Genomic DNA, 72,089 nt, shown 5'->3' on the forward strand with positions numbered 1-72,089 from the left:
ATTCAGTAAAATAATCTAAAAGGAATAAATCGATTTAACAAACCTTGGTCTTCGATCACATCCACCATTGGAACTACGATCGATCATCGAAATAAAATATCAAATTAATTATTCAAATATTCGTTGTGGTATTAAATTAACCTGTCCTTCCTTACGATTAGTTAACCAAAAACATGTATTTCAATTAACCCTTATTGATTAATAATTCGGATACGATCTCGAATTTAATTAAACAATAGCATTACGAATTAGAAAGACCAACGAAGCAAGACAACACAAACGTACGACGTTGCATTTAATCTAGTTGATTATTTCCCTAGGATTATCGCTTCTGACGCAGCAAACGATAAACTTAGTTGCCACTTCGATTAGATGGATTGAACAATTACGGATTTAGCACCTAAACTAGCCGTAGATTATATTAATTGATAAACTAATCGCGCGCCTTAGAAATCAACCAACACAATCATAAACAAATAATTCAGAAAGATAATCAATACTCGAATAAATAAAAAAGATGCATTAAAGAACAAAAATAAATCTCACAATCATTGTAGTTCCATGGTTTCAGATCCCTTCAACCAAGATAAATTATTCAGCCACTGTAAACCATATTTTGCTCTCTAATTCTTTCAGTACAATGGTTGATGCTCTCAAAAAAATAAAAATAAGAGTATATATATTTTCTTCCTACTAAAAATCTGGAAATTGAAACTAATCTCCTAATCCAATCAAGCAAAGTGATACATATCTTCCCAAAAAGAAAGGAAAAGATATGTATCTTTAATATATATCCTTCATCCTAAAATCTCCTTCCTTATCTAGCTCAATTAATCCTCTTTTCCAGCTGGTGATTATCCCTTTCCTTGGAAGCAAATCTTAATATTTTATGGACTCTTGCAACAGATCCGGATGTTCAGATCTGCTTTCCGGATTCTGCTCTTATCTTTCACGTGCCCACGCCTAGTCTACATTACGAAATTTCTAGTTTAATATATCTGCTCCAGTTTTTCCTCTTTTTGGCCCAACTTATTCCAAAATTGCTCAAAGCTTCCTAAATGCAAAAAGATAAGTAATTCCATTAGATTAAATCAAATTTCCACACAACATAAGGGAATTATAAATCAAAATAGTAGCAATTAATGGTTTTATCATGATTTCATGTTGTTAGACTGTTTAATATTGTTATTTCATGTTGTTTTCATTATTTAAAGTTGTTATAATATTGTATTGATGGTCAAAAAAACAAAAATTGTGGTCTAAAAAATTTCCAAACTAAGAATGGGTCGGCGACGCCAACCTAGGGCTTAGCTTCAAAAACACCCGAACTGAAATTTTTCGTACTTTCTTCCATTCCACTCAACTTCATGTTGTTTAATATTGTTATTTCATGCAATTTTTATTGTTTAAAGTTGTTATAATGTTGTTTAATATTGTACTAATGGTTGTAAAATACAAAAATTCATTTCTGAAAAATTTTCAAACAAAAATGGGTTGGCGTCACCAATCCAGCTTGGTGACGCCAACTTCCCACATTGTTTTTTCTCCTCCTATTCCATTCAATTTCATGTTGTTTTTAATGTTGTTATTTCTTGTTATTTTAATTATTTAATGTTGTGTGTATTGATGGTTATAGAATACAAAAATTTAAGTTTGAAAAGTTTTCGAAAGTTACTATTCATCAATGGTTACTGTCCATAGTATATAAACTTTGCCTAGACATTAGTGTTTTTATGTTTGTAGGGTTATTCCTAGTGAAGGTGATAAAAACTGCATTTAAGATTCATTACAGAGGTTAATGAATTGAAGGTGATAACAATATGATAATATATGTTGGTGGGAATGAGAGAGAGATGTGTATTAACACAAGTGTTGATTTTGAAGGATTCATTACGAGAATAAGCTATCGTCTAAGACTCAATCGAAGTCAATCAAATATGCACATATTTACCCCAGGTGATGTGGGTTCAATAGAGATCGTAGACGATGATGATGTGGAGTTTTTTATGGTTGTAGCAAGAAGTTCATAAGGATACTATAAACTTTATGTTACTGAGAGTCCAATTGGCGGAAGGGACAATCAACAAGCTGTAGATATTCATGAGGAAGAACAGAAAAATTATCGGACAGATGAGTAAGCACATTCGTAAAGTTTCCAAGAGTTTGGTGGGAATTATGGTGTTGATGATGATAATGACGACAATATGGATAAGGATTACAAAGTAAAAGATAATGAGGATGATGATAACAATAATGAATTTCAAGGTTTGATGAAGACATGTATAGTATTTCGAGCCAAGACGTTAATAGAAATCAAAGTGATGCTTGTAATGAGGGGGCTAAATGTAATATGAGACATTATGGTTTTATGAATATTGGAGCAAATCCAAGTCACATCCATAATCCAAATCCATTTCAATGGGTTCCTAAGTCTGCCATTGATGTTGAAAATACAGGTATTAGTAATCCAGTAACACAAAGGGTTAAGAGCATTATTTCAAGGCAGAATTGAGAATTGAGCCTATCATTCCTGAGCCTGCTATTTGCAAGTGATAGGTTTTTATAACTTCAAGGCAGAATTGAGAGTATTATTTCAAACATATGCATTAGAGATAGGAATTCAATGGAAGGTTGATCACTCTGATAATACACGGTATGAACTTATATGCATACACCCACAATGTAAATGGCAGGCATGAGCAACAAGAGAGCAAGATGAAGACTACTAGGTTTTACGACATATGGATGAAACACATACTTGTCTGCGGGATCAAATATTACTGCACCATAAACAAGCTAGTGTAGAATCGTTGAGGAATATACTTAAGTCAGTGTTTATGGTTGATCGCATTTATCAACCAAAAGAAATTATTTTAGACATGGTAGATAGGTACAAAATTGACATATCCTACACGCAAGCATGACGTACTAAAATATATGCAATAAATGCATTACAAGGATCTTCGAAAGAGTCTTTCAATCTATTGCATGAGTATTGCCATAATTTGGAGTTTAAGAACCTAGAAACCATGACACATATTGATATCAACCCAGAAAATAGGTTCAAGTTTTTTTTTCAGGTGTATGGGTTGTTCAATAAGAGGGTTTCAACAATTTTATCGCCTAGTGATATGCATTAATGCTTCATACTTAAAGGGAAAGTATCTTAGGTCTCTTTTCATTGTTGTTGCGAAGGATGGTAATAATCAAATTTACCCTATCGCATTCAGTATTGGGCACAAAGAAGGAATAGATATATAGATGCCCTTTTTGACATATCTTCGCATGTGCATTGGTGATTTAATTGATTTGGCCATTATTTCTGATCACCATCATTCAATAATTATGTCGGTCATGAACGTAATACCTCATGCTCGTCATGGGTTTTGTAATTACCATATAAAGGGTAACATGCATTCGTAGTTCAAAAAAACTAAACATATTGAAGGATTATTTTGGAAAGCTACTGAGGTATATCGTTTAAGAGACTTTCAAGCGGCTATAAGTAGAATTACCCAAGTAAATCCAGTTGCAGCAACCTATTTGACTAACATTGGGTATGAAAGATGGGTCCATGCCCACTTCGGAGGATGGCGATATAATATTATGACGACCAATATTACTGAGTCTTTCAATGCTTTGACATAGACTGCTCGTGTTTTGTCTATCACCATATTAGTTGAGTTTCTTCAGAGCACAATGCAACATTGGTTTTTCAATAGGCGAAACATGGCTGGTATGTATGACTAAAATTGGGTTAGATGTTTATTTTTTTATTCATTGCATTTATTAATTATTTTTTACAGGTGAGAGATCTCACCCATTAACACCATGGGTTAAGGACAAGCTTGCTCGATATATGTTCAAATTTGCCAATATGGTTGTTAAACCGATCAACCTCTAACAATATGAAGTTTATGATTCACGACAACCGGTGTTCATTATGAATCTTCTATATCGAACGTGTTATTTTCAGAAATTCCAAGTTTCCTATATTCCATGTGCACATGTTACAGCTATTGCAAGGTATAATAACTTGTTAGACTGTGTTGGCTGGGTTAGTATATATTACTCTACTGAATATTTATGTAGGGTGTATGGAGAAGATATTAATCCACTAAGGGATCAATCAACTTGGGCACCATCAAATATGCCTGTGATTTATCCTCAAGTGATGGAACAACAATGGTCTGTTCGTCCTTCTAACCATGCAAGAAGACCTTCACAAGGGGAAGAAGTTCGATAACAAAACTGTAGCCGATGTCATCAACCTGGTCATACTCGCTTGAATTGTCCAAGTTCAGCTCCAATGCTCATGGTTGGCTCATCCAACACATCAAGTAGTAGATGAGGACGAGGTCATCGAACTCACAGTGCAACCCATATGGATGAATAGGTAATCATGGTTAATTTGATTTTCGCTTCTGATATTGTAATTTTAATTGTGTATATATTGTATGTTTAATTTTTCATAATTTATCTATTGGGATCGTGGTTAATTTGATGATCGCCTCTGATATTGTAATTTTAATTGTGTATATATTGCACGTTTAATTTTTCATAATTTATCTATTGGGTTTTTCAACAGATTTTAATGTATTCATTTTTTATGTTCGGGGTCTTATATGTACACGATAGCGATTGATCAAATTAGCTTAATGGAATTGCCATGACATTTAATTGTTGATGTCCATTTTATGTATATATTTGATTTTTTGTATTTTGTATTAACATGTTTAACATGTATTTTGTATTAACATGTTTTATTAATTTGTTTCATTTCATGAATAAGCAGACAAGAATCATTCAAAAGGAATTATGATTAATAAATGCAAATATATCACTGAAACAATAATAAAATACATCATTGAAGCAATAACAAAATGAAATCCAATTCATGTGCCACGCCTTAATCGAAATCCTCGAAACCTGTATTTTCACCAACCAGTTGAATTTAATAAGTATGACAAATTAAGTAAGGTTTGATAACATATAAACAAACCATAAGCCTTAAATACTTATCGAGGGCCCTCTTATGGAATATAGTAGTGGCGACGCCCATTCTTAGTCTTTTAGAATGTTTCGATGTGAAATTGAATGAACGATCTCGTGCAAGGTATTCCATAAACATAAGTGAAAAAATGCTATAGTTCTCGCTCGATGCATCTTGTTTTGGGATGTCATGAAGACATTTGTATTGTAACTTTGGTGGAGTATCTAACAGTTAAATTCCCTTTGATGCATAATAATTACTTGCCTTCATTAGGTGTGTTAGTGTCCTATATGGCATCATCAACTTTTTCATCCTCTCTAAGCTAGTGGTATATTAGGCAGAGTCATATACATACAACTTCCAATCGTTGATATCCAATACATCACACACCCAATGTTAGTTATCAATGTTCAATAGAATGAATACCTATCAACCAATGAAGAGAAATAAGTATAGTTACCAATAACTGTATATCGTAAACGACTTACAGTTGTAAACGACCTTGTCAACACTACTCCACTGTCGAAAGAATTCAATGGATTGTAGACGTGAGACATCATTAATTTGATCTAGGAAAAATGATGACCACTTGATATTTGCACCCAACCATTTGAACTCATCGTAGCATTATGGGAGAAGTGTTACAAAATGGGTCGAAACAATTGTCCAGTTACTATCTAGAAAAGATTTGTGAAGTATTCCCATAAAGACTTCGGTGTGCTATGTTTACAAATAAGTAAGCCATATGTTTACAGTTATACCCAATATGAACAAATACAAAGGAATGGTGCATACCGTGTTTTCTAACCATTGACCCTGATTAACAATTTGGGCCTACCAGGGTTTGCTCATGTAAGCTATCCTTCCAGTTGGTTCCCCGAGGAAGACACATCGGCTGTCAGTTTCTGATACATGGCGGTACCACAATAAGAACTCATTGTAATCCCCAGCCAATCGTAAGTCAGTAGGATGGTTCTCAGGTATGGGTTGTTGTTCTTTTTAGCCTTTATTGAATCTGTGAATAGACTGACCAATCGTTTTCTTTTACAAAGCACACAGTCGAATGCTAACATTTTTTTTGTTATCATCAGATTTTGAGTAGTTATTGATTGGTCTTGCTCTTTTTATTGAACATCATCGTCTGATGAGTCATCCAATTGAAAAAAAAAAATTATGGTTATCATTATTTCATAATACTACTAATTGAGAAAAACAATATATAGTTGATAATAACTTCTACTGATCCTGATGTTTAAACATAAGAATCTTCAAGTCTCGTCATTTGATTATTTAATGAGGATTGGAGTCTCTGCATCTCCCCTAGAAGCATCGATGTTTGTTATTGTCATTGTTCCCACATCTCCCTACGAAACATTGATATTTGTTTTTGCCATTGATCTTGCATCTCTCCACAGAATATCGATGCCTGTTGCTGCCACTACGCTTGCATATCCCCATGAAACATCGATGCCTACTACTGGCACTGCTCTTATAGCTCCTTATGAAAAACTGATGCTTGAGAAAGGATATCTTGCACTGGTGGGGATGTAATAGGGATAAATGGGACTTGTGACCTAGCAGTTGCGATCGTGAAGACCCTTGAGAGGTTGCCTAAAAGGGAATAAGATGAATCGACTGGGCATTATCATTATCGTTAGAATCTGTAGACTCATCATTTGATGATACTAGTTGAGTCTATTCTCCCATAAACTCCAGAGCCCAAATGTACCACTCAGAGTTACGTTCGGTCTCTGTCAGACATAATGCAGTTGTAATCCCTTCCTAAAACATAAAGGAAATTTATAAAAATGAATGAAATGATGGAGTGAATAAAAAAACGTAAATCAGCCAACGAGCAACTTACTGGAAGAGCGTTCCAAAGTTTTGATATGTCATCCCAAGTCAGTAGTATATTTGTCTTCCATTTCAAGATACGAGGGATTTGATAATTTGCTTCCAAACAGACATAAGGTGATAGGTTATGAATCGTCTCATAAATCCAATACTACAGAATGTACAATATTTATGGTTAGTATTAATAGTTATCAAGATAAATGCTAACTTTATTCATTATACGATACTTACTTGGAAAGCAATTGGGTATCCCAAAATACTATAATTAACAAATGAGAGTGGACTTCTGTAGGGCAGGTAGTGTTTGGGAAATTAATTAAAATAAGCAAAATTATAAGCGTTTATACGTTTTTAGGCCAACCGTAGTACTTTTTACTTTTATAAGCAAACCAATATTTTTATTTCAATAATACCTCTTTCTCATTTCACATAACTAATCTACTTACGTAGTTTTCATCTTATTTCACCATCATCTCCTCTCTCAACGCTCTTCTTCTATCAACACTCTAACGATAACACATTTTATTTGTGTTGTTTCTATCATTCATCATCATCATCATATATCAAGTAAGTTTCTTTTCCGTTTCCTTTATATAATAGCAATTTGTATGCAGAAAACTTTAAAGCTAATAACTTTTCTAGAGATAAAAAGTTAAAAACTGCAATCAACACCTCTTGCGTGGTTTTCTTTTGCTTGAATCTTTTTATAAATATTTATATTTGTGCACTCAATAGTTTTGTTACCCAGATCTAAGTAAAATCGAAAATCGCAGTACATTTCTGGTAAATTGCGTGGTTTGAGTTTTACGTGTTTGCATTTTGCATTTTGTGTGGTTTACGTTTTGTGCGGTTTGTGTTTTGTGCAGTTTGTGTGTTTGCGTTTTGCGTGTTTGCGTTTTGTGTTTTGCGTTTTGCGTTTGCGGTTTACGTTTATGTTTTGCATTTTGCTTTTTGCATTTGCTGTTTACGTTTATGTTTTGCGTTTTGTGTTTTGCGTTTTGCATTTGCATTGCATTTGCGTTTTACGTTTTGTGTTTTGCGTTTGCGTTTGCATTTTGCGTTTTGCGTTTGCATTTTGTATGGTTTGCATTTTATGTGTTTGCGTTTTGTGTGGTTTGGTTTTACGCGGTTTGCGTTTTGCGTTTTGCGTTTGCGTTTTGCATTTTGCGTTTGCGTTTACGTTTTGCGTTTTGCGTATTTACGTATTTGCGTTTTGCGTTTTGCGTTTTGCATATTTGGGTTAACAGAGGTGATAATATGAAATATATTGGTGGAGTTCAAACATTTGTATCAGTTAGGAAAAATATAAATTTTGATGGTTTTGTAGAAGCAGTGTGTTCTCGTTTGGGCATTAATCAAAGTTGCAATATTGTAAAAAATTACATGCAAAATCTGACCACCTATAGTGATTTACCCTATTTGTTGAAGGATGATTTTGATATACAGATTATGATGAGGTTATCAAAGACACATAAAAGGGATCTGTTATTTCTTATAGTGTTTACAAGGGCCTATCAAACCAATAACTATGCACCGATATGAAGTGCACAGTGTGGGCCAGTCGATCGCTATAGTGGATCTATGTGCGAGGGAGTGCAATTATAAGAAATTTCAATTGTCACATATTCCGTGTACACACGTTGTAGCCGTGGCCAGGTTTTAGAATCTTTCTGATTGTTATCAATGGGAAAGCAAATACTATTCAACCGAATATTGGCAAGCAGTATATAGAGAGAGTGTTGAACCACTAGGAGATCCTTCTGAAAGGTTACGTCTGGAGAATCTTCCCACGGTCCATCCACCTCCAATACAGAGTCGACGTTCAGGTCGACCATAAGAACAAAAAAGAAGACCATCACAGGGGGAGAAAGTACATCAACTTGTTTGTAGTCGATGTCGCGAGCGTGGGTATACTAGGATTACTTGTACGAACCCTTTATCCGAGGCAAGGCGAGGGACATGATGTGCTGGTCTTCCATTGCATTTCAAGTATCAGGTTACTATACATTACATCACATTTGCATTTCAAGTTTATTTAAAACTATAATATTTTATGCGTCCTATTGCAGGTATGGCAAATTCCTTTTTTTAGGATAGGTTGGAGTGGTTAAATGTGCACTGTGGCAAATTCATTTTTTTGTTTTATATTTGTATTAATCACTTTGTACATTAAACGTTGTATTTTTTCCTGTATCAATCAATGGTTATTGTGTTGTAATTTAATATTTAAAAAAAAAATTGGCATAGTCTCCCCTATATCATTAACATTATTCATATCTTCATCTGCTGCATGTTTATATTTTATCCAAAAATACACTCTAATATATATATCAATCCAACCAAACTTCGTACCGAAGCAACAACAATAAAATACTATCATAATAACCACTAACATAACAAAATAAATATATATACATACCATTTACACATGCAATCCAAAAAATTAATAAATAAATATACATTGACCTTTTCCACGAGAAACTCAAAAAATTAATAAATCTACATAAGTAAGTAACCAAATCAACCAGTGCACCCGTGAGCAAAAATCTTAAACGCGATCATCCTGCGTAAACGAATAGTGTTAGAGGCTACATAATTAAATGGCTGACCGGTGGCTAAATACTCTATCATCAGAAGTGTGAAGACTTCACAATCACCCGAGGCTTTGCCTTGTTATGGAACATCGGTACATCGCACAAGCGTGAATGGCTCCAAGTTAGGGTCATCACCCCTAACATCCTAATAGCTAGTGGTACTAATGATAGCCAGAAGGTATTGATATCGTGTCATCATGTCGATGAACTTTTTTGTGGAAGATATGAACTTAATTGAAGAGTCGTAAACGGTCAGACTCCACGTATTGAGGTCAATTTCTCCACACGCCCAATGTTGACAATCATAATTAATAGGAATGTACACCTGCAAAAGAAATAACAAAAGGTTAGTATATAACATAATCTTAATTAAAGATGTGTAACTGATTATATAATTTTGAACTTTTTAATTACTTTGTCAACTCTCGCCCATGCAACGTATCTCATATCCTTTCCCCGTTCTAACAGCTGTGGACATATCCCTTCAATAGGATCTAGTAATAGTCGAGGCCATTGAAGGTTTTCACAATCAACCCTTTCTTGATCCTGTAAAATACGTGGTAGCCAACCATCCCAAAACGCATCAACACATGTCCAATTAGCATTTGGGTAGGAATGGCGCAACATCACCAAGTAACTATCCATATTCTGAAAAAACAACATAAACATATAATTACTTTGTTTATAGTAACGATAATGTACAAATATAATATAAAAATATATTGATAACGTAGTCACCTCATCCGTTAGCCACTTGTTTTCGGTGTAAATCTCGTCCCACCAGTCAAGCTTCTTACAAGGCCTGTGCAAATAAGTTAATGCTGTGTCATTATTGTTAACGTTATCATACCATTGATCAAAATCAATATTCGCTGGTTGGTTCCCTTGTCGTGCCCGGTGTTGTCTCATAGGATCTGTAAAAGAGCTGAGTAGTGCCCGCCCCTTCTTGATAATTCTTTCCTATAATGTCCTTCGGGTATTCAACCGAGGTTGAAATGGTGTCTCTATAGGTCTATGCTCAGTCACCACATCATAATAATCAGGTGCACAAACATCATCATCTTGGGCGACCTCAATAATGACCTCCACTGACTCATCCTGTGTTATCATGAAAGATTATTATAATATATTTATCATCGTTACATTTTAAATGTTAAACATATGATTTTTGGACTTACTAACCTCATATCCAGGGGTGACATGAAACATACGTTGCATCTCACACACTTTTGTTTCAATAGATGTTTGTCGCTCTTTAAATTGTCTAAAACGTTCATCCACTGTTTCCATAAACCCATGTAGCATTTCCTCAATACGAACATATTCAGTAGTAGATGTGGATGTAGTATGTGTAACATCGGGGGATCTTCTTATCGTTTCACGAGGTGACATTGATGTTCTATGTGTGGAACGACACTCTGATCTAGTAACCGGTGGTGGAGACTATCCAGACATGCTTGGACTATGTATAGGTGTGCTTTGACGTGTGGGGTGAGGAGATTGGATTGCACCACTAGGTCGAATAGGGATACGGTTATCATCAGATTCATCTGTGTACCCCATGTAATCCATAACCTCTCTAAACCAAACTGATTGCTTCTCCTCAACAGATGGAATCAAGACAGGAGTGACAACATCCTAACAAATATTTTAATAAATATATCAATTTTTTATATATAACTAATTAACTTGATTTTTTATGTCAAAAATAAGTTAACATACCTGAGAAATTCCAAATATGTTATTCACAAGATCCCACCCCGGCTGCTCAAGTGACTTTCATCTCAACATGCGAAGGATCCTATCTTTGGACTTGTAAGCTGCGAAACCCCCCAGGTTACTGAGAGTTTCATAAATCCATATCTGTATCCCATATAAAGATAAAATTTATGAAATGAATATGCAACCCAAAAAAGTAAAAGAAAAAATAATATAAGTCATATTTATTTATAAGGTTACCTGAAATGCAACTGTAAATCCCATCAATGCATAACATTGCACTGGAATGTCTGGATCGTATGCTCGATGCTTATTCATAACTTTTTCATATAGTTTCTCCACTGCTCGATTCATTGATTCTGCAGTCAACCTCCAAACCATAGTCCCCCATGGAAATCTATTGAAACTGTCCCATCATTTACTAACTACATTATATGTTCTGATACCACTCTTCGGTTATCTACTCCCAATAATCCATAATGTATCAGATATAATACAGCTATTTTGACTGCATCTTCATCATTGTCTCCCCACGCCTTAGACATGAAACTTTTACCTAGATCCCTATGAGTCACTATTTTACCACTTCGAAAGTATTTGTTTCTAAAATTCAAAGAATTTGTGGTTATGTAATCAATTATATCTGATTCTGTACTAAACCTCAATCTAGTAATCATAGCAAACTCAATCAGACTAAATCTACAATCGACCCCATTTAATCGAACCAAAACACTTCTCCCAACTCACTCTTATTTACTTGTCGAAATAATACACTGTGTAATAGGGTTGAACTATATCCATATACTTCAAGATCTAAAAAATGTCCAAAACATGTTTCTGTAAATAATATTTTTTGCTCTAAACTCAATTTTGCTCTAATGTGTTTCACTGTATCCTTGTGACTACGAATATTAATGGTAACTCTAAAATCATGCATATCATGAAATTGTCTCTCTTCCACTTGATTATTAATTGGAAATTTCTGTGAAAACAAATTTAAAATTAAATGAAATGTTTTTAGTTTCATTCAATAAATAAAGCTTAAATTTAAATAGTTATAAAGCAGATTTCACATTTTGTAATTAGCATTTTGCGTTACTTTGCGCGCGGTGCGCGATGTTTATGCGCGGTGTATGTGTGTAGATAATCGGTTTGCGCAGTGTATGCACGCTTTGCGCGGTGGCTCTGCAAATTTGCGTGGGTTTCGTCTTTCGACGATTGTAATTTCAAGCATCTATTAACATCAAAACTATATTATTGTATACCATTCAAAAACATATATACATAAATCGGCAGATTTTAGGGTTTCACTGTAAAAACCCTACCCACCACCGCAACCGATGCACATTCTCAACAAAAATAATTTTTCATCCAATACATCCCAACACTAAACCATCTCAATAAATTATTTACACTGAATCATCAATTTATCAACAACATTAAACCAAATAAATAAATACAAATGGTAACTAACCTGTGAAGCCATTGTTGATATATTGCCATTGTCGGTGCCGCTTTTACTGCTTTTAGGATATTTGCCGGTGATTCTCGCTCAGTGTTTTCAGATTTCTGATTTAGGCTTTCTCTTTTCCGTTTTCGGCAAAAGTAACTTTGAAAATGATTGACTTTGGATTTTACTTGGTTTTTCAACATAAGGGTAAAAAAAATACAGTTTGCTTATTTTGATAAAACTTTTCTACGTTGGCCTAAAAACGTATAAACGCTTATAATTTTGCTTATTTTAATTAATTACCCAAGTAAAGAGTAAATATTATATTGTTAGAATAAATATTATTTTGTTAAATAATAAATTTATTTAAGTATCTAGCAAGTAAAGAAATATAGACAACATTTTTATTCAAATGTTATATTAGTTAATGTCAACCATGTTATTTTAATAATGATAATCTAGTTTGTTTGATTGATCTTTGATTAATCTTTTATTAATTACATTAACGGATTAATATATTTTCAGACATTTGCAATCAACTACCAAGAGGGGGCATACAGATTCTATGATGCGTATACATTCCGAGTGCACATGTCACTTTAGACAAAAATGGACACTGTAACTATACTTAGGAATAAACTAACATTTACTCAAAGAGCTATTTTTCGAACAACCTATTTTGGACACTTTTTAGATTTGGCAGAACCATGATTTGATGTCGTTTTCATACAATCGATGTTATTTTGGATGATTAATCGCGAGAACCCAGAAAAAGAAATGTGGTTCAAAATAAATAATGTTGAGTTTCGATTCAGCCCTGTAGAATTTGTGCTAGTTAGTGGTCTGATTTTCGGGGAGGACATCGATGTGTCCAACTATATTGATTGCACAGAGACGCCTCGACTAAGAGAGGATTACTTCCCTCTCATTCACAGGTTGTTATACCATGAGGAGATCGAGCAAGCAGTTGACGATCAAATATGGGGAGACAATGACACCAACGCAGTGAAGTTCGCGGTATTATACTTTTCGTTTATGGGATTATTAGGGGCAGACAATAAAACAAGAATACCTGATCAATTTTTGCATTTAGCGGACAATCTAGATGCATTTAGTCAATACCTATGGGGACGGTTACATAAAATAAAACAAATGAATCAATGTGAAAGGGTATCCATAACAAATATCAATATTGTGTTGAACACGAGTAATTAATTAAAATAAGCAAAATTATAAGCGTTTATACGTTTTTAGGCCAACGTAGAAAAGTTTTACCAAAATAAGCAAACCGTATTTTTTTTACTCTTTTTACGCTTATGTTGAAAAACCAAGTAAAATTCAAAGTCAATCACTTTCAAAGTTACTTTTGCCAAAAACGGAAAAGAGAAAGCCTAAATAAAAACTCTGAAAACATTGAGCGAGAATCATCGGCGAATATCCTAAAAGCAGTAAAAGCGACACTGACAACGACAATATATCAACAATGGCTTCACAGGTTAATTACCATTTGTATTTATTTATTTGGTTTAATGTTGTTGATAAATTGATGATTCAGTGTAAATAATTTATTAAGATAGTTTAGTGTTGGGATGTATTGGATGAAAAAATTATTTTTGTTGAGAATGTGCATCGGTTGTGGTGGTTACGATGGTGGGTAGGGTTTTTACAGTGAAACCCTAAAATCTGCCGATTTATGTAAATATGTTTTTGAATGTTTTGAATGGTATACAATAATGTAGTTTCGATGTTAATGGATGCCTGAAATTACAGTCGTCGAAAGATGAAACCCACGCAAATTTGTAGAGCCACCGCGCAAAGGGCGCATACACTGCGCAAACCACGCCAACTGCGCAAACTGTTCGTTCCCAAACCGAGTTAATGCGCGCATAAACTGCGCAAACCGATTATCTACACGCATACACTGCATATAAACATCGCGCAAACCGCGCGCAAAGTAACGCAAAATGCTAATTATAGAATGTGAAATCTGCTTCATAACTATTTAAATTTAAGCTTTATTTATTGAATGAAACTAAAAACATTTCATTTAATTTTAAACTTGTTTTCACAGAAATTTCCAATTAATAATCAAGTGGGAGAGAGGCGATTTCATGATGCGCATGATTTTAGAGTTAGCATTAATATTCGTAGTCACAAAGATATAGTGAAACATATTAGAGCAAATTTAAGTTTAGAGCAAAAAATATTATTTAGACAAACGTGTTTTGGACATTTTTTAGATCTTAAAGTGCATAGATATAGTTCAACCCTATTACACAGTGTATTATTTCGACAAGTAAATAAGGGTGAGTTGGGAGAAGTGTTTTGGTTTCGATTAAATGGGGTCGATTGTAGATTTAGTCCGATTGAATTTGCTATAATTACTGGATTAAGGTTTAGTACAGAATCAGATATAATTAATTACATAACTGCAGATTCTTTGAATTTTAAAAACAAATACTTTCGAAGTGGTAAAACAGTGACTCATGGGGATCTAGGTAAAAGTTTCACCCAACTTCTGATTGCATCAAAATTTTAGGAGGATTTGTCAATGGATTTTATCATGGGGTTGTCGAAAGTGACAAAAAGAGATACTATATTAATAGTGGTTGATCGATTGACCGAGTATGCTCATTTCTTTGCATCTTGACATCCCTTATGACTAAGAATGTAACCAAAATATTTATCAAGGAGATTATGTGACTCCATGGGTTTTTATGCACCATAATCTCATATAGGGACAGGTTGTTTCTGAGCCATTTTTGGACTAAATTATTTAGCTTGACAGGTATCTATTTGAAATTTAGTTCAGCTTATCATCCTAAAATCAATAAACAATTTGAGGTGGCTAACCGAAGCTTGGAGACTTAACTTCGATGTTTTTGTTTTAGGTAGCATCGTCAATGGCCAAAATGGCTACTTTAGGCAGAATATTGGTACAATATTATATTTCATAGTTCCATAGGCATGTCTGCATTTAGGGCAATATATGAAATAGATTTTCTGCCATTGATGAGATTGGTGGAAGAAGATTCGAAGCTCAAGGAAGTCAACATAATGATTAAACAAAGGAACTTGATTTTAGATAAGCTGAAGGAGAATCTCATGAAAGCTCAAGAAAGAATAAAAAGCGTAGTAGATAGGAGAAGAAAGAGAAATGGACTTCCGGCTGGTGAACATGTGTTTCTCCAAATTCAATCATATTGTTTTCGCTGTTTAGCCTCTTGGCCAAATAAGAAGTTAAGTCCATGCTTTTATAAGCCCTATGAGATCCTAGAAAGACTAGGACAAGTTGTATACAAGCTGAAACTTTCATCATCTACTAAGATCCTTCTTATTTTTCATATTTCAGAGTTAAAGAGAAGAGTTCGCCTTAATATTTCGAGTTAACCGCTCTTGGCTTGTTTGAGTGATGAAACCAAGCTAGTGGTGCATCTAGAAGAGATTAAGGAGTATAGATAATCACCACAAGGAGAATTTGAACTCCTTATCAAGTGGCAACAATTACAAGAGTGTGATAACACATGAGAACTATGATAACACAAGGGGGGAGGGAGGGATTGAAAGTGGAAAAAAGTGAGAAAGAAAGTGAATTGAAAAAGGTCATTTAGTTGAGAGACACTTGCATGAAATGAAGAAGAGAGTGGAAATAGAAAGGAAAAATTAGAGAGAGAGAGAAGACATAGCAAGCAAAAGGTCTCAAAGTTGCAACTTGCAAGGATTTTGGTTTTGTTTGTTCTATTTCAGAAGCAGTCAATCATACTATACTGGATTTTGTTACTATCCCCTTGAGGTCAACCCTTCTGTTTTTTTTTTTCAAATTTATGAAATAACAAAATCCCCTATTAGTTCAAGTTTTTATCCATTTTTGTTATTCAATCAACTAGGATTATAATTCAAGTAGTCCATAATACATGTTTGAGTATACACAATATCATCAAAAGATTACAAATAAAAAATAATGTCATAAATAAGATAATATTGTTAGAAGGATGAATAAATCATACTCAAACCGAGCATCAAACTTCACTTTAGTAAGTTTAACTCAATTGAGCCAAACACATATTTTATTTTGAGTCTAAAAAGTTAATATTTCTAAAATTATCAAGAAAAAAAAAATACATTGGAGAGTCCTGTAACAATGTCTCGCAACTGCAAAAATACTAACAGCAATTTTTCACAATTGTAAAATATTGAAAAGCATCGCAATGCTCCACTTCAAACCAAACAGTCTCAATGAAACTCAACCTTGCTCATTACTTTAGCATACTTCTTTAGTAAACAAAAGAATTTTGTTGCTCAAAGGATCAAAAAATCCGGGGCAGTTTCAGAATGCCTACGGAATGTCTTATTATTGTTCAGATAGTACACTTGAATAGCACATATTAATATTGGTAGGAAAACAAAGAAATATTTTCTATTTTTTAAACTATAGTCTCATACAAAAACAAAAATATATCTTTCCCTAAGAGACAATAATATAAGCAGAAAATGTTGATAATTGAGGACAAAAAATATATTCCTAGTCTAAGATGAAAAGTATATAAGCGCTGGCGGCGCCATATATGTATATGTCAGAGCAGGTGGAAATTGGGAGAGATTGAAATCAAGTTCTTCGCTCTTCTCTATCTAAACACCCAGCGGCCATGGTCCTGATCACTCTTTGCCATCCAACCCTCAGAAGTGATGAAGACATCTTGAAAAAACAAAAAGAATTTCATATATTCCTAATGATTATTCCACCGTGATCATTCTTAGACCTAATTTATCTCCTGTACCATCCAATGTACCCTCCCAAAAGAATTTCTTCAAGGAAAACTCCTGCAATGAATATTTGGTTCAGTAAAGGAAACAAATATTCCAGCTGTGAAAACTGAATTAAGAAACAGAAGAGGATCTTCCTGTCACCATTTACAATTCAAAGAAACAAATCATATTGCTTGCTTGGAACAAGTAGCATAAGAACTAAGTAATAGCATTTAAATTATAGAATGATTTTGAGACTCGTTCAACATTCTAACTTCATGTTTCACTTGAATTTTTCTTATATCTTCAAGGCCTTGTTGTGTATCTTTCACAAAAATTATGTTTTCCCAAACTTCAGTGAGTATTTTTTTGGATGCCAAGTTCTAAGAAAACTATAACTGTTGATCCAAAGTTAATAGTAACAAATAATTCAACTAAGAATATATGAATTTCAATGTTAAAGTTTAGAGAAAGAACCAAGAATAACCTATCACAAGCCTCTGACACTAAATACTCTATACACTGGAAAAAAAAAAAGGGCTGTATCTCTTTTATAGGTATGATCAGGCATGAATGCAACATAAGATATGAGTAACATATGAATAAAGTTGGTATAACATACTCATAGAAACATTTAAGTGGGAAGAAATGGCTGTCGCTCATCAGATCCTACACGATGACTAGCCTGAAAGAGGGTGAAACAGAAAGCATGTGAGTCTACACAACAATGAAAGAGAATTTCTACCAGATAAGGCAAAATAAGCAACTAAAAATTCACCTCTTCATTAGCTCCAGCAGTCATGTTTATAAATGAATCTTTGGACCTGGACAGCAAGAAATAAATATTTGATCATAAAGACAAGCAATTCCATTATTTTTCCAGTACTCCAGGACAATTCTTACAACCAAAAGACAAAAAAAAGGTAGAGAATCAATATAAATCTGATGCTAAATTAATAACAGCGGGTAGCTTTATCTTATTAGAACAAAACCATAAGATGATACAAGAGATGCATAAGATCAGAACAAAGTATCTAAATACCTGTGGTTCTCCTCAACCTCTCTCAATTCTAGCATCCCATTTTGTGGTTCATCTTTAACTTTTGAAAGAGGTGAAAAGAACTGCAGAGAAAATAACACAGAATAACATGAATTTAAAAATAACAGCAAAATAATTTCTTAATACTAAATCATACACTCAAGAAATCTATTACATATAATTACCTGATGCATTGAGATGAACACGATAGAAATTCCTAGCATAAAGTTCATAGTTAATTTATGACCAAACAGAGCAGCAGATGCTATGCCTGTAAAGATTGTGGCAACTGTTGAAGAGTACTTCTTCAAGATTGTATCTGAATCAATCAAATGACAACACAAATTAGTTTGTGTAAAAATATACCCTAACATGGTCTACAAGAGCAAAAATGTAAATAAAAATATTTATATAAAATGCTTCTGGGAAATCCTAATTCTAGTCTACACTAAAATAAAATATGGCCTTAAAATCAATTTGACAAAAAACAGAGTGAAAATAAAAAACACAAGTAATTGATAAATAAAAGTAACCTGCATATTTGAAAAAGAAAGAGGACAAAATTCCCTGTGCTGCATTATTAAAGATTAGAAGCATAGTAGCTTTTGAATGTCCTTGCAGGATATCAAAGCTTTCAGGACCTGAAACATTCAAAATCCAAAAACACAAGGGAAACACTCAAATTTCAATAGAAATTTAGCATGCACAAGCGCAACAAAATTATAAGCAAAGAGTGCATCAGTTATTTTCGGGCAAACACCTCATTCAGGTTAATTTATGTGCAGACAGAATAGACTGGCAAGTACATTGCAATCTAATATTCGCATAATATCAGGACTGAATCAGCTTCTTCAAAGGTATACATTTACATACAGTATGCAGATGGAAAGACAAAGTTTCATTATTATTTTATGATTAAAAACCCAACTATGCAAGAAACTGAAATAGCCTTATAAAAATCTAAACTTCCTCAAGTTTTACTTCTCTCAGATAACAGACTCTAAAATAGCTCCTTCCAAACATAAATGATTTTGATTATATTAGCTGTGTTCTCAATCAGAGTTTTACATTTAAAAAAAAAAAAGAAGAAATTCAAAATTAAGGATAAGAAGAAAAGAAAAAAACTCAAGGCCTTCCACAATATATAATCTCAACTTGCTTATACTACTAAATGAAAAAGATCCTGTCCATACCTTTGATAATGGCAGTTACCAGTATACCTAGAAAGTTGAACATCGCACCATAGCCATATAAAAATAAATTCTGCAAGCCAAAGAAAGATTTGAGACAACAACTAGCTGAAACTATACATTTCTTAAAAATCAATGACAAGATAATCACAGGCTAGAATTCTCAAATTATTTCCCAACCTACACAGAAAATTTCACTAAATCACCGTATCTCACCTGTAAATAGATGCTTGTGTCATATTGGCTCTTCAGAGCATATTCATTGTAGACAGAAGCGAAAGATGGAACTGTTACCTGTAAAATGAACTCATAAGCCTCCAATTTGCAGAACACGTCTCAAAGATAATAACACATTTTGTAGAGGAAAACTGCCTATACTAACTGAATGCTAGGCCAGCACTTCTCTAATGCAGGATAAATAAGCAACCAGCATTACCATAAACAAGAATTAGCACTTATCACTCACAAAGATCAATGTATAGATGTATGCACCAGTCGCAACTGGAAGGCCCAAAGCAGTTGTCCCTTCAGGCAAAGAACGCAGCTGGTTTACACTAATTCCAATAAGCAATAAGGCAAGAGCTTCCCACTGTAGCAAAAGCAATAACCAATATTTTGCAAATACCATATTAAAAGAAGCATTGAAATTGAACCATGTACAGAAACAAGTGAACACAGAAGAGTTACAATTAAAATTTCTCCAAATAATGTTTAGAAAAGCTAAATATGGAAATAAGTCCAACTAGAATATGGAACTAACCTGAATGATGGAAAATCGGCGTCTCATTATTATCTTTAACAAAACAGCAATTACCAGCACCTGCACATTCACAGTCAAGCCAAAAAACGTGAAACCTAGAAGAAATAAACTATGTTTAATTAGGAGAAATAACTAGCATTTCCATAACTCTTAGGAATATATTCATTCAAACCCAAAGGCACAAACACCCCAAACTTTGAAATGCAACATAATTAAGAATTAAGATTAAAAAAAAAAAAAAAAAAGAGGAGAAACAATACATATTAGGTAAAGGATCACACCCAGGAGCTGAGAAAATCAATGCATTGAGGGTGTATAATATAAACATACTGATAAAAATAGCACTGCAAATAGAACTACCTTCAGATTGCTCAGCATTTTCACAGTTGCAGGATTGAAATACAGCTGCAAAATAAACAAACAGTATCAATCAGTTATGATTTTAATTTTAAAAAGTAAATTAGTGAGCAATAGAAAATGAAAATAAAGCAGAGCAGCATATCTTCACAGTTAAATTTTGGTCTGTCAATTTGCATTCTTTTGCAACAAGTCAGTTAATTTCTATGAATCCCTGATAGTTCTACAAGTTCATACAATTCTAAAATTAGCTTATGTATTTTGAAGGACATCCCAACTCCTAGCAAGAGTTAAAGGCACTATAAGCACCTAGGCACTTGACACAAAATCTTGCAAAAAAATGAAGGCAACTTGCATAAGGCATACAAACATGAAGAGTATCACTTTGGATATTCAAAAGATTATACTAAGATAGCCAACAAAAAGAATTATACCTGCATGATGAATTTTAGATAGTTATTGATTGCATATAAAAATGCTGGAACAGCGAGAAGTGCATTGTTGCGGGCTGCCTGCAATAAAGTCATAGGAGGTTGCTAAGAACATAGGCCATCAAGTGGGAGGCCTTTATTGTCAGCATTCTTACACTAGAGATCAGAATCTTTATCAACGGCCAAAAACAAGTGCAGCAAAATTAAAATGAATATAAAAATTTCCTTAATAAGGTAAAAAAAAGAATCTATGCATGGATAAAAATATAGCAAGATTCTAAATTTTACAATAAACCCAATAAAACAAGATCTATATCTGAGAACCATATCCTCGTAATCCAAATTTTGACTGCAAAAATTCCAATATCAACAAGAAATTGATACCTGCAAAAATGTGGACATTGAGAGAAGGGGCTTTTCTCCAACTTTTTGATGCCTGGCCTGCAGATTTAACGAAAAATCTTGACAAGGTCATTTAATGTGAATGCAAATCATAAAAATGCATAATACATCACTCAGAAATTTCCACCATAAAACTCAGTTTACTTCAGAGTAGAATCAGCTACCAGAGACAACCATCTCTCTTTTCAGCCTAGAATCTACCAACTTCTCTCCCCAATTATCTTTCCTTCCCTCACACAAACACACACTATTGATTAACTTTTGATTCAGCTTTAATAATAAAAACAAAGCACAATCACTACCATTTGTGGAAGCAAATAAGAAAATATAATTAACCAATAATGTCAAATCATCCACTTAAAAAAGCACCTTCACTGCAGAAGAAGAGCTAATCTCATAAAGTATTCAGAGAAAATTGACAACAAAATGCAAGAAACAAGCTATTTATCGAGCACAAGAATAGATTAAAAAAAAGTATACCTGGAACAGAAGCATAACAATTGCGAATAGAACTTTTGCAAGTTCAGTCAAAAAGTTTACACTAATGGGGCTAAACTTGAAACGGCCATCAACCTTGGACATATATACTAGAATCGGCTGCCAAATAAAATTTTAAAATTTAATGTGTCAATAATCTAGATACAAGGATCAAGTATTTGAGATTACAGTATGGTAAGAGGCCTTCACTAAACAAATGCAAACCATATGTATCATTGCCAATAAACATCACACAAGCTAACAGCCAAATGCAGGAAAAATAACAATTGGAAAAAAAAAGTTAGTTACAAAAATCAAACACATAGCAAAGTACATATCTAAACCATTGCTTTAAAACTCAGATTGGACCAGCCACTTATACGGGGAAACAGTGACAAATCCACTTCGGGTCATGACTAAAACCTGTTTTAGTCATCAAACTAGATTGACAACCAAGTAAATCATACCAGGCCACAGTTTAAGTCATATTGGCATCATTGGTATGCTCGGTCAACCCATGGACCAACCCTTTGACCAGGTCAAGGCCTGGCCTGGGGCTAAAAACATTGATCTGAACTTAGTTCCCTTAAAAGATGAGTCCATGGGCGAAGTTTACACGAATAAAGCATAAAATTAAGGGGTCCTCAAATACTAAACAATTAAAAAGCAATAAAATGGAAAATGAATCTACCTGTAGACCAACTAGCATACAATCACCAACAACAAGGACGACATTGAGAAAGCGCTGCTTTGAAGACACCCTGTTCTTATGTCGATCATAAGCCCTGGACACAGATTTGGTAGTGGGGGAAACCAATTTGGAATGGCAGACGCTGCATTCTATCATCCCGTTTTTCATCGATTTACCCCCAAAAGAATTTGTTGTACTCTATACAAAAATGAATCTGCCCAAACAACAACAACAAACAAATCCAAGTAAGTCATCAAATCCACCACCACAAATTCAAATTCCCAAAACACAAAGCAATGATATGAACTCTTACAGTATTTTAATTAATTCCAAAAGACACAAAATCTCGTATTGAATCAATACGAAACCGAATAAAAACACTTTTTCTAAATTTTATTAACCAAACAGATCATAAACTTAACGAACCAATCAGATCTTGCCACTTCACAACCAATCCTCTCAAATTCAGAAATCAAGAACCATAATGACGATCTAGAAATCCACAATTCAGTCCGCACAAACAGATCAGATCTAAGCTGGAAGTAAAATCGCAAAACGCAACTTAAAGTAAATCAGATCGTGAAAGAAACGAGTCTCACCTAATTAGTTAGACCAACAATTGGATCATTTCACAAATTGTGCTTCGTTGCAAATTCAAAGCTTATTGATTTGATTTGGTTATGAATTGTGCTGGTTTAAAAGGTGAGCAAGAGAGAGAGAGAGAGGAAAAGAAGTCGAAGAGATGCGAAGAATATGCAGAGGGAGAACGAGAAGTGTGAATTGTGTGTATTTTGCCGGAAGACTTCTCTTTTCTCCTCTCTTTCTCTCTTAATGCTGTGAATTCACAAAACTGTGTCTTCTTTAGCGTTGAACTTTTGGAATAATTTTTTCCTTAGCTTTCAATAATTTTCTTTTAATTTACTTTATAATCTTAAGTGAACTTGTACTAAAAACACATTGCTAATTTGCCATCCCATGTCACAAATCCTAAGTATGCATTTAAATAATTGAGTCGAACTAAGTTAAATAGTTTAGCCCAATTGCATTTAAATAAAGCTCAAGCATAAGCTTAAGTTCACCGAATTAAGAATTTTTTGGATCAATCGCAAGTTTAAGATAGAAATGACTAACTTAATTTTATTTTAATAAAATTAAATTATATAGCTTATATATTTATCATTTATAGTAATAAGTCATAATGTAATATTTCAGAAGTGCAAGTACAATAGTTTAAACTTTTAAAAGTATATTATTATTATACTCAAGTCAAATTGCAAGCTCTCAAGTTTTACGAACTAAAAAACAACAATCATGTGCTCAACTAGACTACAATAAAGTTTAGCCTCGTTTGACATAAACTTAGTGATCAGCAATTAGCAAATGACTTATTGGTTTATAACTTTATGCATTTCTTAAGAATATATTGTTGAGAGGTGGGAGTAACAGGATCATTACCTTATCTACAACATTCCATAGCTTATAATGATCATCCTCAATGGTCCCCTATATTCAATCCATGTAGGGAGAAGGTCATATGTAAGCCTAGCCACGAATCACAATCTCTCCCATAGTGAAAGGGAGATATCCAACGAAAAATGTGTGGAGCGTCATTCAATTCTCATAGATGTTCTCCACTCCAAATTACTAACGTCTTCACAATAATGCTAAGAAAGAGAAGACAAGTTGTAAAGGTGCACAATGCTTATTAGAAATAGCAAATGTTACAATAAAGTAACACTACAGTTTAATGAAGTGGTTCAAACTTTACATACCTCGTCATTCAATCATTCTTTGTAAGCGTTTATGGTCTTTAATACACAACGAAAGTACAAATTTAAAATTTTAAAACACAAATAATTTACCATAAACATGCACATGGATCCATTTGTAGTAAATTATCTTACAAACATCCTATCACAAACAAGTGATCTGTACGATCAAGAACATGTATCATACCCACATTAAAGGCTCTTACTCTTTGACAAGAATGAAAATGACAATAATCAATGCAAATCCCAAGGGAATGAAGACATCTGCAATCACTCTGAAAAGTCACAAGAAGACTACTAGGTGATATGTGAATGGGTAAGTGTTTGATATGCTGGGGTGTGCTCAATGTGTTTAAGGTGAAATTTTAGAAATTATAAAATTGTGTCTTTCTACATAGAGTCCATGCACAACTATTCAGTCGATATTTGTCTTATTTGTACAACTCATGATTATCCAGCTTTCAGGGTGAACAAGATCCATGGATAATACTTATCCAAGGATAATGCACAATTGTACATGGATCATGCATGGTTATACATGAGCCAAATTATCCTTATCTAACTTTATCTTATCCAATTGGATAAAACCCAACTTTCATAAATTATATCATATTTAAACACCTTAGGATTATTACATTTTGGTACATAAATGCAATAACTTGCACTTTGAGCCCAGAAGACATCTCGAGACTCAAAAAAGTCTATTGAGATATTGATTGAATTCATATTGAGTAATCATATGCCTTCAAAGTTTGATTAACTCATACTATGTGTGACCCATAAGCTCTTCATTAGGTTAGTAATGAATAAATTCGTATTAAGTTCTCGACTTAGTAATTATTTGTAATCAGACTAAAAATGAAATCTAATAAGGCATTATGATCACTCGACTAATGAAAAGTCAATGATTGATTGTTAACCTATTAGTAATATGGCTGCTCGTATAATTCGATTCTTTTGTCATATGACATCTTTTCAAAGTTAATGTATAGATTTAATATCTACCTTAGGGTGTTGCGATTGATACCTTAAAGCCAATCCTTATAGTGATAAAGTTCATTAATAGAAGTCATATTTATAATTTCTTATAACATTCTTTGTCTATGAAAGCATATGTTTATGCTTAGAAAAACGTCCTTAGATGATTGTACCATGATGAAAGAATCAATGCATGACACTTGATCTGAGATCTTTATATGTACATTAGATCGTTACTCTTAAAATGTTTGTAACTTTAATATTACCATGACCAAGGGCATGGTAATACTAATAGAGTTATCACAGTGTTGAATAACATTATCAAAAGATGATGATAGTTCTCATATGTCAAATTTGTTTGTTGACAACATGGTGCAAAACATGAGTGCATGTTGTAGACGTGTTTACTAGACATACCCACTAAAAGAATTTCATATAGATGGTTGCTCTAGTGTCTATGAAATATATCATCTTAATGAATTGAGGTACACGTGATCTTCTTGTGCAAAGATTTGTACGGTTTGCTAGAGAGTGCCAAATCATCTATTGATTTGTCATATCATACATATCTCAATACGGTCAATCATTATCTTTTTAGCAACCTTTTATAACTACGACATTGGTTTGATGTCAAACTATATTGATCTTTGTATAAGATATTCTAATGACCTCAAGTCAAAGGATCATATACACCTTCATTTGCTAAAATGATGTATTTCATAGATACTGGAGCAACCATCCATATAAAATATTCTTAATAGGTCTATTTTAGTGGACACACCTATGTATTCGATCAATCAACTGCCACCCCCATTTAAAATCCCACCACTTTGTGCTAAGGACCTCATTATAGATAGATGGATGCTTGATTCTTTATGGAAACTCTTACCTCAAAGTCTTCCCCCTAAGATTGAGTAGGTGAGGGCAATGCCTTGCTACCATCAAAGATTTTTAATAAGAGTTTTGAATGAGGTTTCTTTGCACTAATAACCTATACAATTTTGTTTTTCTATCATGACTCAAAGGACAATTTTATCAAGAGAATGACTAGGTAAGGAAGCCAAAAATGTTGGTAGTAGAAGATCTAAACAAAAATCATAACATCATTTGTAGTTTGGAAATCATACTAGTAGCCTAAATTCATAATTTCAATCGAAAAAAAAAAAGAAATGAGATTAGTTGTCTATAGTTTCTCGTCAACTATGAGTTTGTCCAAATTACATCGTTCTTCAAAAAAAATCACAAAACTTTATAACCCATTTAGTCTAACTAATAGGTAGATTAGGCTTCAACTACTAAATTATAAGAGGATACAATAAAAAAGATGAGCTACCATAAGCCAATCAGAACAAAGGACAAAATCCCTAGCATCCATTATCCATGACATCTAAAATTTTCCTCTTTTATTATAAGGGAAGAAAAAAAACTTAGTTTTCGAATCACCCATGTTATCCTTCATACAATTGAATCTTTCACATCTTTTGTTGCCTATATGGAGAATAAGTAAAGTGTTGGAGCCTTTGGGTTGTCCTTCTTTGAATAAAGATTTGTGAGGTCCTTTGTCATAGGCTTTATGACTCCTAAAAAGTGGTATAATATATAAAATCCTAAAATATATTGATATACATTTGGGTATAGTTGAAAAGGACCAACACCCAGTAGGCCAATCACTTCCTATGCAAATGGGTGCAAACGTAGAATCACCATACACCTCAAATAATAGCAAACAATGCAGCCCATCCTTTTAAAGGATCATTGTATAGGCATTCTTATGCTTATGCAATGTAACACCCCTTTTAGATACATACCTCTACCTACCCAAAAAGATGTGCACAATTAGATTATTTAATTCAAAACATTGTAATTTAAGGTCTAATCATAAATATTCAAACATGTAAAAAGGTAAAATCTAAATAAATATCTCATTTTATTAAAACTCATAAATATAAGAAAGGTTTAAAATTTCAATCTAAGTAGTTAATATGCATAAAAAAATATCAATTGTATTTGAATGTCATCAATACATGAATATAAAGAAATATATAAACATGAGTATCATGCCCTACACCCTTGCATAGCTGCTCACTGAACTGCTGACTCCTTCGCATGCCTCGTTACTCACTTCTACCTATAAAGCAAAAAAAAAAATGCATGAGTGAAAAATACTTAGTAAGTCAATAACCTTTCAGCACCTTGAATACTCTTATAAACTAATAAACCTGCCATTTCATTTGTGAATCTTGATATGGACACAACTCAATACTCTTGTGTCTTAACGTAAGCCATTCACATAGGTGACTAAGGCCTATATTGAAATCAATATATTTGATGTATTAGTGAAAGCATAAGACACTTTATATTTCACTATCTACCATGTCTTACACACATGTTATATGACCTATTAGGCTAGCTAACTAGGACACCCTGTTCACATAAGAAAAAATTTGGTAGCAGTTCATTCCCTTATCACATAAGTTAATTAAAACTGTTGTCTAAACTATCTTGAGATAGCCTCTATCATGGATACATATGTGTTGCATCCTACTGACTGCGTGAGTAAATATCTGAAAAATCACAATCATTACCATATGCACCTAAATTGAACTAAGTGACTATGCACCTTGACATCGAGTGTATAATGCATCTTATAGGCATCCAACCCTATCACTTTCACTTATCTTGTCAGTTTTACACATAATTGGTGATGAACTAGATTTAAACAACTCTACTTAACTTTTTTTTATTTTTGACCCCGAATCTAACTTAGTCGAGATCACATGTTGTCTCTTACAATCAGGTTCTTTCTAACTGTAATTGTCTTGTCTTTCTTACTAGGGTTTCTTATTCTTTCCTTTTTCTTCTTATTCTCCCTCATTGTTCTTGAATTAAGGGTAAAATAGTCTTTTTAATAACTACACAGGTTTGTGCATGAGATGCACCCTCGCGTGCCTCTTTTCAAGTACGAAGTCCACTTTTGGAAAGTCACACATGACGTACATGCCATGTCACATGATCATGTATGTCTTTCCTTAAAACGAGTCTTATTTTGTTTGAAGGACACACTGGCGTGTTTAGGGTAATACAAAATCGTGTGTCATGATCTAGTGATCATGAAATCCTGCGGATTCTATAGGTTCTGGCTAGACACTAAAAATCCAAACATACACAACAGTTCACAAACAAGTTTCTATACACCCTAAATCAAATGTTCATAACTATAACCATACAAACTTGATCAGCTAATCAAATCATTGGCAATCATCATCAACAACAATACTCAATACATTGCATATCAATCTTTACATTTGTCAAAACCTAATTTTTTAATCCAGATAATTTGTTCACTATGTTAGAGCATCAATATTTTCATTAATAACACACATACACATATCTTGATCATTAGATTGAAAAAAAGACCCTTATGCTTTTTAGGATTACCACTATGTGACCACAACAACAATCAATAGTTTATCTAGTTTAAAAAGGGTCAAGAACCACCACTTGTCTTTCAGTGAACAAGCAAGCTCTTTGCATGGTTGTGGTGTTTTTGGTGATTAGCGACTTCTTTTAGGCGACCACAAGTCTCTCCTCTCACTGCTCTCTCATTTAGGTGTAGCTATGGGTGTGAAAAATATATCAAAAATTAGGTTAAATGTGGTTTTTTTTTTTTTGCTCTTAGACATGACACAAAAACATATATCTACAATATATAAGCATATGTCGTGTCGTACAATTAAGGAAACACATGATCTTTTCGCGATTCTTATCTTATCTAAAAATTCAAACTTGCTGACAATGTATAATCATGTGTGCCTCTACACATAAGCAAACATCTCTGTGGGAATACTAATTAACTTATTTAAAAATCAAGAGAAAAGACTAGAATGCTTTTGGACTTATTTTTAAAAGTTATATGTAACTCAATAGAAATGTCATAACTCAATTCAATGCAAACTAATTCTACTATAGTATGAGGAGACAATGTTACATTCTCGCTAGCTTTAGGAAGACATGTCAGGAAAGCTCCTTTATTAATTTGTTCTCTCCTTGAAACATAGATGTAAATTTGGTAGGATATTCTTGGACACTCCGTCTTAATGACTTTTTTTTTCTACGGATTATAAGGACAAAAAGTAACATCCCTCCCCAGAAGTGCTATCTTCTAGAGAAAAAATATTACGAATTAATATTTGGAGTATTTATTTTAAAACAAATTTTAAAATGAACTCTCGCTAAAAGCATTCTAAAATTATTCTGAGAAAATTGAAAATCTAGAAGCGAACAAAAGATGTATATATTTCATATAAAAACTCATTCGAAAACATTTGAGATCATGGAGTAATCATATACATGCCCCTAGATACAACTATAAAACTATCTAAATAGGGCCAAAAATCAACAATATCATATGTATGTAACAAAAACCATAAGTAACCAGCCCCAACTTGGATCTATCTTTGCTGACCTGACTTTGCCTCATAGCTACCTCAATCACTTGTACCTACAATCATGAAAGAAAATGAAGTGAGAGATAAAAACACTCAGTAAAGGGAAAGAATTAAGTAAACTATCTCATTTCCTATTCTAAATCACTCTCGGGACTCAATCTCATATCATAGCCTCCTTAATGAATCGAAGGGATAATCTAATTCATTATTTACTATCTAGGTCACACTTTGTCCCATCTGGTGTCCATTTGATACTTTTTGGAAGCTAACTACAGGGATTTGACACCTTTCTAAGCTTGAGCTCTCTTCCTTTCTCTCACTACACAATTTCTAAATTTGAATTATATTCTACTATGAGCATGCTCTACTGCGAGTGGACCTTACTATGGATCTATATCCTACTACAGACATATCCTACTGCAGAAGCGCCCTATTATAGGCGGTGTAGCATAAAATGCCTCCTTATAGTTCATAGCATGCATACGTGGGTTATCTTTTACTAATCTTGCTTCCATCTAAAGCTGTCCATAACCCACCAGGTCATACTTTTAGGACGATCCCTGAATCTTGAGTCTTACATTCCTTTTCTTTTTCTCTCCTTTCTTTCTTTCATTTCTTTCTTTTCTTCCTTGTCTTTTTCTTCTCCTTTTCTTTCTTTCTTTCTTTCCGAAAACTATAAATTACTATTTATTAGACTGTTCACTTGGTACAATAGTCTTTTTGTTTATGCAATTTAATAGTCCAAATAGTCTCTAATTCATACAAACTATATATCATTGAAAGGAGGATTCAAAGAGCTTTTCAACAACCTATAACAACACTTATGATTCATCAGATAAGGTAATTAAAACGTAGGATGAAATCAGTGGCAAAAAACTATATTTACTGTTTATTTAGTAAGACAGTCTTTTTGTTCATACAATTTAATAGTCCAAACGATCTCTAATTTATATAAACTATATATTATTGAAAAGAGGATTCAAAGATCTTTCCAAAATGTTATAATAGCACTCATTATTCATCAGATAAAGTAGTCAAAATATGGGATGAATTCAATGGCAAAAAACTATATTTACTATTTATTTCATAAAACAGTCGTTTTGTTCATAAAATTTAATAGTCTAAACGGTCTCTAATTCATACAAGCTATATATAATTGAAACGAGGATTCAAAGAGCTTTCCAGAAAGCTATAATAGCACTTATGATTCATCAGATAAGTTAGTCAAAATGCAGGACAAATTCAGTGGTAAAATTGTAAATATTATCCAACTTTTTGCCATGAACAAAATCGCATACATAGATATCCCAAATGATAAAACAACATTTCTCAACTTCAAAACCATTATTGATAACATAGAGCCAAGGAACCAAAAGCATAAAATATGAAACATACCAAAAATAATTCCACTTACCTTGTTTCAAGCCAATCCTTACCAAGTTGGCTCCCTTCTCTTTATCTTGCTTCTTTTATCACCGAAACCACCTTAAATCAACACCAAAACACACTAACATATTCATATAACATGCATCCAATATGTATAAACATAGGTAAAGGGAAAAGAAAGAGATCTTTTAGTTATCAAGGCTTCCAAAGTGCTTTCTTTTTTTCTTTCCTTACTTTGTCTTACAAAACCCTTTCAAATCCTCTTTTTTTCTTCAAAAAACAAAGAAAATAGCATGAAGAAGGTCGAGCTTCTAGAATGGATAGGAGAAAAAATGTCTCAAAGTAAGGTCAAAAGACATAAATATCTCTGAAATGTACCTGAGAGTATTACAAAACATCCATAAAAGGCAAACCTTTTGACTTTATGTAATAATGGACACCATTATCATTAGAACCCTTTAAAGACATATGAAATGTGTAGAAAACTGTCATCAATGAAAGATACAACAAAGAAAGTGTTAAGAATGAACATCAATTCAAAAAAGATCTTAACTTAGCAAAAGTAGGGGAGGAAGGCACTACCTAATAAAATGTTTGGTTTGAAAGCTAGGGTTTCTTCAAAGAATGCATAAGGAACACTTATGACTTATGTAAAGATCTAACAACTCATTTATAATCAATTGAGGAAAAAGCAGGTGAACATCCACATCCTTCAAAGCCACTCCTGAGTATTTGTCAACCATTTACTCAAAATGGAAAAGTCTGGCCCTCAAGACATCATGACTTTTGAAATGACTCAACTAACATGCGATTCATGTATGCAACAAATTAAGTGCTCATCATCTATCGCTATTGAGCTACTTCGAACCTTGACTGACCACATGCAATTAATTTGTGCAACATAAGAGTTTTAGTAATGGTATTTACACTCCTAAAATTGAGGGGCAATTGTTAGGCTATCAAAAATCTTCCTTGAAGTTAACTCTCTCATAAAATGACAAATAATGACAAACGGATAGCAACTAAAAAATTGCGACCATCATATGACAACTAGAATGGTGCAACTAAGTAAGTACTTTAAAGGATCAAAGTTTGAGATGAATCAATTGTCTTTTTTCTTTAAAAAATATGGTAGCGATGAAACTCATCTGAGCTAGATCGTCCTTTTAGAATTAAATCAACCACATCAAATAAGTCAAATATATTTTTTTTTTTTTTAAAAATATGGTAGCGATAAAACTTATCCAAGCTAGATTATCCTTTTAGAATTGAATCAACCACATCAAACAAGTCAAACTTTAGGTATAGTGATCGACTCTATAATTATTACATCAGTTAAGTCAATAATTTAATTTTGAAATATCATCTAGAGATATTTGAACCTATAGCCTCTTACGCGTGGACCCCCTCTATTGCCGTTCAAGCAATTCCTTGGAAGCATGAATCAATTATCTTCTAAAAGCCTTGTAGCTAGATATCTAGGCCACGTTTGTCCCGACCTCAACAATGAATCAACACTAAGTAGAAGTTTTCTATTATCAAGAAATCAACTTATATAATTTAGCAACAGTCAATAAAATGTACTTATTCCACCAATCATTTTGGAAGCCGCCATCCGATTATGACTTTTAATTACTACATTTTCTAAAATATAATTCTCTTACAAAATAATTTCAGTGTGCTCCATTCTCTACTGTAACTTCCAACGATCCAATTTTAGTCACATCAAGCTAGACCATCGTATTTAAGATGTGCACTTGGCCCTTTCTAAGTAATCTGGAGTTAGTTTAGTTGTTTAGTGCAATGTTCAATATTTTGTAAATATTTTTCGATCGCCAGTCTTTGGTTTCGACTTTATGCCTCCAGACCATTCTCATTATCGATCCAAATGAATTACATATAGTCTCTCCTTAGCCGATTGGTGGTTTGATATACATTTATTTGACGCCTACCAGACTACATGTGCATTGGTATAGGAACAAAATTAGTAGTACAACACAACCTGCTCTTATGTATGGTAACCCCTTTTCTTCTAACCATTCTATTTAGTTTCAAGACTGTATATATATGTCTATTTGAGGTTAAAGCAATTGTTTCAAGTCCTCCATTAGTTTTGGTCTTTTTCATCTCTTTTATTTTTGTTCTATGTTTGCTCCTAACCATATGCTTTCTGCACTTAGATGTTTTCATTTTTTTTGTTTGCTTCGACTTAGTTTATTTCTGTAAAAATGATTGTTAAGTTTGATTTAAAAGCTTCATAAATCGACTCAAATCAACCTCTATCAGGTGGCAAAGTCGTTAGAGATGCCTGCATCTATCATTTTTTACGACGAGGTAATCCCATACTTTCATAACTGGAGGTAATCTTATGAGGGCGGTTAACGCTACATTTCCCACATGTGCGGGGCTTATGGAAGATCGAAAACATATTTGAGTCTCCTAAAATTTTCCTAAATAATAATAATAAAAAAACCAAGGGCAGATATGTAATTACATACTAGGGCCACTGAATCATTAGGTTTTATCATCCCCATCTTCATCGTCAGGTCCAAGCCAACTTATTTGTTCAAGTATGAGGCTTTGCTCTCAGAGAAAGAAGAGAAGCTTGCTGCTCCCTCTCTCTGATGGACAGTGAAGCCAGTGATTACACCATTTTCACCACTTTAAAATTTTACTTACCAAGAAAAAAAAAAAAAAACTAAACAAACTCACTTTCTCTCTCTCAATCTCAATTACTCTGATGGGGCTGTGACGATTGTTTCTAAATCTAACTCAAGCGATCAGGCAGTTGAAAATCTTTTCTCATCATGTCGTGGCAGCTTCTGGGTATATTTAGAAAGTGCTTCTTGTTGTTGCCATGGTGGTAAAGTTTCATTTTTTGTCTGATAAAATCCGAATCTGAGCCTCATTATACGGTAAAAATTCGATCTTTTATTTATTTATTTATTTATTTATTATCATTTCCACAAACCAAAGTTTCCAAAAATTACTCAAAGTTTCTCTCTCTCTCTCTCTCCATCGGATGAGGCTGTGATGAAGGTTTCAAGCTTTGTGTAGGACTCTTTGAGACTCGTTTCTTGGCGGGGCAACGTGGAGACAGATCCATCTTGCAGCCATGGAACTCCTCAAGGTTTCCCTTTCAGTGCTGAATCTGAGCCCCCATATATCTGCTACTCCCATCAGCTTATTTTTGTTTTGTGTCTGTTATCTTGTTTTTTTGTTTGCTAAATTGCAAAACTAGCATTTTGGGAGTTAAAAGATGAGGAAATTCTCAGGTGTATGAGAGGCACTCTCTTTGGCTTTCTGAATCCAAATCCAAGGTTTCAGAACTTGAAGCAGAGTCAAGAGAGTTCTCTTTGGATTCTCTAGTCGGGAGACAATGGTATTTTGGTTTTAGCTCAGGCACTTACCAATATGAAATAGGTTTACTGGAAATTTAGAAGTATATCAACATGTAGTTTTTGTTAAAAGGATATGAGTAGAATGCTATTGAATTTGACCTAAAACTTTTTAGCTGAATCCTGAAGCTACATGACGCCAAAGGGTAAAGCCACTTTTTCTTTATTAAGAATTATAAAGAATGTCAAAATAAGGAAGAAGAATTGTAAGTTATAGACCAAATTCAAATGTTGATCAAATGCTCTATTTTATCTATCTGAGGCTACACGATCCTTAGAGAGGTTGTGGGACAAAAATCGAGTTCAATAAGCCTTACAAATCAACTTCTGAATGCCAACATTTCCACATCAGACAAGATGAAGTATAGGTATTAGTGACCAACAGAGAGAGCAAAGTAATTACCGTGACTGGCTTTAGAGAAACACAATTCTTCTGAATGTTGGATACGCCAATTGATCTTGATGTGGGAGGAGGAACAGCGTTTGTACGAGCCCTGAGCTAGGAAACCGGCCCGGGCCATCACTGTATGAAGTGTTAATACTGGCCACAGCAGGAAGTGTTGCATCAGCAATTTTTTCAGAAGCAATGGATTGAGATCGCTTTTCAGTGGTAAGTTAGCCGGAGGCATCTCACCAAGGAAACCCCCACTTCTACTAGGGTGTATTTTATAGGTCAAATTGGCATTGTTGTGAACCAAGTACTTTTTCCTCTGTTAGCAGGTAATCGTTATGTCAAGTTTGGGACGGGCAATTTATGTCTTAAATTTTCTGCATCTAATGAATTTCGTTTGCAGCTTTTCCCGACTGTGCGTATCTGATGGCATTAGCAGGAAACTCAGTTACAATTCTATCTACACCCATTGCCGTATGGTTGTGGAATGAAAACATTGTGTCCATTCATTTAAACTCCAATGTATGCAGAGGTATTTGCACTATGCATTTCTCTTTCAACTTTTGTCGCATATATAGTATAACTTTCTCTACTTGGGATGTGACAACTGCATCAGCATACTTCCCGATCTCCTCCAGTGTCATATTGGGTGCATCACTTTTATAGCGTTGAGCTTTAAAACGCGTTTATAAGCATTGAACTTGGACAAGCTGAAGGGTCAAAAGAATGGATCAATACATTGCTTGTCAAAGGTAGCATTACTCGGGGCGTTGATGCTGGGTGGATAGCATTCTAAGCAAGTAGATAATGTTTTAGAACCTTTTATGACAATAATCATTTAAAACTTTTAAGTACACAGAAAAAATTCTTTTAAGAGAAAATCAGTGCTTACCTAATTCCATCAAAACTCCAGAAACACCTTTTGTCTTTGCGAAACTCAAAAAAATGAAGTCACAAATTTACCCCGGCTGCTGAGTTCATATTGAAGCGTGAACTTTGTTTATTACCATGGATGTGTATTGGAGCTGAAATCATAGTAGTTTGACATAAGTAATGATGCTAGAAGAAGATCACTGAGAATGAGAAGTTATTGGAGAAGCTTACGTTTCCAAGACTGAATCTCGCTCCATTTGAGATTGAAAATGATTCCATTGTCTGTTTGAATTGCGCCAACCTTAGTAGACTTAACAAGAAAGAGGACGTCAGAGTTGTTTCTCCCATGAGGTTCGGCGAGTCTAAGCAGAAGCCAACTCTTAACTTTTTGACATTTGGACTGAGCAATCAGTCATGTGCGCTTCATCATCCGCTGCTTGCTGATAAGCAAGATCAGTGCAGCCGGCTTAGATCTCTCTTACTCCATTATGTATTATGACTCGAAGTTTTGCTGCAAAGGCATAGAATTATGCCAAAACTTTCTAACAATTATTATGTCATAATTTGCTTTGGAATATGTAAGACTAGTATTTTACATCTCTAATTTGTAATTACAAGTTTATTAATAAAAACTGATCGGCATAGGGTGTGTGTGTGAAATTGACTTAACTCTTTAGGGGCCGTTTGGTTATCGATTTTAAAGATTACCTTGATAATTTATCTTTTATTCCCTTCTTTGGTTTGTCAGTAATAAAATATTACAGTAATCTTTTATTACCTATGTTGACATGACAGGTAATATAGGTGGTAATCTGATTACCACCTTTACCTTAAGTATTTAAAGATTATTAAGATAATCTTGATTTTATTATAATTATATTAGTATTTATTAATTTTTTGAGACAAAAATAAATTTATTTTTAATTAATATGACAAATAATATAAAAAATATTTAAAAATAATTATATTTAAGGACATTTAAGTAAAATAATTTATTAGTAATATTTTATTACCTTTAACCAAACACAATAATTATTTATACCTATCAAATTTTATCAAACATAATAATCATTTATACCTAGTAATCTTTTAAGTAATCTATCTTCAAGATAATCTTTCTATTTTGGTAATAAAATATTACCCAAACCAAACGCCCCCTTAAGGTTTATATAGGTATAATCAAACCCTAAATTTAATACCAAAATACCCCTATTTCCTTTTACATAAACCCTAATGTTTTATACCAACCAAACTTTACAAAGTTCAAAAACTTTTATTTTCACACCTGCTTCCAAATTTCAACATTGTGATTTTGAAATTAAGAAAGAAAATTCTTTATATCCAAATATTTAAACTAACATGAACTCAAACTATCATTTTTTGATGATTGTGTGTTGAATTAATTTGATAAGTTTGAAGTATATTTCAAAATTAAAAAAAGATAGAAAGAATTGAAATGATATTCTTCTCCTAGATATATGCTAGGGTTTAGATGGTATTTTGCACATGCAAGTTTTCTTTTTTTTTTTTGAAATTTTATCATGTGGAGGGCAAATTAATATTTTACTATAGGGATAAATCAATATTTTCTAACATTTGAGTTGAAATTTTATTAAGATTATATTTGTACATTTAGTTACGAAATTTTTAGTTAATTTGATTATAAAATTATATATTACCGTTGTAGAATTGATTGAAACAACAAATTTTCTTACCGTTTTGGTTCGTTATAAAGGGGAATGGATGAAAACAAATAGTAATAGAATGAAATACATTGGAGGTGAAGAGAAAGTAGTAAAAATCCTTGCGAACATGACATTCAAAGGATTAATTCAATTAATGAGCAAATGTCTTCATATTGATTATAAGTAGAACAATATTTAAAAAAGCATGAAATATCAAAAGTAAAAGATCAATCAAGATTATGGATGATGAAGATGTTGATTGTCTGATTGGTCTTTCTCAACAATTAATATAATCCATTTCAGTTTATGTGACAAATACCTCTAAATTAAGACATGCATCTCTTGAAACCACTAACATTGATATTCAACAATTGCATAATAATGTAGTAGATGGTGATGGTTTACAAGGGATTGAATAATCGTATCATTAAGAGAGAATACCATAAGTAAGTTGAGCCCCACATTAGAATATTTCCTATGACAAAAAGGAGATACCGAACAAGAAGTATGTTAAGGATGTTGTAGCAATGGCAAGAACAGTCAAAATGTTGTAAATGTACACCATGGTTATTAGAAATAGCAAGCAACACAATAAAGTAATACTAGAAATTAATAAAGTGGTTTACATACCTTATTGTTCAACCATTCTCCCTTTTGAAAAATGGGAGGCCAAAACATTGCCTTAATTATATTATTGACAATGTATACCTCTAACTCATTCATATCAATAATGTTGTTATGCTATCTAAATAATGCTAAGTCTTACTTTGTAGTGGATAACATAGATAGAGTGAGTATATACTTAAACCATTGGCCTCTTGATTCAATCGATCCATGCACAGACTACGGATGATGAGTAATTTCTTCACCACCTTACCATGAATCATGGATAGTGACTATTTATGCATGAATTATAATTACATCACCATACACTGGTTGAGTGTTTGGTGAGTCCTAGTAGGAAAAGATATCAATAATGGTCTCCCTTTTAATGCCTAGGTACGTTGAAATTTCAAAAAAGTAACAAGTAAAATCTATCATAAACAATATAAAGTTCAACATTGATATTTACTTACATTGTCGTTGTTTAGACATGTGGTTGTTGGCTCCTCTTGGGAATGAATGTTGATAACAACATCTAACTCGACATTCTATAACAACAACAAATAACATGAGTCAAATAAACTATACGTTATAAGCAAGTTTAAAGTAACAAAACCATTGGACCTTAAAGTTTTGATGATAATAAAAATGTAAGTTCAATATGTTAATATGTCTAATGAATATATGAAAGTATTACAAAAATGGACAAAGTGTGAAATTTGCAAAGTAGTCCTAAAGCAAAGAAAATATAGTCTTGCCTCTCTTGTGAGCAAGTTGTGCGTTAACCATTCAGTGTTCTTAAAAAAAAATACTCAAAAAGTAAAAGTCTGGTATGTTGTTCATCATCTAGTCGTGATGATCAAAATGTCCCAGCTGTGTCGTTGTTGCACATGTCCCAATCGTATAAACTATCTTCCAGTCATGACTGTTGTGCTTCATCCCAGTTGTGTTGTGCATCCCAAATTCCAACTGTGATATTCATTTGTCCAGTCATGCGGCTCGATCAACATTCAAGTCGTGCAAATATTTGTATAGTTGACTGCATCATCATTTTGCTCAATCAAGTAGATCAATGTTCTAGCCATGCACTTCATGGGTAGAAATTCAAGTCGTACTCATACTATGCACAAACAGTGCCTTTGCAGTTCAAGTTTCTGGATTTTTTTAATAAACAAAGAAATGACGCAAGCCACTTGTGACAAGAATTTGGTGCCCATGTTGAGTGCATTTAAAATTATCCATTGCAACTCTGATTAAGATTATCTTTAGCAATTTTTTTAGTTGTTTTTCAATGGCAACTCAATCTCAACAGAAGCCTACTCAGCCCCATTAACTGGCTAGCTAACTCTATAAATTGAGCTTTGTTTGAAGAAGGCATGGTTAGATTAAAAAAAAAAGGGATTATAATTTTTTATCTTCATTTATTGCTTTCTCTTTCAAGAAAATCTCTCCCTAAGCTTTTGTTAAACTTTATTGAGGGAACCGGTGCACTCATCTTGTATTTACAATCTTAAAGAGGCATTCAATACTTTTATCTCTTTGTAATCAAACCTTTTGGGCATAATCTCATATCAACTAGTGTAGTGGGCACCATTCCAAACAAAGTATGTGTAAAATTTTTTTAAAGAGATAGTGGAACTCCAAGGCAATTTGCTTGGAGAAGTAGACGTAGGAGGCTTGCAAGAAAAAAATTTCAAACCACTCTAAATTAAACTATTCTAGACCTTAACTTTTTAATTCTTGTTTGGTGTTTATTGATTAATTGCTTGAGTTGTCCATTTACTCTATAATGATTATTCTCACTTACGTTCTATTAAATTTTATTGTGTGATTTATTATAGCCATATATAAATTTGGTTACTAAGAAAGAATTTATTTGACATTTTTAAAGAACCTATTCAACCATCCTCTAAATTCATATTAGCCATTATAAAAGGAGTTTCACAGTTGGTATTAGAGTTTAGACTCTAGTTTTATTAAAATCTAATGATTTTTAGAGTAAATGATCTTCTTTCTTAATGGCTAGTACATCTACTCCCATTTTTGCTAAGAGACAATGCACCATTGGACCACCCTTATTTTATAGAACAAGTTATACCTAATGAAAAATTAGAATGAGGTTTCATGTTAGGCCTATTGACTTTAAATTATAGAAAATTATTAAACATGATTATTTAGTGCCAATAGACCCTTGGATCAATGAACCAAAAAATAAAATGGATTTTAATGATGAGGATGAAAAGATGATGAACTTAAATGCTAAAGCTATTAACATATTGTTAGTGGTATCGAATTTAATAGGGTATGGGCTTGTGAGTCCGCTAAAGAAGTTTGGACCATACTTCAAACTATACATAAAAGAACAAGCCAAGTTAAAGAATTAAAGATTGAACTTCTCTTCTAGGAATACAAATTATTTGAAATTAAGTTTGGAGAGAACATAACTGACATATATAAGTGGTTTTCCAACTTAGTGAATGATCTCAAAGGGCTTAGAAAGAGATTTGAGATAATTGAACTGATAAAGAATATTTTGAGATCATTACTAGATTCATGGACCATGAAGGTAATGACTATTGAGGAGTTCAAGGATCTTAGCAAGATAGGAATAGATGAGCTCAAAGGAAGTCTCCTTACCCATGAGATGAAGGGGAAACTAAAGAAAGATGAAGTTAAGGCTAAGAGAGATATTGCATTGAAGGTTATGAATGAAAAGGAAAAGGAAGGAAACTCTTCCATGGATGAAAATAATGTGAGTCTCTTTGCTAAAAAGTTTAGGAAATTCTTATAAAAATCAAAGATGAACAAAGGAAAGGGCTTTCCTGAACAAGGGGGAAAAATAAGGATGGCAAAAAGAGCAACAATGAGATAATTTGAAATAAATGCAAGAAGCTGGGTCATATTCATTAAGATTGCCCAAAAAAAAGAATAAAAAGGAAAAGAGATTCAAGAAGAAAGTGTTTACTATTACTTGGAGTGGAAGTGAAGACTCAAGTGATGAAAATGAGTCCAAGGAAGAAATGGCCAACATATGTTTCATGCCCAAGAGTGATTCAAAGGATGAGGTAAATGATTCAAACTTATACTCTTTGCATGAATTACAAGATGCATTTGAAACCTTGATGGATGAGTATGAAAACATGGAAGCAAGATCTAAATCATTAAAGAAACAGTTAATTTGTATTAAAAAGGAACATGATATACTCATGCATGATAATGATGAGTTAACTAAGAAAAATGATGTTGTTAGAAATGAAAAGGATTCATTCCTAAAAGAATTAACATGCATGAAAGAGAAACAAGAAGAATTAAAGAAAAAGTTATCAATTCTAATGAATTATTCGAAAAATTTAAAGTAGACATTAAGGGGTTGGATGAGATTCATGCATCTCAAAGAAGTAGTCATAATAAATAAGGAATAGGCTATAATGGAAATAACGATTTTTCAAACTCATATAGGTCTTTAAAGAAACCTTAAGCATTATACATGAAATGCAAATTTTGTTCATTCATTAGACATTGTCCAATTTGGAATGGTAAACCCAGTAAAGTAAAGAAGGTTTAGGTTTCTAAGAGGACACTTAAAACTAACATTGATTGAAACCAAGACCATTTGGGTACCAAAAAGTGAATAGATGAATTTATCTTGTAGGCTTTCTTGTAATCTTTCTTGAGGTCCTTTAGCAAGTGGTACTTGGATAATGGTTGCTTAAGACATATGATAGGAGATAAGAGTTTATTTTCTCATTAAAGGCTAAAGATAGAGGTAATGTCAACTTTGGAGACAACTCCAAAGGAAAGGTGATTGGAATCAGCATTATAGGTAACTAACTCTTCATTCTCCATTAATGATGTTTTGCTAGTTGAATGTCTTAAACATAATTTACTTAGTATAAGTTAATTGTGTGATATAGGCTTCAAGATTAGTTTTTATTCTTTATGTTATGAAATTGTTGATACTAGCATAAATGCAATTACGTTCATTGGTCATAGGAATTTAAATGTGTATATTATAGACTTGTATGACATTGCATCTAGAGACCTATGTCTCATGTCAACCAAAGAGGAAAACATATGACTATAACATAAAAGATTAAAACATGCAAGCATTGATGTTCTTCAAAAGCTTTCAAAAAGAAACTTAGTAAAAGATTTTCCAAAATTAATTTTCAAAAAGAATCATGTCTATGATCCTTGTATGAAAGACAAACAAACAAGAATTTGCTTTAAATCTAAAAATTGTGTTTTAACCTCAAGACCCCTTCAACTTTTACATATGGATTTGTGTAGACTATCTAGAACTACAAGCCTAGGTTGAAAGCATTATTATTTTGTAATTGTTGATGATTTTTCAAGATTTACTTGGATTTTGCTTCTTGCAAATAAAAGTAATGCATTCCATGCATTTGTTCCATTTGTTAGAAAATTACAAAACCAAGTAGGTTATGCAATTACATGCATTAGAAGTAACCATGGAAAAGAGTTTGAAAAGTTGGATTTTGAATTGTTTTGTAATGAACATGACATTTAACACAATTTTTTTGGCACCTAGGACCCTTGAATAGAATGGAGTTGTTGAGAGAAAACATAAAATATTTGTAGAAATGGCTAGGACCATCTTGCATGAAAATGATTTTATTAAGTGTTTTTGGGATGAAGCCATTAGAAAACTCTTTATGAGTTATTCAAAGGGAAAAAAAAACTTAAAATTGCATATTTTCATCCATTTGGGCATAAAGGTTTTGTGTTAAATAATGGTAAAGATAACTTAGGAAAATTTCATGTCAAGTTGGATGAGACAATTTTCCTAGGTTACTATTCTTCATCCAAATCATATAAAGTCTTCAACAAGATAACTCTCTTAGTTAAAGAATCTATTCATGTGGCATTTGATGAACCTTCCAATTGTGTAAAAAATAGAAATAAAGATGAAGTCTTTAAGTTCATATAGCAAAACTTGCCACTATGAAATATCTCCTTTTTGTAGCAACAACAAAAGATTAGGAACTACATCAATGGGACGTAAACAACCCATTTCTTAATGACGATCTTGAAGAAGAAGTAATCACAAAAGTAGACCAAATATCACATTTGGTGTTCAACTTCTCAGCTAGTTCATGGGTGATCCTCGATAACTTCACATACATATGACACTTTGGCTGGTTTGATACTTGAAGAAATCTCCCACACAAGGCAATTTCTTTCCTTCAAATAACTTTCTTACCCGTTTGGGCTTTTTGTTGTTAGGATTAGGCAACGTGTTCTACTAGTTGACATTTTTTGATAGGATTCATTACATTTTTAGGAGAAGCCCTACTATTTTTAGGTCTAAAAAGCAAAAGACTATTGCCCTCTCCACCATAGAAGTAAAGTATCATGTCGTGTCTCACATAACTAAAGAGATCATATGGCTAATTAACCTATTAAAGGTTTTACTTGTCCAAGTTCCTCAGCCAATCCATTTGTTATGTGACAACAAGTCTTATATACATATTGCATCTAATCTTATTTTTCATGAGCCAACCAAACACATTGAATTGGGTTATCATTTTGTTCACAAAAAGTTATAATAGAAACTCATACTCCTTCAACATGTTCCTTCTGATCAATAATTGGTGGAACTTTTCACCAAAGAATTAAGCAATTTCTAGTTCCATAATCTACTTTAACATATTGGGATCTCTTGCATGCACCCATTAGCTTGAGGAGACATAAACTTACCGAAAATATCCATCAAGGCAATCTAATGTGTGGCAACCTTTTTTCAGCTTGAGGGAGGTTGTTGGAAATATCAAATATTTATAGTAACTCAATCAACCAAATTATTTGCATAATATATGGAAATATGATAAAATCTTCTACGATAGCCAATCTTCCTATTTTTTTTACATGACATATCTTCCCTTGTTCAAAATGGTAAGTTACCATTGTAGTGTAGAAGGAATTTTGTAGAATTTACTCTTTCCTTGTAATGTATATATATGTACTCTCTTTGTATTATTGATTTACACAATGAAAAAATATATATAATTTAAACTTTGAAGTTCTTCAATTATCAAAGCAAACACAAAATTACTTTTCTTATTGTTCTAGGTGATCTCTATGCTTACATAATCTTAATAAATCTTCCCTCCAACAAGGTGTCTAAGTTGAAGAAGGCTTATGCAAGTGAGGTTTGTCAAATCAATTTATTCAGTTGGTTGTTATCTTAATTTTGTTGTTTTTTAAATTAATGCCTTTTGGCGTTATTTAAATCACCAAAAATAAGATCATTTAATTATAAGAATGATTTATTATTTTTTTCAAGAGAAAAATAAGTAAATTTTTTTTGCTTTAATTTACGAAGAAATGCCTAAGCACAAAACAAAGCAGACAACCAACTGCATGAGTAATATTATATATACAAATAAATTGTACAAATTTTTATATACACCATAATGTGGTAGTATCTAATTAGATAATTTTGAAGTAAGAGAAAAAATAATTAATCACATCACTTAATTGTAGGTTGTCACATCAATTTATTTGAAATAATGGATATGTTTCATTTTTGTATCCAATTCTCTACCTTCATTTTTTTATCTTTGAAATATGTGAAATCCTTGTTTGATAAAATGTTGATTTTATTTAAGTGCAATGAGTAAAGAGATGAAATCAATTCAATTGAAAGATTTTTTATAGGCCAAATGACACTTGTTCACCCAATGTTTGATGAACTAACAAATTCTCACATTTTAAACTTGAAAAAGTCAAATGCCTACTCATCCGTCAAAGTCAACTATTAGATTTAAAAATCAAAGTTTGTTTGTGTTATTTTAAGTTATTTTGTTTCCAAGATTTATAATATTACAATGACACCACTATTAAACTAAACTATGAAAATATTGTAAGGGTGTAAATGCATTTTATAAAAAATTACAAGGGGCAATGAATATTTCCCTCCTATCTTGTTTAAGAAATTGTAATGTTCAACCCATATATTTTGAAAATAAATTATACCCTAAATAGTTTGTAATATGACATTTATATCTCTAATTTGTTGTGTTATGTTTTTTTTTTTAGTGTAACACTCATTTTTTAAAACTATTAAAGAACATATTGTAATTATAAAAATTTTTAAAACACCCTAAGCATTTTCCAAATTTCAAACCCCTCTAAAAATTTCAATACCGCTCCTAAATTTTTTTGAATTTATGATTTGATCTCAAACATAAGATTCTATGTCTTTGACACCTCTATCTATACTTATACTATAATTTTTTTTATAATTTTTAATTAAAAGTAACATAAATTAGGATATAAAAATTATTTTAAAAATTTAGAGGCAAAATGTTATTTAACTTGAGAGCCTTTTTGCCTTTTCATTAATTTTATAAAAAATTTAACATATTATGTTAACAAATTTAATAGGTTGGTGGGAAATTAACTATTTTAAACTTAAAATATAAGAATTTGTCATTTTATCAAACCTTTGATTATCTGACCATTTATATTAATGAAAGTAGTGACTATGTGATTGTGAATATGTATCAATGCCAAATACATTGTAACCATATATCAAAGCCATAAAACCAGTTCATATCAAACAATATAGTGAAACAAGTTAAGTATAAAACTCACAAGGACTAACTATTTAAGTACTAAAATTATGGAATTACTTTTCTTTCATATAATGAGAAAATTTTATATAAACCAAACTATCATGTAGGGCTAAACTGACTAGTTAATCTAAAGTTTAATGTTAAAATATTATCAAAAAAAATTTAAACTCTTGCTTTTATACTTAGAATCTTATCTTTTGTTAGTCAAACTATCCTTTAAAGGTCGAATAACCTATTTTAAGTTAAACTTATTAAAAATTAAGAATTGGATTAACTAATTAATTAAACTTAAAAAAAGGCTAATTCAAACAACAACTAAATCAAATACAATCAATGGCACATGCATAAATCTAGCTATGCAGACCAAATTGTTAATTTTATGCAATTAAATAGATAAATTGAATATATAACGGTGAAATTTCTTAATTTATTGGTTATTGTATCTTTAGATTATAACGAATCTATTCTATTTAATACATTCTTATACTTTTTATAAAAGTTGAATTAAATGAAATGTATTAAGATTTGTGAATGTAGCTTATAAAGTAGTCACAAAGAATCGAATTTTATCTCTAATTGATTTTACTTTATGATGTATGATATTTATGAAGTTTCACCTAGTATATATCAGATGCTTAAACACCCACAAGCATTACAAACAATATCATGCAACTAAGCAATATTCAGTGCATTCAGTTATACTAAAATCTCACAATATTACACTAACACAGTCTTAGTACAAGAAGATTAGTCCATAACTAAATCAAAAACTAAAACCATCATTGACAGGAAAATTTTCGTAAAAACTATGTATGAAAGGAAGGAAAGATGACTCCTTCTTCTCAACCCACATGATATAGCCAACAGAGTTAGGTCTCCTTTGCTTCTTTTCAAACCCTAGCTTTCAAAGTTTTTGCTAAATAATAGAGTAAAAATTGAAAAATGCCCAGATTTCCACTGTCTCTCCAAAATCTGCAAACAAAAAAAAAAAAAAAAACAAGACAAAATTTATGTCTACAATAGAACGAGCAATCTAGTCAATGGAAAACCCATTTTGACCTTAAGCAATGACTATTATGTTAGTTGTTCCTTTGACTGTTAGACATTCTATATTGATTTGTTGATTTAACCTAGAATGCCCGCTGTAAACTTCAAGTTAACGTTATTTCATTAGGAATAATATTGTTTCTCTGTCCATTAATCATTTGGTCTTGAATTGGAGATTCAATCTGGAATGCCTACTATTTTTTGGGAACCCGTTCTTCCTTGAAGTTCTTATCATTTTTTTATTGAACTTACTTTTCTACCTGCAAATTGGAAAAAAACGAAATTAGGGTTTAGAGTAAAATAGACCAAAAGCTATTTTTTTTTTGTTTAAAAAAAAGAGAGTACACGAGAACATTATGTGTATGAGCTTATCAATCTTATATACGAATTACTCGGCTCCACTCTGATATTGACTCATCTCATTCATAATCAATTTTTAAAATTATAATGGTATCCATGTATTTAGACATTTATATAAGTTTTGATCTTATTTAATCATATAATTGGTTTTCAATTTTTTTTGTTTAGATATTGACATAATTTGAAACGTACATATATATTATGTTATTTATACCCAATACAAGAAAAAAAATTTAATTTCTTATGGGTAATGCATTCTATATTGGAAATGATTTTTTTTTTTAACGAGAACTCTAATTTGAGTTGAATCACCCTTTTTGAACTGAATTTTATGAGTTGTGTAATAATATATGGAGCTAATAAAAGCACTAGAATTACTATCGACTTTTGAAAGATGTTGTATGAAAATCGTTTATTCCACTATAACTAATATTATGTAAAGTTAATGATTTTGGGTTTACTTTATTTTTATTAGAAATATCGTTTAAAACTAAATTCATCTGTTTTCTTCAGATAACATTAAATAAACTCCTGTAAAAGGTTTTAAAATTTTGTAGAAGAGTGTTTAATAGTTGTAAGAAGTTTTCAGGTGAATTTTCTATATTTATAAGTTCTTGTGATTGTATAATTAAGTGGTTCAAGTAACTGGTATTTTAGGTCGAGGGTCAAGCCACGGGGCTGTATTGGGAAACTAAGTCACAAGAAAACCCAACCCAACCCTACCACTACTGTATCTCCTCAAACAAATCGAATTAACAAAATCTTAAACGTAATATAAAAGTAAACAAACAAATTAATAAATAAAACAAAACAAGAAGCCAATTCATTTCTAATCTGAACTGCCACAAATTCATTTTTTTAAATCTTGTTGAAAATTAAAATATAACTAAGATAAGCTGATCCATCACCCACCAGCGGACTTCTTTTCTTCTAACTTATTGAATGGAGAAAGATTACAGCAACAAAATTACACTAAAATTATATAATAATAATCTTCATTCATGCCCCTTTCTTTCATTTTTATTCATTTTTCCCCCTCATTGAGACCTCCAATACTTTGCCATTTCAAACCCATTTTTGCAATATTGATAATCCTCAATGGCTTGCTCAATTTCAGCTTGTGAATTCATCACAAATGGTCCATATTGCACCACTGGCTCATTCAATGGCTGCCCTGCTATCAAAACAAACCTCAATGCCTTTGAAGATTTGTTCCAAACACTTACCCCATCGCCAAGACTCAACACTAACGCATTATGAACCGATAATGGCGATGAATTGATTGATCCGAACACGCCTTCGCCTTCGATTACATAAGCAAATGCGTTCCATGATTCCGGAATACTTTGATGTACTTCAGCTGTTGGTTTCAGAGTAAAATCTAGATACATTGTTGGAGTTCTAGTGTAAACAGGAGATTGAACTCCCATTGATTCTCCTGCTATAACACGAACTTCTACCCCATCTTTCTCTGCTCGTTTGATGTCCTCACTTTTAAGTTCTTGGTACCTTGGCTCAATCCTTCAACAAATTTTTGGATTAATCATGAAAATTAGTGATTATAGCATACAAATTACTTAAACTGCGGGGAAAGGGGCACATCTTAGTGATAAAGGTAAAGGAAAAATTGATTGTGATCTGAAAGTTGGTAAACACATCAAGCAAGAACTTTATTGAAAAATTGCAATTTGCTTACATTTTATCTTTAGAAGAGAGATTGATCCAAAGTTGTAAACCCCATTGGATACCTTCACCAGCAGCCATTTCAGAATGAATTATGCCTCTTCCTGCTGTCATCCACTGCACCAAACAAAATTAAAAAAAAAAAAAAAAAACCATTGATAACACAGAAAATTATACACATTTTTTTTTTTTTGTGACAAATGTTATGAAATATAATTTACCTGAACATCACCAGTCTGAATTGTTCCCTTGTGGCCTGCAAAATCTTGATGAGTAACCTTTCCCTAAATTCCATCAAACTTAAATTTAGATTATAAAAATCCTATTAATTATCAGATAAAACTATGAAAAAGAAAAAGCTCGTTTACCTGTAACATATATGTAACAGTCTCAAAACCTCTGTGTGGATGATCTGGAAATCCAGCAGGAGGGGATGCTGAAAAAGACCAAACACAAAAAACACTCAAAAATCACAATACCCAAATCATTTACCCTTAATATTTTGTGAAACAATAGATTAATCCAACCATACCTGCAAACTCATCCAACATTAAAAATGGATCCAAAAGTTTCAATTCACTCCTGAAAGCCGAAAGAAAAAATACCCAGATGACAAAACATCAAGAAACAATAAAGAACACAAATGAAATATATATGAAAACATGAAGAACACTATTTGATAAAAGGATGGAACCTTCCAATGCTTCTTCTAACAGCAGCACCATCACCCTCTTGTTGAGTTTTGGCAGGAACTTTCTTGACCACCATTCTTGGCCTGTTGAAAGGACTTTGTGGATCGGATTGAGACATTGTTTTTCTGCAAAAGGGAGGGATAAAGAGATTCTTATGTGCCTTGAACAAGTTATTGATAAGTTTCATGAGAAAAGGGGAGGAGTTAGAATATCTCAGGAAATGATGAAGCTTATTGTGCGTGCATATATATATATATATATATATATATATATATAACTATAGTTGTTGCCTCTAGACTTGTCGGAGGCTGTGTGGGGAAATGAAATGTTTATTTTGAAAGTGGGAGACACGTTCTCACCTTTGGACCAATGTTAATGATGATGTCAAGCTAAGCTCATCATGATGGGGACTCTGAAAAATCTTTTTCATTAGTAACTTATTATTATTATTACTTTTCTATTCAAATAAAATTTCACCATTCGAGTCCTTTTCACTCAAAAAATGTAGGTAAGTCTATCGATGTTTAAAAAGTATATGCATTTAAATAAAATCAATTTTGATAATATTGAAAAATCTCATTAAAACTACTTTTTATCAATGATATATTCATCATTAAAACCATGTTGTTTATATTATTTGTATATATTATACTGTTTTTTATCAATAAAGTTACGTATATAAATAATTCAAATAATATTATATATATATATTTTAAGTATATAAATATATATACATTTATATATGTTATCATACGATTAGGTGTTATTTTATTCTTAATTTAAAATTACTCAATTATATGATAACATATATAAGTATATATATATTTATATATCTAAAATGGGTATACATAGTTTTACTAAAATAATATGTATAACTTTATACACAAATAATGATATATTATCATATAATTAGATATTGTTTTATCTTTAATTTAAAACTAAATCATTCACATGATGATATGTAATTATTTATATACAAAATTATACACATTATTTATAAGTCAAAAGACTATTTCATACCCAAGGTTTGATGCAAACTCAACTTCTCACCCACTAACTATTGAAAATCTAAATACTCATCTATATGTTAAATTTCATAATTGTTGCCAAGGGTAAAATCTTCTTTTAACTAAAAAAATTAAAACTTTATCATATTTCCCCCCTAGGTTTAAAAACTAACATTTTTTCTCACCCAAAGTTTGAAAATCGATCATTCCCCCCATAAGGTTTCATTTAAACTTATCCTTCTTTGGCGAGCTTTCTCTGACTAATAGTCAACCTCCTTCCTTTGTTGCGAATGACCACCGATACTAACTGTAACTTCCTTTGTCGCTAACATCCACCAAGACCAGCCTTTCACCACGATTTGTTGCCAACAAATCACAACAAAGATTGACGCGAAAAAGCCAATCTTTGGAGTCCTTGGTCTTCTAGAAACTTTGATTGGAGTTTCTCAAAGACCTGCATTTTGCACCAATCTTCGTCATGATTCGTTACAAAGGGCTGGTCTTGGTGGATGTCGATGACAAAGGAAGTTGCAGCTAGTATTGGTGGTCATCCACAACATAGGAAGGAGGCTGATTGTTGACCAAAGAAAACTCGTCAGAGAAGGATAAGTTTAAATGAAACCCTAGAGGAAAAATTGTCACTTTTCAAACTTTGGGTAAGGGAAATGTCAATTCTAAAACTAAAGGGGGAAAATATGATAAAGTTTTAATCTTCAAAATATTTTTAGCTAAATAATGATTTTACTCCTGATAGTGACAGTGAAATTTAATGAAGTATTGGTATTTAAATTTTTGATAGTTAAGAGATAGAAGTTAGACTTGTATTAAACCTTGGGGGGAAAATAGTCTTTTGACCATATTTATATACATAACACTACTTTTTTGTCATATGTTTTTCTTCTTTGATAATTTTTTTAATAGTTTTTTAATTTACAATAAATATAAGATTACAAGATAATCATTATATGTCTTCTTTCAAATTTGATTGAATTCACAAAGCTTCTAAATTTTAATAATATAATTTGGCCAAAGACTTATTCCCGCCCAAAGATTACTCCTTTCTCAAGTTTTCACTCCTTTAACTTTTGATAAAATTTTTATCCATTTATGAATTGTTAAATTCGTTAGTTTTAAAGATAAAATCATTATTTTACCTTTAAAATTAAAAATAAACTAAAATTTTGTCTTCTTTTTTCTTTTAAACCATAAAAAATAATAATTTCCCCCCATGCCAAGTTTTAAAAAACAATATTTTCTCTTTTAAGGTTTACTCTTCAATCTTTAACGGCTCCTCTAGTGGTCTCTCGCTTCCAACATGTTCTCTCCCTCCCCCTAACTATGCAACATCCCCACAGTGCTTCTTCTGAGAAGACAATCATCTTCCCAGATGAAGTACCCTGGGGACACCATGCGATTGACTAGGGGGAGAGAAACTGTCAAGAGAGAGAGACCGTCGGAGATGGTGTCAAAAGAGTAGCTGGAGATTGAAGAGTAAAGTCTAGGGAAAAATGTTTTTTTTTAAACCTTAATCTGAGAGAAAAATTATTATTTGTTAAGGTTATGGGAAAATGATATAAATTTTAAAACTAATGGATTTAATTAATTTTAATAATTTATGAGTAGGTAAAAAAGTTTTTAAAAGTTAAAGAGTGAGATTTTATAAATGAGTAATATTTGGGTGGGAATAAGTCCTTTGGCCTATAATTTGTCTGCATTTGAGTTATCCATTTGGCCAAATAACTATTTGCCAGCCGGTTAAAAAGCTTTTTTTTTTTTTTTAAATGATCCATTTTTGTAACATTTGCAAAACATATTTTTGAATAATTAAAAGATTTTTTGTTCGTTTATACAAATTATTATAAATGATAGATTTAAAATAATTTAAACCCTTAATATAATTTATCTCAACCACTTAATAAAAAGTTCATAACAATCCCCTCCAATTAACCCAAAAACAATGTACTAACAAGTTCATCATGTTTACTAAAGGATATCATTAAACACACTTTTTAATTAAAAGATAACAAGAAACATTTGACTTGTGTTGTTGCGTCCTTAAGCAGAAAAATGTATTCTTATAGCAAGCTAAACCATATGAAATTGTGTGATTAAGAGAAGGTAATAAAACTCAAAGGAAAACGATTCAAAAAAGCCCAAATAAAACTATAAAAGATGATGAAGAGAAAAGGAAAAAGAAACTCAGAAGCAAGAAATCATTTACTGGTAAGGGTGGTAAAAAGAGAAGAAAAAGCCTTAGAAGCAAAATAATAATATATTTGTAAAATAAATATAACATAGGAGAGAAGCGAGATGGTATGAATATTATGAAAGGAAGAAGGGAAGAAATGATTGCCAAAGGTATATTGATAGTGGGTTTTGGATTTTGAAGTGGATAATGGAAATTTTAGACATAAGATTTGTGGAAAGTGAAAAAGAGGTAGAAGGATAAACATGAAATTAATGAGAATAAGAAAAATAAGAGATTAAAAAATTATTATTTAAGAATATTTTTATCCCTTCATTAATTTTACACTAAAATTTTAATATTTTATTAATAAAACTAGATTATAGATAGGAAAAAAAAATTAAATTAAAAGATAAAAAATTGTCATTTGGTCGAAGTGGGAAATGTCATTTGGCCAAACTATTTCCCATAAACACATTTTATATTTGAATGTCGTATGAACATGATTGTGACAATTTCAGTTATTTGCACAGGCAAAAGAATCACATTATGATCATAATTTAATATGCTCACATTATTGCCATCTAGAATCTTTTACTTTTTTATTATTTTATTATATTTGTTATATCTTATTTTTCTGGACTTTCATAACCATGATAAGATAAATATAAAATAATAAATTCTAATAAATTTAATAAAATAGCTATAGAGTAAAAAAACTTTGACCTATCAATGAGAATATCATCCTGACACTAAAATATTCAAATAACCCATTTGAAAGGCGTGTAGTGTGAGCAAAATTGGTCAATTCTTCACGCGTTATATTGATATAAATACCTAATAGAATAAAGTTAAACGAATTTATCTTAATATATAAAAAAATGTTTTGATCAATGTAATATACATTTTCATACTTAAATTCATTCAAGTTTTTTGTTTGATTTTATGGCTTTTGGGTGAAATTTTGACGATAAGAGTTGGAAGTGATATTGTAAAGAGTACTATGATTTTAAAAAAAAAAAATTAATTTTTTTTAAAGCCTATATGTAAATTTAAAATAAATAAATAATACATTTACTAAGAAAATCCTTATATATGCAAATGAAGTAATTGTTGCATAGTTGTGTGCATGTAAGGAAGAACCTAAGTTATGGTATTATACTTAATGCAGCTAGGGTTTCGAGTCCATGCTTTTACTTTATTAGATCAATATAGTAATTTCAACTTTTTAGTTCATGATTTAAAAATATTTTTACGAATTTTAAAGATGATTTTTAACCTATATTGTATATCATGTTATTTTTAGTTAGGATTGTGCGTTAAGTATCATAGATAACGAGATAAGATTTAATGAAAATTAGCTGTTGAGCAAATATAAACGTCTAAAATGTCGTCTACTTAGTGTATGTTTATCGCTAATTTTTTCTTCTTCTACGGTTGCAAGTAAAGATGAGTGCAAAGACAATGAGAGGAGTTAAGACAGTTGAGCTAAGTTATGAGAGAATTCATGATAATGTTTTTGAGAGGATTCATGATAAACTTGAGATTCGTGCACAATTATTAGAGAATGTTTTATTAATTTATGACACCTTTTGCATGCACCTCACAATTATGTTACTTAATGTTCTTCTGAGATTTATCATTTATCATTTATCAATTGAGTTGAGTTTGGTTAACACTTTCTCTTTTAATGCATATTCTCCTTAGAGGGTATCATCCTACATACACATTACATGAATTAAATGATATTGTAACTAAATGGAAGTTTAAACACTAATGTAATTCTGGAACATGACACAAAACTATCAATTGATTAAACTAATGGTTCATTAATTATTATTTTTCTTTAAGTGGTTTATTGATTTATCGGCAGTCTAAACATAAATTATTTATAATCCAGACACTATAGCATAAGACAATAATCTAAATAATGCATTATAAACTAAACATGTTAGATCTATATGATAATTTATAGGCCACAAATTATACTGAGCACAAAAATCTCATTAGAGGACAAAGGGTTAAAACCTTTCTTCGCAACAGTAATATTGCAATGTCGAGTTTCCATCACATATGCTAGTATGTTCTCCTTAGATCATATAATATCTTTTTTACAACTAAGTACCAAATCGGTATACCATTATTTCATAACTAACTACTAATCCAACAAGCATACCATGCAAATTATGTTAAAAAAAAATTTTCCAGACAAATAATACTAAATAATAAACATGTTTCAGATTATTGCTAAGATGTGTTTGCAGAAGCTAACGTTATAACACACATAAGCAAAACTATTTTCACTGTATACGTTTCGAAATTCAGCTAACCTTAGGTCTAACTACTGTATATCTTCTTAAACAGTCATATTAAATACATATAAAACTCAAACCTAGTCAAACCTAAACCTTGATCAACAATACAAAAAGCCCCTAGTCGAAGCCAAACATTTACATAACTTAAGTATCTTAAAATCCTAAAATTTATATATAGTGAAATATGGCACCCTAGACACATGTTTACCAAATATAAACTGTTTGCATGAAAAATGCAACTCATAAATAACAAAAACTTCAAAACTATCTATAGGGGTGAGCAAAAAAACTGAACTGAAACTGTTAGATATCCGGTTTTTAATTTCGATTTCTATCCAAAACCGCCCTACCTGGGGTAGGTTCTGATTCCAATTTAGTGGAATTGACCAATTTCGGTTCCACCTCTTAAGGAACCGAAACCAAAATCTAGAAATAAAAGGGCAAATATATATACTTAATAAAGTGAAAAGGGGAATGTATATATGTGTTATAGTAATACATTGTATTTAACCTAGTATTGTAAATCATCTTCCAAAATAATACAAATAGTATACAAAAGGGAATTTCTTATGTGTTGACTGGGTTGAGTTTTTTGAACCATTAACTAGAATAAGATTTAATGCTCTCAATGTCCACAACATTTTCAAAATGCCAATAATATTTAACTTTGTTAACAAATAAGTTGAAATTGAATTTTAATTGTTAAGAAACTACACCTTGTGGCACCAACCAAAACTTGTTATCTACAATTATATGATCAACTTGCTGGGTGAATTGTAAGCAGTGAGGGGAGGTTGTTAAAAGAGAATGAATATGTTTGATATTGGAGGAATGAGTGAAAGGTTTAAGAGTTTACTACATGGCGAGAAAATGACAAAACTTTCTACCATTGATTAGGATTTGAAAATGAGACACATGAAGAAAAAGAATTAATAACATGTATAAAAATTTATGGTTGAGAGGCGGATATAAAGGAGTAGTATTTTTGTTTTGTTGAGCAGTTAATTGAAAAATCTTCAATCATGATTTGTATTTAAGCTTTTAAAATCCTACATATTATTTTTTAAAACAAATTCAAGTTTTTGAAAAGTAAAAGTTCTAGGTAGGAATCAGAATCTACCCCAAACCTATAAGATCAATTCCGAGTAGGATCTGACCTTGTAGATTCCCAGTTTTGATTCATTTTTTTAAGAATCAGTCAGTTTCAATACTAGTTTTGGTTTTAGTTCTAGTTCTAGTTCTAGTTTTAGTTTTGGTGTCTCAAATTTTTACAAGGTACCCGAACCCACTCACCCTATATATCCACACATTACACCATATTCCTAAGAAACCATAACACAACCCAACACTCATTTCAACATACAAACCCTAAAAAACATTTTACATATAACACCATCAAAATTGAACAAGTAAATACAATAACATTCTTTTTTGGGTGACAATGTAATCATAACACACACTTTATTACACTATACACAATCACCAAATAGACCAAACTTTAATTTTCACATAACATAATTGCAAGCCCTATCATAAAAGACACACCAAAATTTGATAAGTCGATGTCATAAACTTACTCTCAGAATTTGAAAATAACAAAGTCATCATAACCTTTACTTTCGTCTCTATTCATGCGTTTAGCTTAACAAACTATATTTGTAAACACTTAATGGTTGGACCTTTGCTGTAACACCCTCCTTCAGAAGTATTACCTTCCAGAGGAAGAAGTCACTAACTTAGACTATAAAAGCATACATTCACTTGACAAATACCATTCATTCCTAAACCTTATTGCAAATTTACTGAAATTATTATATAAAATTGGGAAAATGCACAAAGAATAAACGAATATAACATTCCATAACAGTATGTGTGTAGCAAAACATAAACATAAAATGTCTAATCCAAATACATAAGTTGGAATATCATAAAATAAAAAATGACTAAACTGCCCCTTAGTTGCCTTATGCCTGCTAACTACCACTTGCCTTGTAGTAGTTACAATCACTTGAACCTGCATATATATAAAGTATGGAACTTGTAGTAGCTACGATTACCTAAACTTGCACACATATAAAGTATGGAAGTAAGTAAAAAGTCGCTCAGTAAGTAAGGACTATACTAACTTTTACATATTCTCCAAAATACTACTCGTGGCTTAACCCATTATAACTTGGTCATCAAGAGTCAATCCCCAAACTCCTATTGTGATGACATGGATCCTATAGCTCATATTTACAAACTTTGAAACTTCTAGGCTACATAACATGTCTCTTGAGACTAATTGGGTCTATTAGGTCACTAAAAAATCATTTTAGGTGACGAATTAGAGTGACCTCATCATCTTCAAGTAAAGCACTAACATAACTATAGTTGTACCTATATATAATATGAGCTTTTGCTATGTAGTCTACTCACCTACACCATTACAAACTATCAAACTATAACTAGATTCTATTATGAGCAAGATACCTTATTGTAGGAATAACATCATGCTATGGACATGTCTTACTATAGATAGTATATGAAGTATATACTCACAGTGCCCCCTTGTAACTATCTTAAGAAATGTCTAACATGCATGCATCTCAAGCCATATAATCATCTCAGACTCATCTTAGCTTTCACCCTACTCATAACTCGTGTCCTAACATTATCTCTCTTTTGGGCAATTAGACACTACTATGTACCCAGAAAGTTCATTCTATCTGTTAGGATAACCCCATAAACACTTAGTCTGGTACCTTTAACTTTCTCTTCTTTTGACATTATGCACAGGCATGTATCAATGAGTGCACAAGTGTACGTCTATTCCTTTAAGAACAGGGAGTCCCTTATAGTCATTGCCTTTGATACATGTTATGCACAATTGTGCCTTCTCTTTTCTTCTGAGCACAAACACTGTCATTGTTTATAACTCACTAAGACACTTACAGGTACACATGGGCATGCATGGTCGGGTGCACAAGCATGTGACCTGCTTTAAATTTAATTAAACATGTAAACATTTTGACCTACATACTTCTTAGGGGTATTATAACACGTTTTCTAGAAGTACTATCTTCTAGGGGAAAAATATTACTAGCATTGATCATTACAACAAATATTTAAGTAAATAATTAAATAAAACAAAACAATGAATTGAATTTAATAAAGAGAATACCAAACAACCCTTTTATAAAAATATTACAGAAATCATGTAAAGGATGTCATCAGTATATATAAAAAGAAAGTATTTACAAATCATCAATTAATAACCCAAATCTATGATTTATTGAAAACATAAACACATAAAACATAAATTGACATAAATGCCCTTACTACTCTTGTCGGACGCGACCTTGCATCGCCCATCACTTAGCTTTATCCCTTATAAAATAGACAAAATAGAAAATGGTGAGTGATAAACACTCAATAGGAACATAAAATAAACTTTACTAAAATTACTATTTTACCCTTAATTTGGTTCACACTAACCCGGTAATCGAGAATAAACTATTTATTCTCCTTTGGATGATGTGAACTCTCATATGATTGTTTGTACCTTGAGAGTCACTAACTTGATTTTCGTGTCACATGACTAATGATCCCTCAAGATCTTATCTTCACTTGACACACTATAGGTGAAAACTCATTTAACTTTTAACTAAAATGTAACTAGCATGTTGATCAAATTAAGTCAAAACATGGATTTGACCTTAGTCACGTGAGTATCATAACTTTAAAGTCCATTTCCTATAACACTATTGGATTGTAGTCTATCTTGAGCCTACTACGGTTTACCATACCCTATTATAGGTGATCAGTATCTACTACAAATAGTGCTCTACTATGAGCAATGTAAGAATTATCTCATAGGTGTCGCCTCATAATCACCTTAAAAATTGTACTTAACTATGGTACAACTTGGATTCTTGAGGCATTGTCTCATTTTATAAGTCTTGTTTCTGTCTTCGGAGCTTTTAGGATTCATTATTCATCTTTGAATTATTTGAACAACACAACTCATGATCATTCTTAGAGCAAGTTTCAAGTACATTCATTAAGTATTTTTGAGATATTATGATGACAATTTGACCATTGGTAATTGAAAATAATGATGAGTAAGTTTTGGTTGGATGTTGATTGTAATAGAAGCATATCTAAAGTTTGGCATATGTCTCCTCACATTTTATACTTTACCTTTTCTATAATATAACTTGGATTCTTAAGGCATTATCTCATTCTATAATTCTTGCTTTTATCCTTGGAGTTTTTAGGATTCATTATTCATCCTTATATTATTTGTACAACATGACTCACGGTCGTTCATAACCTACGAATGGTTGTTCATTCTTTGTTCCTAACAAATGAATGTCCTTAGTATAATGGACAAACATTCATCATCCTTTACTATAAGTCCATTCCTTTTTATCTTGTCCTTTAGTAGGCTATAAAGTATCTTAGTCTTTTTACACTATACATAACTATTCATATCTAATGACCAATCATTCGTGACGTCTTTTCTGACATTGATAAACGATAAGCAGTCGTATGCACATTCATCTAAGCTAATTCAAAAAATTACGAGCCATGAACAGGCATTCATTATCATATAAATGGTTGTTCATGACATGTAAAAACACTATTCTAGGCATGGGGCGGTCATTCATCTTATACAAATTATTGTCTATGGTATTTAGAATGCCTAAAATATTTTGTTTTATAAGTCCAATCATTACCAAACATTATGCAATGCTTTCGGCACATAAACAAATGACATTTTTTCACACATATTGTCAACGAACATATTGAAGTCTAAAATGTGAGGAGACATAGGCCAAACCTTAGATATGCTTATATTACAATCAACATCCAACCAAAACATACTCATCATTATTTTCAAGTATCAATAGTCAAATCATCATCAGAATGTCTAAAAAATACTCAATGAATGTGCTTGAAACTTGCTCTAAGCACTGTAATAAGAAATTATCACTTACACACAAATAAGCAAGCATGAATCCATACATATACATATCACCATATTTTATGTACGCAATAACGCACAATTAACCAAGAACAATCATCACAATGCATCCTTTACACTAAAGAAACTCATAAAAAACCCTAGGCGAAAGTCCTACTTATGTCCTTGCTGAATCAATAAATTCTTTAGGTTGTTGAATCTGTTCTCTCTCTCTGTAAGATTTTTACCTCAAAAACCTTGCTAAAAACCACTACTTGCAACTAGAAATTATAAAGTGAATTTTCTTCTCTCTAACGCACCCTTTGTCTAGATAAGAATGTGTCTATGTATTATGGTGTAAATCTCCGAAATAAAAAAACGTGACACTTTTAAATGCAATTTCCATAACTAAACGAATGAGTGTTCATCCTTCAAGTGAATGGTTGTTCATCCTGTTTAAAATTGTATACGCGACTTATCTAGCGTTATAAATATGAAAGGCTATACACGAAAGTTCATGGACTTATGAATAATTGTTCATAAACTGAAATTAAATATTTTTGTTTAATTTCAACTCATTTTGGTCCATTGTCAACATGGGTCAAATTAAAATATATAAAATAACTATTTTACCCTTAATCTTACTTGTAGGTGTTATAATTCCTCCCTTCTTATTGAAATTTTATTCTCATAATTCACTAGAAATAGCTCAAGATAACGGCTCCTCATATCTTGTTCCACCTCCTAAGTAGCCTCCTTGATCTTATGGTTCCTCCAGAGAACCTTAACTAGCAAAATATGTTTATTTTAGAGTTCTTGAGCCCTTGGTCTAGTATCTACATTGGTCTCTCCTCATAACTCAGGTAATTTAAGAGCTTAATGTCTTCAACTCTTAGCACATATGAAGGATCCACAATGTACTTACACAACAGTAAAACATGGAACACATTATGGATTTGAATCATGTTTGCTAATAGCACAAGTTTGTAGGCTATTATCTCGTATGGGCTAATAAATTTGGGAGCTAACTTACCCTTTCTCCCAAATCTCATAACATGCTTGAATGGGGTAATTTTGATGAAAATTTTATCACCTACATTGAACTCTAATTCGCATCATCTCATATTAACATAACTTTTCTACTGATCTTTGGTTTGTTTCATTCTTTCCCTAATTTTTCTAACATCTTCAATTATCCTTTAGGTCATCGCTAGCCCAATCAACTGCTCTAGTGCATCTTGCTCTTTGATTTTATCCCAATAGAGAATGACACCTTTGCTCATATAACATTTTATAAGAGGCAATCTAAATAGTTGACTAGTAGTTGTTGTAAAAAAACTCTATCAATAGCAATAACTCAACCTAACTTGCCCTATATTCTAAACAATAAGTCCTCAACATATCTTTCAACACCTAATTCACTTTCTTTGTCTCACCATCTTTCTAAAGGTGATAAGTTATACTAAAGGTTGAGTTTGTACCCAAGGATCTTTGAAGGCTCCTCTAAAAAGTTGATGCAAACCTTGTGTTTTTATCTGAAACTATGATCTTGGGTCCATCATAAAGCCTAACCATCTCCTTTATATAAATGTGATCTATTGATCAATAGAGGTAGTATCTTTCACTAGCAAAAAATGGGTTGTCTTAGTCAATTGATCTATTATAACCCATAAAACATAAACCACTGTACCTTTGGGAGCCTACTATGAAATCCATGGAGATATACTTCCATTCAATGGCTACAACAACCTTGATGGTCTCTAGTGTTTGATTTTGACCTACTAAGACATAAGGCATTTAACTACGTACTCTTCCATGTCTCTTTTCATTCCTTACCACCAAATATTTTTCTTCAAATCTCGATACATCTTTACACCCCCTGGGATGGATTGTATAAAATGAACCATGGGCTTCTGCCAAATTCTTTATCTTAACTTTGAGTCTTGGGGTACACATATCCTATCTTGAAATCTTATAACCTTCTCCACAATTTGAAAATCCACTGCAAGTCCATTCTTAACCCTTTGGATTTTTTGTTCGTGTCATTTATCCAAAGCTTGCCTCACCTAGATCTTCTCTAGAAGAGTTGACTTGATTTCTAATCTTGTCTCTCTTCCTTCCAGTCGCCAAAAAGCTTCACTAGAAACTATTATGTGGATGAGCCCAAAATGCTTAAAACCTCTCTTATAAGTAGATAAGAACAAAATAAAATTTGTGGGATAATAAACCAAGAATTCCAACCATGTGTCTTTTATAAATATTTTCTGCATAACGTCATGCATGAACGTGCATACTTAATATGCACATCCATGTGCCATGTTTGAAATGTCTAATATAACAGGCTATCCTTCCAACTAATATGACAAACAATGCACAAACATCTTACATGTACGAATGTACATCCTTTTAAAATTACAATATTTAGCTTATTTAATCAATAATTCAATTCATAACCATATACTTACATATGAACTCATACAAAAAAACTAAAATATCACCAAGATGTATTCATGAATGCTACATTTGCTCTCAAACTTTTTCATTTTTGGTTTGCAGATAAAACAATCTTTTTTGCTTTTTTTTTCTTCTATATGCTAATCTGCATCGTCACATGTCACCTTAAGTTCACCACATATTCAATATAACAGATTTTTATTTATTTTTTAAATTTCAATGTAAAAAGACTAAACTGGCTTTAAATATGACATGCTAACATTGAACAACTTTATCCAAACCATCGAAATTTGATGAAAATTCTTTAACCTTCGATGATGACTTTGAACTCCATAATGCATTTAAAACTTTGCCCACCCACATGTCAATCATCCAAGACTTTACTTTTTAAAATATAACATTGCTTTGTTACAGATGCAGGTGGCTTTCCACCAAAGCAAGTCAAGAAAAGGGATGTGAAAACATTTATTATTGCAAAAGAAATTGGAGAGACTGACACAGGAGAAGAAAATTTGGCCAAAAGAGAATGAGAAGGCATTAAATGCCTTGACAATTTTGGCTTGCAAATTGTATTTTTCTTGACTAAGAGGGCGGCCAAATGTTCTATAAATACCCCCTCATCCTTTGTAATTAAAGCATTCGAAAATCATAATTTCACTGCTTTGCTTTCTTCTCAATTTTGTCTTACTGTCTTCCTTCAATCTTCTTTCATTTTTTTATCTTTCATATTTGCTAAATTAATTCTATAACACATTATCAACACCATCTGTTCAAATATATTGTAATCTTCCCATTATGTCGTTATGCTGCTTATATATTATATATATGGATATCCCAATTGTGATATCTCAATTATCTTTTAATTTATGTTATGCTTCTATTTAATTTTTCATAATAATTGTACTCTATTTGCAACCTGAAGTTTGTAAAATTGTAAATCTAGACCTGAAGTCCTGAAGCCTTTGAATCTAGACCTGAAGTCTAAAATATCATAAATTTGGACTAGAAGTTCTGAACATTATTTATAACCTGAAGTTACAAAAATTATGAACATGGACCTGAAGTCCTAAATATGATTACTGTATATAATCTGTAACCTGAAGATTACAAAATCATGAGAAAATATATATAGGCCTAAAGTCCTATATTTCATTGATATATTTATTATAATTACATCCCACTTACAACTTGAAGATTGCATAAGTGATGAAAATAATGAAATAGAAATCTAAAATATTATGTAAGTTTTACATAAAACCAGAAGTTTTGTGAATATATAACAAATACGAACCTGAAGTTCGCACATAATTTTTCTTCATTATATCACTAATTATTATTTTTTTCATCAACCTGCAGTTGGTGAAAACGACAAATCTTATAAAACTTCAATATGTTGCCCTTCGATTGGATGGAGCAAATTATTCTGAATGGGCTTTGGACATAGTTCTCCATCTACAATCAATGAGCCTTGGAGAAACAATAAAAGAAGGAAATGATGCATCTCAGTAGGATAAATCTAAAACTACTATTTTCCTTCGTTATCATATCCACGAAGGGCTACGAGCAGAATACATGGATATTATGGATCTATTGGAATTGTGGAGAAATCTGAAAGAAAGATTCGATCATCATAAATCAATAACATTACCAATGGCCTAATATGAATGGACTCATTTACGCTTACAAGATTCTAAATCTGTAAGTGAATACAACTCTGTCATGTTCAGAATTGTCTCCCGAATGAGACTATGTGGAGAAAAAATAACTAAAGAAAATATGTTAGAAAAAACTTTCTCCATATTTCATCCCTCAAATATGCTCATACAACAGCAATATAAGGAAAGAAATTTTAAAAAATATTATGAACTAATATCCTGTTTATTGGTGGCTGAGCAAAACAATGAATTATTATTAAGGAACCATCAGACTTGCCCCACTGGTATTGTCCCATTCCCTGAAGTGAACGCAACTACTAGTAGTAGTTATCATGGGCACAGACAAGGTCCTGGACGAAATAAGTTTCGATCCAGAGGTGGTCATAATAGAAAATCTTTCCACCGTTAAAAGACCAAAGATGAAGCAAAACAGGATAAAAGGAAAATGATACAGAGTAAACCACAGAATCATAATAGTAAATGTTATAGATGTGGTTCAAAAGGTCATTGGTCTTGTACCTATCGTACGCCAAGACATCTGGTAGATTTATACCAAGCATCAATTAAAAATGTAGACCAGAAGATCGAATCAAATTGTGTTGATAATCCAGACCTTATAGATTTGGCAAACTTTGATATTTCAGAATTTCTTCAAGACTAAGAAATTATGTATATTATAGTGTGTAATTGGTACTATATGTTTCTTCCTTTCAAATTTTGTAATCACTAATGTAAATTTTAAAATGAAAGGAAATAGACTCCAAACTTGAAACGTTAACTTCAAAAGCTGGTGATAAAAACCTGTGTTTGGTTGATAGTGCAACCACCTACACTATATTAAAAGAAAAGAAATTTTTCTTAATTTTATCACCAATAGAGGCTAAAGTAAATACTATATCGGAATTAATCAATTTGATTGAAGGCTCCGAAAGAGCTATAATTATGTTAAACAATGGTACCAAATTAAACATCAATGATGCATTATATTCAAGTAGATCCAGAAGAAATCTACTCAGTTTTAAAGATATAAAAAATAATGATTATCATATTGAAACCATGAGTGAAAATGATGCAAAATTCATTTGTATAACTAGTAATGCCTCCAGAAGAAGGCTTATACTAGAGAAATTGTCTGCTTTATCATTTGGATTGTATTATACAATCATAAAGGCAATTGAAACCTACACAGTATCGAACCAGAAGTTTGTTAATCCAAAAGCATTTATACTTTGACATGATCGTTTAGGCCACCTAGGATCTACAATGATGTGTAGGATTATTGAAAATTCATATAGACATACATTGCAGAATCATAAAATTTTATTGTCTAGTGACCAATTCTGCACCGCCTGTTCTCAAGGCAAATTAGTAATAAGACTATCCCCTTCCAAAATTAGAGGGGAATCCCTATCATTCCTGCAAAGGATTCAAGGGGATATATGTGGACCCATTCATCCACCAAATGGGCATTTCGTTATTTTATGGTCTTAATTGATGCATCTGCACAATGGTCTCATGTTTGTTTATTGCCTATTCAAAATGTTGCATTTGCTAAACTATTAGCAAAAATTATCAAATTAAAGTCACATTTTGCATAATATTCGATCAAGTCAATACGGCTATATAATGCTAGTGAATTTACATCCAAAACATTTGATGATTATTGCATGTCTATAGGGATTGAGGTTGAATATCCAGTCTCGCATGTCCACACACAGAATGGATTAGCTGAGTCTCTTATCAAACGACTCTAGGTAATTACACGCTCTTTATTATTAAAAAGTCAATTACCTACTTCTATGTGGGGACATGCTATATTACATACTGCATCATTAATTCGCTTGTAACCTTCTGCTTATCATCAATATTCTCCCTTACAATTAGTCTTTGGTTATCAACCTGATGTATCTCATTTGAGAATATTTGGTTATGTTGTATATGTCCCTATTGCGTCTCCTCAACACACAAAAATAGGACCCCAACATTGTATGAAAATATATGTTGGATATAATTCACCATCCATTATCAGGTATCTGGAACCATTAACAGGTAATCTTTTTACTGCATGATTTACAAATTGTCACTTTGATGAGACAACTTTCCCATCTTTAGGGGAAAAGAAAATGCCTCTTGAAGTTAGGCATGAACTTACTTGGTATGTACCTACCATGTCTCATTTAGATCCCGCACATCCCAAAGTGAAACTAAAGTTCAGAGGATAGTGTGCTTACAAATTATTGCCAACCAAATGCCTGATGTATTTGTTGATACGGCAAAAGTGACAAGATCACATGTTCTAGTCGCTAATGCACCAGCAAGAATCAATATGACTATTGAACAGTCCATTCATATCGTGACTGATCAATCTACCTCACGTCAAAAGCGTGGTAGACCTATTGGATCGAAGGACATTGTTCCTCGAAAAAGAAAGGTAAATAATCAAACAAATATTAATCATGATGATCCTAAGATAATTGAAAAATCTACACTCTCTAATATTCCTCCAGAAAAGGTTATAGTTCTTGAAGAGACTCAATCCCCTGAAGTGGCACAAGTCCCTGAAGTGACACAAACCCTTGAAGTGGTACAAAATTCTGAAGAACAGGAAAATAAGAATATTGAAATATCTTTAAATTATGTTCATACACGAGAGGTGTGGAATCGTGAAACATTTATAATTGATGACATATTCTCATTTGTAGTAGCTACTGAAATTCTAAATGATGATGATTTTAAGCCACATACTATGGCTGAGTGCAAACAAAAACATGATTGGCATAAATGGGAAGAAGCAATTCAAGCAGAATTAACTTCTCATGCAAAACGTCAAGTGTTTGGGCCTGTAGTTCCAACACCTCAAGACGTACAGCCCGTTAGATATAAATGGGTATTTATGAGAAAAATGAAATTGTTAGATATAAAGCTAGGCTAGTAGCCTAAGGTTTTTCCCAAAGGCCCGATATAAACTTTGATGAAATATATGCACCTGTAATGGATATAATCACATTCAGATATTTAATCAGTTTAACAGTCTCTGAAAGACTGTATATGCATCTAATAGACGTAGTTACTACTTATTTGTATAGAAATTTGGATACTGAAATTTATATAAAACTCCTTGAAGGATATAAATTGTCTGAAGTGAAAGGGGACAATCCAAGAGGCATGTACTCTATCAAATTACAAAGATCATTATATGGATTAAAACAATCCGAACATATGTGGTACAATCGCTTGAGTGAATATTTGAAAAAAGAAAGCTATGTAAATGATCCTATATACCTATGTGTTTTTATCAAAAGGTTAGAATTAGGATTTGCTATTGTAGCAGTTTATGTTGATGATATGAATTTAATTGGGACTCCTGAAAAGCTCTAAAAAACTACTGAATATTTGAAAAAGGAATTTGAAATGAAGGATTTAGGAAAAACCAAATATTGTCTCGGCTTGCAGATCGAGTACAATTCAAATAGAATACTTATCCATCAATCAACCTATATCGACAAATTATTAAAACGTTTTCATATGGATAAGACTTATCCTTTGACCACTCTAATGGTTGTTCAGTCTCTTGATCTGAAAAAGAATCTATTTCGTCCTAAAAAATAAAATGAAAAGATATTTGGTCCTGAAGTACCATATCTTAATGCCATTAGGGCCCTATTATATTTGGCCCAATGCACGAGACCGGATATATCATTTGCAGTTAATTTGTTAACCTGATTTAGCTCTACACCAACACGTCGCCATTGGAATGGAATCAAACATATGCTTCATTACCTATGTGGAACTAGAGATTTGAGATTATTCTATTTTGTCAAATCCTTTAAAAATCCTAGTTTGGTTGGATATGCAGATGTTGGTTATCTTTCTGACTCTCATAAGGCTCGTTCATAGACAGGACATGTTTTCACTTATAATGACACAACAATATCATAGCGCTCTACCAAACAGACCTTGGTTGCAACGTCCTTAAATCATTCAGAAATTCTAGCTTTACATGAAGCCAACCGAGAATGCATATGGTTGCAGTCTGTCATCCATCATATCTGACATACATGTAGTCTTCGATCAACAATAAACACTTCTTCCATATTATATGAAAACAATGCAATATGTATTGCCCAAATTAGAGGTGGATATATCAAAGGAGATAGAACCAAATATATCTCACCAAAGTTCTTCTACACTCATGAGCTCCAGCAGAGCAAGAAGGTTGATGTTAAGCAAATCAGATCCAATGAGAATCTGGCAGATTTGTTCACCAAGACACTACCAACATCAACATTTGAGAAGTTAGTGTATAACATCAGTATGCGGTGGCTCAATAAGCAACCATGTTAATCCTACTACAAAGAGGGGGAGTGTTCATTAGGGGGGAGAATTCATCAGACAAAATTTTAAAGTTTATCAAATATTGGACAAAAGGTGCCCTATACTCTTTTTTCCTTCACTAGGTTTTGTCCCATTAGGCTTTCCTAGTAAGGTTTTTAATGAGGCAGTTTAAGCACGTCCAACGCCAACTTACAGAACATTTAATAATTATGTTTCTTTGCTTTGGTTTTTATCCCACTGAGTTTTTCTTTAGTAAGGTTAATATAATTATCTGTAAGTGGTGAAAATCCAAAGGGGAGTGTTACAGATGCAGGTGGCTTTCCACCAAAGCAAGTCAAGAAAAGGGATGTGAAAGCATTTATTATTGCAAGAAGAAATTGGAGAGACTGACACAAGAGAAGAAAATTTGGCCAAAAGAGAATGAGAAGGCATTAAATGCCTTGACAATTTTGGCTTGCAAATTGTATTTTTCTTGACTAAGAGGGCGGCCAAATGTTCTATAAATACCCCCTCATCCTTTCTAATTAAAGCATCCAGAAATTATAATTTCACTGTTTTGCTTTCTTTCATTTTCTTCTCAATTATGTCTTACTGCCTTCCTTCAATCTTCTTTCATTTCTTTATCTTTCGTATTTGCTAAATTAATTCTATAACATGCTTAACTTTTTAATTTTTTTTTTAAATAATTCGGCATCACTCGGTCCAAATTCCTATCATCCATGTGGCGACTTCAGATTGCAACAAACATTACCCTGATACAAATATTATTGCTTTTTTTATTTTTTATTTTTTAAATTCTTTTCATCTTCATTTTCTCGCTCATCAAAGTGTCATCACCCCATTAGCTATGTTCTTTCAATTCTTTAAAGACCAAATAACTATTTCCCGCTAGAGGTTTGATGTAAAACTTTTTTACTCACTGATTATCAAAAATCTAAATATTCACTTATTTATTAAATTTTATTATTACTATTAGAGATAAAATTATTATTTAATAAAAATATTTAAAAATATAAAAATTTATCGCATTTTTATCCCCGATGTTTAAAAATTAACAAATTTCTCTTACCTAAAATTTGAAGAACTTTATTTCTCTCCTAAGGTTTTTCCAGTATATTGTCGATGGTCAGAGAAGACGTGACGACGACGTTCTCCCTCCCTCTCGACTTCTCTCTTAGTGGTGTTCTATTTTCGATCATGATCGATCAACGAAATCAATTCTTTTGCAACGATGATAGTTGGAAATGAAGCACTTCTGAGAGAGAAGCTGGGAGGGAGGGAGAACGTTGTTGTTACCATCTCTAATAGTTGATGGTGGTAGTTGAAAAAATCTTAGGAGAAAATATTAATTTTTTAAATCTTAGATAGGGAGAAATTTGTTAGATTTTTAAACTTGGAAGATAAAATATAATAAATTTTTAGTTTTTTAAAATATTTTAGAAAATAACAATTTTAACTCTTATAATAACAATGAAATTTAATAAACAAATATATATTTAAATTTTAGATAATTAAAAAATAACAAATTAGGTTTACACCAAATCTTAGGCGGAAAATAGTCATCTAGTCTTCTTTAAAATTTCACTGGTTTAATTCAAACAAAGTTGAATGACAATTATACATTCACTTACACATGTCATATTTCCCTTGGTTCTATTAAAAAATATATTTCACAATATCTTTTTAAAATACAACCAAATGACTATTATCCCCTTTCATCTCACGAAAGTCACTAACAGAGTAGATGATAAGTAAAAATTTAAGATTTTATAAATAAAAATTTATCGTTTCATTGGTTGAGAAATAATCTTTAAATCTATCATAAATTAAATAATTCACAAGTGCTACGCTCACATAATTATTTCTTACAAGTACGTCTACTTTTAATTATTAAATTTAGAGGCTAATATTATTATTTTATAAATAGTAAATAAATAACGTGAAAAATTAAGGAAAGAAAGAAGAAATTCTTAATCTTCTAGATTGGGGCATGATGTGTCCCACATGCATATTGCAATTATAAAATTATTAAAATGGAATTTAATTAAAAATTAAAAGGGCATCGTGTTTGGCAAGACAACTCTTTTATTTATTTTTTAATATCGAATCTTTTGACTCAAAAATTTAAACTAATCACTACATAACGTGCATAAAGGATAACGGATTCCAACTTCAGATTTTTAAAACCTCAATAAAAATTAAATGATTATGATTTTCGAAATATTCTTATTCATAAACACATGAAAAATTGGTCCCGTTCCTTTATAAATTTTAGTTTTTGTTTCGGTAAATAGCATTGTCACCCAAAGTTTGACTTGTAAAACACTATTTCACCCTTAGTTAATATGTATATAATTGTTTCACCTAAAAAAATAAATTATATTTAAAAAACAATAAAATTATACTACATAAATATATATTTCATTATATGATTAAATTATTTTGAATTAATAAGAAAATAATACCTATTCATATAATGAAATATATAAACATGTACATATTTATGTACTCAAAATAAATACGTATAATATTGCTCTTAAAAAAATTACAATAAAATAATAATTATGACATTAATAGATAATAATAATTTTATCATCTATTACTTTAAAATGAAATAAAAATAATTGCCTTTAATAAAATCCAAATATTTTTAAAATTACAGTTTAACCTAAAAAGGTTTAAAAATTCTCAAATTAATCTCTAATATTTTTCAAACTTTTATATATTTTAAAAATACTATTATAGACCTTATAGTTTTTAATGTGATATTTACACTCCTAGTTTGTTGTATTGTATCCAATAGGGGTATAATTACCATTGTTAAAACTACTGAGAGATATATAAAATTTTATTTATTTTTTAAAAACTCCTTTTTTCAATTTGAAAAACCCTAAAAAATTTTTTAAAACCCCTAATATCTTTAAAAATTGTAATATGCTTGTAAATATATAATTATATGCCATTAATTACCTTATTTACGGGAAGAGAGGAAGAATTAGTAAAGGTGAAAGAAAAAGAAATAAATGAGTTCTTAATAATTTGGTAATTTAAAAAGTTTATTTTTAATTTTTTTAGTTTAAGAATATATTATAATTTTAAAAAATAATATAATTAGGGTAAAATAATAATTTTATTTTTAAATTTTTTTATTAACTGAGTTTAAGTTTATATAAAAAAATATTATTTATGTTAACCACATGTGTAAAATGGTTTTAAGGCCAAACTTAAGGAGGCACATGCCATTCACTCTTTTCGTTTTTGCTCACTCTGCAAGGGAAATCAGCAATTTCTTATTATTATTTTTTTTTTCAAAAGGAAAGAAATGAACGGGAAAAGTTAACGTAATCGACCCTTTTTGAAAGTGTCATGTGCCTGGGCCTGGCACAGCTACTGTACTATGGTGCTTTCAAGTAACAGCATTGCTCCCGGGAATTATATTTTTTTTAGGTAGAAACAAGTGATCCATGTGCCAGAAAACTGGCCTTTTCTGTTAGATTTGTGATCATTAATTTTCCATCTACAAGCCTTGTATCAATAAAACAATATAAATCGAATCAATTGTTGACATATCTG

The 72,089-nt window shown here is 31.9% G+C and overlaps 2 protein-coding genes and 1 long non-coding RNA gene across 5 annotated transcripts; 1 reads left to right on the forward strand and 2 right to left on the reverse strand.

Moving 5' to 3' along the window:
• Nucleotides 1-16,917: 16,917 nt before the first annotated feature.
• LOC123196795 (CMP-sialic acid transporter 2-like) lies at nucleotides 16,918-23,670 on the reverse strand. 2 transcript variants are annotated; one of them, XM_044610924.1, is made up of 17 exons: nucleotides 23,303-23,670; nucleotides 23,130-23,195; nucleotides 22,704-22,917; nucleotides 22,016-22,132; nucleotides 21,518-21,574; nucleotides 21,137-21,214; nucleotides 20,706-20,750; nucleotides 20,346-20,405; nucleotides 20,052-20,174; nucleotides 19,802-19,879; nucleotides 19,589-19,658; nucleotides 18,929-19,036; nucleotides 18,581-18,714; nucleotides 18,399-18,478; nucleotides 18,135-18,180; nucleotides 17,979-18,041; nucleotides 16,918-17,431 (listed from the first exon to the last, which is right to left on the reverse strand). In XM_044610924.1, exons 3-16 carry the CDS (start codon nucleotides 22,869-22,871, stop codon nucleotides 17,991-17,993), a joined length of 1,215 nt encoding a protein of 404 aa, XP_044466859.1. In that variant the 5' UTR covers nucleotides 22,872-22,917; nucleotides 23,130-23,195; nucleotides 23,303-23,670; the 3' UTR covers nucleotides 16,918-17,431; nucleotides 17,979-17,990. The 2 variants fall into 2 exon arrangements, with proteins under 2 accessions (XP_044466859.1, XP_044466858.1); XM_044610923.1 differs by lacking the exon at nucleotides 23,130-23,195 and having other exon boundaries at nucleotides 23,303-23,669.
• A 9,827-nt stretch (nucleotides 23,671-33,497) lies between these two features.
• LOC123196551 lies at nucleotides 33,498-36,606 on the forward strand. 2 transcript variants are annotated; one of them, XR_006497705.1, is made up of 3 exons: nucleotides 33,806-35,402; nucleotides 35,477-35,605; nucleotides 35,690-36,606. It is a non-coding gene; the product is annotated as an uncharacterized LOC123196551 (long non-coding RNA). The 2 variants fall into 2 exon arrangements; XR_006497704.1 differs by having other exon boundaries at nucleotides 33,498-35,402; nucleotides 35,477-36,606.
• Nucleotides 36,607-48,043: 11,437 nt separating this feature from the next.
• On the reverse strand, nucleotides 48,044-49,860 carry LOC123195852 (pirin-like protein). The gene is made up of 6 exons (XM_044609714.1): nucleotides 49,620-49,860; nucleotides 49,458-49,507; nucleotides 49,294-49,361; nucleotides 49,147-49,209; nucleotides 48,939-49,042; nucleotides 48,044-48,763 (listed from the first exon to the last, which is right to left on the reverse strand). The coding sequence occupies exons 1-6, from the start codon at nucleotides 49,802-49,804 to the stop codon at nucleotides 48,280-48,282; spliced, it is 954 nt and encodes a 317-aa protein (XP_044465649.1). The 5' UTR covers nucleotides 49,805-49,860; the 3' UTR covers nucleotides 48,044-48,279.
• Between the last annotated feature and the right edge of the window lie 22,229 nt (nucleotides 49,861-72,089).

This window comes from Mangifera indica, chromosome 14, assembly GCF_011075055.1.
Source record: "Mangifera indica cultivar Alphonso chromosome 14, CATAS_Mindica_2.1, whole genome shotgun sequence".
Classification (NCBI taxonomy): domain Eukaryota; kingdom Viridiplantae; phylum Streptophyta; class Magnoliopsida; order Sapindales; family Anacardiaceae; genus Mangifera; species Mangifera indica.

What these genes read in the sequence shown, in the direction of transcription:
- LOC123196795 (XM_044610924.1), bottom strand. Translation starts at nt 22,871, where the DNA reads ATGAAAAACGGGATGATAGAATGCAGCGTCTGCCATTCCAAATTGGTT. An exon ending in ACACAAGCATCTATTTACAG is followed by an intron (nt 19,659 to 19,801) that starts GTGAGATACGGT and finishes TTTGGCTTGCAG; the next exon opens with AATTTATTTTTATATGGCTA. An exon ending in CTGCTGGAGCTAATGAAGAG is followed by an intron (nt 18,042 to 18,134) that starts GTGAATTTTTAG and finishes ACCCTCTTTCAG; the next exon opens with GCTAGTCATCGTGTAGGATC.
- LOC123195852 (XM_044609714.1), bottom strand. Translation starts at nt 49,804, where the DNA reads ATGAAACTTATCAATAACTTGTTCAAGGCACATAAGAATCTCTTTATC. An exon ending in TTCAGACTGGTGATGTTCAG is followed by an intron (nt 49,043 to 49,146) that starts GTAAATTATATT and finishes TGTTTGGTGCAG; the next exon opens with TGGATGACAGCAGGAAGAGG. An exon ending in CTCTCTTCTAAAGATAAAAT is followed by an intron (nt 48,764 to 48,938) that starts GTAAGCAAATTG and finishes AATTTGTTGAAG; the next exon opens with GATTGAGCCAAGGTACCAAG.